This window comes from Salvelinus alpinus, chromosome 39 (assembly GCF_045679555.1).
Source record: "Salvelinus alpinus chromosome 39, SLU_Salpinus.1, whole genome shotgun sequence".
In the NCBI taxonomy this organism is placed as follows: Eukaryota; Metazoa; Chordata; class Actinopteri; order Salmoniformes; family Salmonidae; genus Salvelinus; species Salvelinus alpinus.
In genome coordinates this window covers 6,483,161-6,534,994 of record NC_092124.1, presented here as the reverse complement: position 1 = coordinate 6,534,994, position 51,834 = coordinate 6,483,161, and the positions used below count along the sequence as shown (strand labels likewise).

Genomic DNA, 51,834 nt, shown 5'->3' with positions numbered 1-51,834 from the left:
GGTATATAATGGCAAGAACAGCTCAAGTAAGCAAAGAGAAACAGTCCATTACTTTAAGAGATGAAAGGTCAGTCACTCGAACAATTCAAGAACTTTGAACGTTTCTTCAAGTGCAGTCGCAAAAAACCATCAAGCGCTGTGATGAAACTGGCTCTCATGAGGACCACCACAGGAAAGGAAGACCCAGAGTTACCTCTGCTGCAGAGGATAAGTTAGAGTTACCAGCCTCAGAAATCACAGCCCAAATAAGTGCTTCAGAGTTCAAGTAACAGACATCAATATCAACTGTTCAGAGGAGACTGTGGATCAGGCCTTCATGGTCGAATTGCTGCAAAGAAACCACTACTAAAAGGACACCAATAAGAAGACTTGCTTGGGCCAAGAAACACGATGGACAATAGAGCGGAGGAAATCTGTCCTTAGGTCTGATGAATCCAAATTTGAGATTTGTTGTTCCAATCGGAGTGTCGTCGTGAGACGCAGAGTAGGTGAACGGATGATCTCCGTATGTGTGGTTCCCACCATGAAGCATGGAGGAGGTGGTGTGATGGTGCTTTGCTGGTGACACTGATTTATTTAGAATTCAAAAAAGGCACACTTAACCAGCATGGCTACCACAGCATTCTGCAGCAATAACGCCATCCCATCTGGATTGCGCTTAGTGGGTCTATCATTTGTTTATCAACAGGACAATGACCCAACACACCTCCAGACTGAGTAAGGACCATTTCAGAGTGATGGAGTGCTGCATCAGATGATCTGGCTTCCACAATCACCCGACCTCAACCCAATAGAGATGGTTTGGGATGAGTTGGACCGCAGAGTGAAGGAAAAGCAGCCAACAAGTGCTCAGCATATGTGGGAACTCCTTCAAGACTGTTGGAAAAGCTGTCATCAAGTCAAAGGGTGGCTACTTTCAATCTAAAATCTGTTTAACACTTTTTTGGTTACTACATGATTCCATATGTGTTATTTCATAGTTGACTTCTTCACTATTATTCTACAATGTAGAAAACAGTAAAAATAAAGAAAAACCCTTGAATGAGTGGTTACCAACTTTTATACAGTACCAACTTTTAAATGGTACTGTATATGGCTACTGACCTCCATTTAATTTAAATCAAGACGTGCGCGCACACTATTCATTGAAGATTTTTCTTGTTTTATTTCTCTTTTTTTCTTGTAAAAACCACAAATGAAAAAAGAAAAAAAAGATTTTCTGCAAAACATTTCAGAAAATATTTATATCATTGATTGCAATGCTACAGGCATGTTCCAGTCCCATTGAGCAACTGCAGTAGGGCAACCAACACAATTCACCAAGATAAAGTCTGCAGCCCAAATGGTATCCTATTCTCTATATAGTGCACTTCTTTTTCAAAAGTAGTGCACTATATTGGGACTAGGGTGACATTTGGGACGCAACCCACGAGCCCTCTGGTTCAACACTAACAATAACATTATGGGGGATAGAGAGAGGGATGAACAAAACGTTACACCTCTAAAAAGACACAGAAAGGAAAGATGAATACGACAGGAGGAGGAAAATATTCTGTCAAATGAGGGAATTCAAAGACTATAACGTTAAGACCTGTAGTGGCTGGTAGTGAGAAAGGGAGTCAAGTAAAACTGAAGAGAGACTATGTATTTGTCCCAAATAGCACCCTATTCCCTATATAGTGTACTACTTTTGACTAGGGCTCCATTTGGGACGCAAACTAATGAGCGATACAGTACGGTTTTCATCCCCAAAAAAACTCACGGCTGTGAGCGTATCAAACGGAGAGGGGTGAGGATGGTGCGAAAAGAAGGAGGGACAGCGGGGTGGGGGGGGGGGGGTTCTAGGACAGGTTTGGCACCCGTTCGCATTTAATCATCCCGACGGCTCGGTTTCCCAAGGAGTCCATGGAAAGTTCAGCATAGAGTCTGGACCTAGTGGGATACCAGTCATGTCGGAGTCTTCTCCAGTCCCCTCCTCCAGTCCCCTTCCCTCTCAACCCCCTCTGAAATCTAAACCCTGATTCACTCTACGGCTTTGTGGGACCACATCTTACAAACACCCACATTCAATCCATAGGGTTCCCATTTCCAGCCATGTAGCGTGAACACTAACAAGTGTCTGTGCTATTCAGAATTTCTAACCCGCCTAATAAACACATGACGCTGCAACAGCACATTCTACCCTCTCCTTCCACCATGTCTTCCTTCCATCACCCGTAGTGAGGAGTGCGAACGTCTTTACACCTTTTTCTTTTGCTCGCCCTCCTTTTTTTCTGGAGCGCTTGTTCTCCGTTTCGGGGGAGGGGTGTTTGCTGCTCCCCCTCTCTCCCCCCTGGCTGGTGTGGGGTCTCTGTGTGCCCCTTGCGTAGGGGTACGAACGAGGGGGGGGGGGGCGTCGGTTTTACGATATCCTCTGGATGAGTTTCTCCTCCGTCATACAGAACAGGACGCAGTGAGAGAGGTCCGAGATGAAGCCCTCACAGCCCTGCCGCGTCACACCTTTGCAGCCCCGCAGGTCCAGCAGCGCCAGACCAGACGCCCTCTTCAGGTACGCCAGACAGCCGTCCGTCAGCTTGTTACAGCCTGGGGGAGGAGGAGGGCTTAGACACAGGTAGAGGTGTACAACCTGTATGAAGGAAGTGAGTGTGTCTGTGTGTGTGTACTTGCGAGGTTGATCTCAGGGATTGCAATATGTGTGTGTGTGTGTGTGTGTGTGTGTACCTCCAAGGTTAATCTCTATGCATTTCATGGGATGTGTGTGTATGCGTGCGCCTACCTGCGAGGTTGATCTCCGTGAGTGTGTTACGTGTGTGTGTGCCGGCGGCGGTGAGCAGGCAGATGGACTGGTCAGTGAGGTCTCTGCAGTGGGCCAGGTCCAGCCTCTCTAGCAGGGGCATGTGACGGAGAATCAGCCTCAGGGTGTAGTCACTTATGTCCAGGCCAGCTAGACGCAGCACCACACAGCCACGCAGCCGAGACCGACTGTCACAACCTGCAGGGAGAGAGGGGTTAGATACGTACAGTACTGTAACACACACACCATTCAATACAAATACTTGCCAACCCAACCACCTAAAACACTAGATTCATTTATCATAGGGGAGACAGCTAGATCATTCCCCAAAGAAACCACTACAGTCAAAAACACACACACTCCCACAAACCAGTGTCCTGCTGCAGTTATAACAGCCTGTAGGAAAAGGAGAAAGAGATGTAACCCTTAACACCTCAGTTACTATTGAGTAGTGACCTGGTGGTGTGACCAGGTCCCTGATCTGGGTGTCTTTGACCCCCTCTGCCCAGCGCAGGTCCAGGGTACGGAGGCACGGCAGGCTGGGGGTGGACAGGGCTGACATGGACGACCAGGAGCAACCTGCTATCATCAACTCCTTCAGACCTGAGAGAGGAGAGGGGGGGGGATTAATTCATCTTGCAATGTTGAGGTGTGTGTGTGTGTGTGTGTGGGACAGGCAGCAGGGTTGAGGTGTGTGTGTCGGACAGGCAGCAGGGTTGAGGTGTGTGTGTGTCGGACAGGCAGCAGGGTTGAGGTGTGTGTGTGTCGGACAGGCAGCAGGGTTGAGGTGTGTGTGTGTGTGTCGGACAGGCAGCAGGGTTGAGGTGTGTGTGTGTGTGTGTCGGACAGGCAGCAGGGTTGAGGTGTGTGTGTGTGTGTGTCGGACAGGCAGCAGGGTTGAGGTGTGTGTGTGTGTGTGTGTGTGTGTCGGACAGGCAGCAGGGTTGAGGTGTGTGTGTGTGTCGGACAGGCAGCAGGGTTGAGGTGTGTGTGTGTGTGTGTGTGTGTGTGTGTGTCGGACAGGCAGCAGGGTTGAGGTGTGTGTGTCGGACAGGCAGCAGGGTTGAGGTGTGTGTGTGTGTGTGTGTGTGTCGGACAGGCAGCAGGGTGTGAGGTGTGTGTGTGTGTGTGTCGGACAGGCAGCAGGGTTGAGGTGTGTGTGTGTGTGTGTGTGTGTGTGTGCGGACAGGCAGCAGGGTTGAGGTGTGTGTGTGTGTGTGTGTGTGTGTGCGGGACAGGCAGCAGGGTTGAGGTGTGTGTGTGTGTGTGTGTGTGTGTGTGTGGGACAGGCAGCAGGGTTGAGGTGTGTGTGTGTGTGTGTGTGTGTGTGTGTGTGAGAGGACAGGCAGCAGGGTTGAGGTGTGTGTGTGTGTGTGTGTGTGTGTGTGTGTGTGTGTGTGTGGGACAGGCAGCAGAGTTGAGGTGTGTGTGTGTGTGTGTGTGTGTGTGTGTGTGTGTGTGTGTGTGTGTGTGTGTCGGACAGGCAGCAGGGTTGAGGTGTGTGTGTGTGTGTGTGTGTGTGTGTCGGACAGGCAGCAGGGTTGAGGTGTGTGTGTGTGTGTGTCGGACAGGCAGCAGGGTTGAGGTGTGTGTGTGTGTGTGTGTGTGTGTGTGTGTGTGTCGGACAGGCAGCAGAGTTGAGGTGTGTGTGTGTGTGTGTGTGTGTGTGTGTGTGTGTGTGTGTGTGTGTGTGTGTGTGTGTGTGTCGGACAGGCAGCAGAGTTGAGGTGTGTGTGTGTGTGTGTGTCGGACAGGCAGCAGGGTTGAGGTGTGTGTGTGTGTGTGTGTGTGTCGGACAGGCAGCAGGGTTGAGGTGTGTGTGTGTGTGTGTGTGTGTGCGGACAGGCAGCAGGGTTGAGGGTGTGTGTGTGTGTGTGTGTGTGTGTGTGTCGGACAGGCAGCAGGGTTGAGGTGTGTGTGTGTGTGTCGGACAGGCAGCAGGGTTGAGGTGTGTGTGTGTGTGTCGGACAGGCAGCAGGGTTGAGGTGTGTGTGTGTGTGTGTGTGTGTGTGTCGGACAGGCAGCAGGGTTGAGGTGTGTGTGTGTGTGTCGGACAGGCAGCAGGGTTGAGGTGTGTGTGTGTGTGTGTGTGTGCGTGTGTCGGACAGGCAGCAGGGTTGAGGTGTGTGTGTGTGTGTCGGACAGGCAGCAGGGTTGAGTGTGTGTGTGTGTGTCGGACAGGCAGCAGGGTTGAGGTGTGTGTGTGTGTGTCGGACAGGCAGCAGGGTTGAGGTGTGTGTGTGTGTGTGTGTGTGTGTGTGTGTGTGTGTGTGTGTGTGTCGGACAGGCAGCAGGGTTGAGGTGTGTGTGTGTGTGTGTGTCGGACAGGCAGCAGGGTTGAGGTGTGTGTGTGTGTGTGTCGGACAGGCAGCAGGGTTGAGGTGTGTGTGTGTGTGTGTGTGTGTGTAGTGTGTGTGTGTGTGTGTCGGACAGGCAGCAGAGTTGAGGTGTGTGTGTGTGTGTGTGTGTCGGACAGGCAGCAGGGTTGAGGTGTGTGTGTGTGTGTGTGTGTCGGACAGGCAGCAGGGTTGAGGTGTGTGTGTGTGTGTGTGTGTCGGACAGGCAGCAGGGTTGAGGTGTGTGTGTGTGTGTGTCGGACAGGCAGCAGGGTTGAGGTGTGTGTGTGTCGGACAGGCAGCAGGGTTGAGGTGTGTGTGTGTGTGTGTCGGACAGGCAGCAGGGTTGAGGTGTGTGTGTGTGTGTGTCGGACAGGCAGCAGGGTTGAGGTGTGTGTGTGTCGGACAGGCAGCAGGGTTGAGGTGTGTGTGTGTGTGTGTGTGTGTCGGACAGGCAGCAGGGTTGGGGTGTGTGTGTGTGTGTGTCGGACAGGCAGCAGGGTTGAGGTGTGTGTGTCGGACAGGCAGCAGGGTTGAGGTGTATGTGTCGGACAGGCAGCAGGGTTGAGGTGTGTGTGTGTGTCGGACAGGCAACAGGGTTGAGGTGTGTGTGTGTGTCGGACAGGCAACAGGGTTGAGGTGTGTGTGTGTGTGTCGGACAGGCAACAGGGTTGAGGTGTGTGTGTGTGTGTGTGTGTGTGTGTGTGTGTGTGTGTGTGTGTGGACAGGCAGCAGGGTTGAGGTGTGTGTGTGTGTGTGTGTGTGTGTCGGACAGGCAGCAGGGTTGAGGTGTGTGTGTGTGTGTCGGACAGGCAGCAGGGTTGAGGTGTGTGTGTGTGTGTGTCGGACAGGCAGCAGGGTTGAGGTGTGTGTGTGTCGGACAGGCAGCAGGGTTGAGGTGTGTGTGTGTGTGTGTGTGTGTGTGTGTCGGACAGGCAGCAGGGTTGAGGTGTGTGTGTGTGTGTGTGTCGGACAGGCAGCAGGGTTGAGGTGTGTGTGTGTGTGTGTCGGACAGGCAGCAGGGTTGAGGTGTGTGTGTGTGTGTGTGTCGGACAGGCAGCAGGGTTGAGGTGTGTGTGTGTGTGTGTCGGACAGGCAGCAGGGTTGAGGTGTGTGTGTGTGTGTGTCGGACAGGCAGCAGGGTTGAGGTGTGTGTGTGTGTGTGTCGGACAGGCAGCAGGGTTGAGGTGTGTGTGTGTGTGTGTCAGACAGGCAGCAGGGTTGAGGTGTGTGTGTGTGTGTGTGTCGGACAGGCAGCAGGGTTGGGGTGTGTGTGTGTGTGTGTGTGTCGGACAGGCAGCAGGGTTGGGGTGTGTGTGTGTGTGTCGGACAGGCAGCAGGGTTGAGGTGTGTGTGTCGGACAGGCAGCAGGGTTGAGGTGTGTGTGTCGGACAGGCAGCAGGGTTGAGGTGTGTGTGTGTGTCGGACAGGCAACAGGGTTGAGGTGTGTGTGTGTGTGTCGGACAGGCAACAGGGTTGAGGTGTGTGTGTGTGTGTGTGTGTGTGTGTGTGTGTGTGTGTGTGTGTGTGTGTGTGGACAGGCAGCAGGGTTGAGGTGTGTGTGTGTGTCGGACAGGCAGCAGGGTTGAGGTGTGTGTGTGTGTGTCGGACAGGCAGCAGGGTTGAGGTGTGTGTGTGTGTGTCGGACAGGCAGCAGGGTTGAGGTGTGTGTGTGTGTGTCGGACAGGCAGCAGGGTTGAGGTGTGTGTGTGTCAGACAGGCAGCAGGGTTGAGGTGTGTGTGTGTGTGTGTGTGTCGGACAGGCAGCAGGGTTGAGGTGTGTGTGTGTGTCGGACAGGCAACAGGGTTGAGGTGTGTGTGTGTGTGTGTGTGTGTGTGTGTGGGACAGGCAGCAGGGTTGAGGTGTGTGTGTGTGTCGGACAGGCAGCAGGGTTGAGGTGTGTGTGTGTGTGTCGGACAGGCAGCAGGGTTGAGGTGTGTGTGTGTGTGTGTCGGACAGGCAGCAGGGTTGAGGTGTGTGTGTGTGTGTCGGACAGGCAGCAGGGTTGAGGTGTGTGTGTGTGTGTCGGACAGGCAGCAGGGTTGAGGTGTGTGTGTGTCAGACAGGCAGCAGGGTTGAGGTGTGTGTGTGTGTGTGTGTGTCGGACAGGCAGCAGAGTTGAGGTGTGTGTGTGTGTGTGTGTGTGTGTGTGTGTGTCGGACAGGCAACAGGGTTGAGGTGTGTGTGTGTGTGTGTCGGACAGGCAGCAGGGTTGAGGTGTGTGTGTGTGTGTGTCGGACAGGCAGCAGGGTTGAGGTGTGTGTGTGTGTGTGTGTCGGACAGGCAGCAGGGTTGAGGTGTGTGTGTGTGTGTGTGTGTCGGACAGGCAGCAGGGTTGAGGTGTGTGTGTGTGTGTGTGTGTCGGACAGGCAGCAGGGTTGAGGTGTGTGTGTGTGTGTGTCGGACAGGCAGCAGGGTTGAGGTGTGTGTGTGTGTGTCGGACAGGCAGCAGGGTTGAGGTGTGTGTGTGTGTGTGTCGGACAGGCAGCAGGGTTGAGGTGTGTGTGTGTGTGTCGGACAGGCAGCAGGGTTGAGGTGTGTGTGTCGGACAGGCAGCAGGGTTGAGGTGTGTGTGTGTGTCGGACAGGCAACAGGGTTGAGGTGTGTGTGTGTGTGTGTGTGGGACAGGCAGCAGGGTTGAGGTGTGTGTGTGTGTGTGTGTCGGACAGGCAGCAGGGTTGAGGTGTGTGTGTGTGTGTCGGACAGGCAGCAGGGTTGAGGTGTGTGTGTGTGTGTCGGACAGGCAGCAGGGTTGAGGTGTGTGTGTGTGTGTGTGTGTCGGACAGGCAGCAGGGTTGAGGTGTGTGTGTGTCAGACAGGCAGCAGGGTTGAGGTGTGTGTGTGTGTGTGTGTGTGTGTGTCGGACAGGCAGCAGGGTTGAGGTGTGTGTGTGTGTGTGGGACAGGCAGCAGGGTTGAGGTGTGTGTGTCGGACAGGCAGCAGGGTTGAGGTGTGTGTGTGTGTGTGTGTGTCGGACAGGCAGCAGGGTTGAGGTGTGTGTGTGTGTGTGTGTGTGTGTGTGTGTGTGTGTGTGTGTGTGTCGGACAGGCAGCAGGGTTGAGGTGTGTGTGTGTGTGTGTCGGACAGGCAGCAGGGGGGTGTGTGTGTGTGTGTGTGTCGGACAGGCAGCAGGGTTGAGGTGTGTGTGTGTGTGTGTGTGTGTCGGACAGGCAGCAGGGTTGAGATGTGTGTGTGTGTGTCGGACAGGCAGCAGGGTTGAGGTGTGTGTGTGTGTCGGACAGGCAGCAGGGTTGAGGTGTGTGTGTGTCCTACCTGGCAGGCGGTGTATGAGCAGGGTGATCTGTTTCTTGGACACGGGGGTCCAGGAGAGGTCCAGGGAGGTGGGCTGACGTTTGATGATGCCCTGCAGGGCCTGGGAGGAGAGAGAGGGACAACGCGATACATCCACACCACTCCACAGACGCTTGTCACAACTCCTACAGAGAGGAGAGAGAGGGAGGGAGAGGGCAGGAAAGGAGAGGGGGAAGCCAGCAGAGGGGGGGTAAAGAAATGAGGATCTGGACACAGTCTCATTAGATAAAGGATGTCTCCTATTTCTGGTTCAACAAAGCTGAAGTATTTTCCCATCCATAAAAATGACATCACTGTCTCATCCTCTGGTGTAAAAAAACTGCTTTATGGAGAAGCCCCATAGAAAGTGTCCTTTCGTCCACAGATTACGGAGACAGTCATGCAACTTTATCGGATGAAAAATCCTAAAACTGCGTTGAAGCAGAAACAGCAAATAAACTCCTTTATCTATAGAAACAATAAAATAAGGCTGGTAATTGCCAGGGAACTCACAATGTGATATTATCGCGATACTTCGGTGCCGATGCGATTCTATTTGCAACGTGATTCGATACTGTGATTTTAATGCGATTCAATGTTCCAAACATATTGCTCATCGTTTTGCTCAGAGAGCCATGAGAAAACGAGTTTTAAATCAGTCACGGAAATAAGTGCTGAAAACAAAATTGGCTCCATATTTGAAAAAGACGGAGAACAAGCTATGAGGGAAAAACGAGCTCAAAAATAATATTGCGATATTGTTAATGCGATATCAGCAAAAAATAATATCCCAATATGCAACTGTAAAGGTCCCCCCCCCCCAAAAAATCACTAAAACAAGCCATGCTAATGGCTGTGAATGTTACTCTAATAACAGAGGGACGGTTGTGACTCACCATTTGTACCAGGCTTTACAGACAGTCATACAGCTAGCCAGCTCGGCTCTGCTCAGGTAACGGAACACCGCCACCCACACCTCCTTCTCCCCTCCTTTCTCGTTTCCTACATCCTTGAAGGAGGGAAGCGACAGGAGCGAGGAAGGAGAGTGGGAGGAGTGGGGAGGAGGGGTGGGGGAGGCCGAGGAGTCGGAGGAGGAAGGAGAGGCAGTGTCCCTCTCTCTTTCCCTGTCTGCTGTGTCGCCGTGGGGATTGTTGATACGGTGACGAGGCGGCCGGCCCACTGGATTCTTGGCGGGCTGTGCCAGGCCATTGCCGGCGGCGACCGTGCCGTTTTTGTGCCGCGTCTTCCCGAGGGTTTTATGCTGGACGTAACCTGGACCGCCGCCGTGGGTTCTGGGAGACATGGCGGCCTCCAGCTTGGGCACGATGGAGCCGGGGTGGCGTTTAGCCCTGGGGGGGCGTTGTAGGGTCACTGTCAGGTACGAGCCGTTTAGGAAGTCGTCGTTAAGGTCAGACACCAGGAGAACGGGAGGCTCTGGTTCGGAGTCTGACTGGTTCTCGTCATCTTCCTCATCCTCGTCTTCATCGTCCACATCCTCATCCTCCCCCTCCAGGTCCCGAGCAGAGCTGTCTTCCTCGTCGTCTTCCTCGTCGTCCGTTCTCCTCCGCCTGCGGCGTTGCCGGTGGTGATGCTGCGGATCTTCCTCGCTGTCGTCATCTTCATCGTCATCATCATCATCATCGTCGTCCTCTGACTCGTCCCTGCGTCTCTGCATCCTGGTGCCTCCCCGGAGGCGCACTCTCCCGCCTCTCTCCCTGCGCCCCCCCTCCCTGTCCCCTCGCCCCACCCCCAGCCCCCCTCTGCCACGCCTCATCTTCAGGGAGGAGTGAGGCGCCAGCCCGCTCCCACGACCTGCCCCTCTGTGGGAGGAGCCTCTCCAAATGCCTCGCCTCCCAGTCCCGTAGCCTCTTCGAGAGGCGGAGCCACTGCCGCGAGGGCGTGGTCCGGACATCTTCCTTCCCGCGCCGCCTCCTCCGCCCCTGGAGCCTTCATCATCATCATCATCATCCTCATCGTCGTCGTCGTCATCATCGCTGCCTGAGTCATCGTCGTCGTCTCGGCGACGATAGATCTTGGCGATGCGGCCGTCGAGGTACGAAGAAGACTTGCGTTTCTGGAAAGAGAGAGGAGGGAGGAAAGGAGCAAGGGAGCGAAGTATCCGTTAGGGTAAGGATGAAAAACAGTCTTTGGTTTAATTGAATACACTTTTATTGGCTGGCATACTTACCGCGTGTAACATTTTATTCTTGTCCCCTTTCACCTGAAATCAAAAAAGAAGAAGAAAAACATCAATGCAACAGAAATTCACTGTTCATTGAATACTGTAACATCTCTGTTGACATAATGCCTGCTGCACTGTGGACACAGACAAGCACACTCACATCACAAGCCGCCGTTTCTCTCACTCAAACCTCCGCATGCTTTGGGCTGTCGTTCAGGCTACAAAGACTTTCTGCTCCACAAATACCGTCTCATATCGACTAGACCTGGGTTCAAATAGTTGAAAACCTCTAAATACTTTTGAGTTTGCCTGGAGTGCAAGATGTGCAGTTTTGGTACTATTCTATTGGAACATTAAGCTAGGGAAGCTCAAAACAAGAACAGATAAAGTATTTGAAATGAATTAAAACTCAGGTCTGATATCAACCCTAAAGCAAAGGGTTCTGCATTCACCCAGTATTTGTGGAGCCCAAAGCACCACGTCTCCCCCAGCCCCTCCCCTCGTCAGTCAGAGCAGCGGTAGGCGCGTGATGATGATGTAACGGGCGGCGGGGGGGAGGACGGTGGCGGCGGTAGGCCTCTCACCCTCTTCCTGCGCCCGCTTGCCCATCTCCCCGCCCGCTTGAGGCCGCGCTGCTGTGGTAGTAGCTGACCAGGGGAGGGAAGGGGCGCCTCTGAGGACCAGGAGGAGGAGGGGGGATTGGGAACCAGCCCTGGGTGTAGCAGTAACGCCCTGCCCCAGCCCTCATCCCCCAACCCAGGAGCAGAGCCTGGCTCCATGGAGACCCCTAGAGGCCCCTGGGAGGAGGAGAGGGCGGCGGGGGAGAGGGGGCTTGCGCCAGCGCCGAGGCCAACGGACGCCCCGCTGTCGTCATCATCATCGGTACCCGAAGACTGACACACAGCACAGGGAGAGAGTCACGGCCGTTAGCTAGCCGGGACACAGTGGTGTCTGTGTGTGTGTGTGTGTGTGTGTGTGTGTGTGTGAGAGAGTGTGTAGATAAAGGAGGAGGGTCTACCTCAGTGTCGGTGATTCCCAGAACACATTTGGGACACTCCCAGCAGCTGGGCAGATCTGTGTTCACCACACCCTCCCCTGTTACCTAGAGAGAGTGAGAGAGGTGGAGGGAGAAAAGGATGGTTAGAGATATGTAGAGCATTTTGTTTGAGAACAAAAGGAAAGAGGTAGGAGTGAGAGTTTAACCTCCATCTGTACTGATGTCACCAGACAAGTGACTTTGTGTGGTCGTGTGTTTGAATGCTGATTAGATTGCGAGAGCTCTGGTGGGTAAGATGTACTTACGGCAAATGAAGCTGAAACTTGAAGGTAGGGTATAGTTTGAGGAGTGTGTCGGGGGTTACCTTGAGGCAGGCGGGGTGGGCTATCTGGGCACAGTTGGAACACTCCATGAGGGTGAGGGCGAAGACTGGCCCCTCTCCTCCCTCCTGGTTCCCCTCTCCACAGAGCTCACACACCACTGACAGGGGCAGACCCGGCTGGAGGAGAGAGAAACAGAGGAGTTAATACACTGAGACTAATATATTCTGTCAGAATGAATCAAACACACACACAGTATACTAGCTGGGAAAAATAGATAAAGAGTAAGGACACAGGCATCAAAGCCAAGCAGTAAGTGACACACACAGCTGGCAGAGGGAGACAGTGACAATGCTTCTACTGTACAAATGAGACAGCTCACACACATCAAACACCCCCCCCCCTCTCTCACACAGAGACACACACCCCCCCCCTCTTTCTCTCACCGCCAGACACTGTCGGAGCACGCAGGTCTGTTTGAGTTTCCCCGGCCCGCCGAACTTCTTCATGTCCCTGCAGAAGTTACAGTCCCCGCACTCCGTCCTGACGCACGCCTCGCAGCGCTTACACCGCACACGCCGCCGCCGCAGCACGGACATGGAGGAGGCGGGCTTCTGGGGTCGCGGGGTCACCACCGTGGCAGACAGCTTGGGACGAGCCACCGGGGGAGGAGGGGGAGGAGGCTGGTACCACGACGGCTGGGGGTGAGAATGAATGGGATAAAGGTAAATTCAAAGTTTTGGGGGGGGGGGGGGGGGCGAAGGCAGGCAACAGTCCAGCACTAGGCTTAATCTCTGTCTGGAAAAGCATCCCTCTGTGGATTAAATGACCCTTTGATTTGGGAGTCAGATAAGTAGATGGATTTTAAGCGTTTGAGGTGTGGAGCAGTCTAAGAACGTGGCATGATTCGCTCTCGTCTTATGACAATGTACAGTACGTGTGCGTTAACCCTTCAGACTTGTGGGTAGAGGCCTATATGGACAGGGCTACATTGAAATGGTTCTTACAGAACAACCATTAAAAGCAAATGCATAAGAATGGTAGCAACTGTTATTGGTTATTATGGGAAAATGATTCAACCAAAGTTGAGGACAACAGTTCACCAGACAAGATTGAAACCCAACATTAAACTTGATTTTATGCGCATTTTACATTTACTGTCATCTGGATACTTCCAGTAACATTATTTAAAACATTATTAAATTCAATGCACTTTTATGTGAAGAGTCTTCAACTATAAAAAGGTCATTCTTTAGCTCTCCTAGCTGTGCCGTTGAGGAACTAGAGCAAGTACACTTGTAGTTGACTTGTTTGGAACACAGCCCTGCATCCCCGCCATCACACAATTACTGTTGTGGTTCACGCTGTCCAAAAACATCTCATTATAAACTGAAGCCTGGGTCAAGTGGGCATCATTTGAAAACTTGTTTCTATTGCCAACATGACTAGCTAAGTTGTAAAATACGATCTTAGTGTTTTGCTTTCACACGGCAATCCAGAGAAACAGATCGGAATTTCGGTGTGCGTAGAACCGAGTCAGGAGTGCATTCGTGTGCGTGATACGCCGAAAATGTTCTCCACAATAAACAAACATAGGCTCATTCAGTTCAGAACAGGGTATGACACCGTGCCATCTTGTAACTGTACATCAAACAGTGATCATAAAACGTTGACGCTGTATACGACACGAGTTTTATATGGAAATGTGAAGTGCACATTTGGACTCACAGGTGTTTGGCTTGTATGACGTCAGAGCGGTATTTATTATCATCCTCAACGTTTCATCTTTCAAAATACATAGAGTCCTCATAATTTAAAAGCATTTCCGTCACTCAGACCCCCCCAAAAATTAGGAGGGGTGGGGGTCAACTTCTTGTCGTGCGGTGCTCGAGTTTATAATGGCTGTCAGGAGCTGTGAAGCGGAGAACCTGAGCTCTGACGTCAGGTACAGCATGTTACCGTACAGCCGCTGGCGTCCCAATTAAGGCGCTTATCAGTGGCCAAACTGAACCCGTTTACAAGTGTAAACGGTTACTATGAGCGTGTGACTGAATGTGGCGTGTGTCCTTCTCACCCTAGTGGGCCACTTGACGATGGGCTTTCCAGTGTAGGACAGTTTGGGGATGTCATTAGCATGCTCCTTCAGCAGGGCCTTAGAGAAAACAGGTTAATACATGAACAAAAATACACACTTTATAATACATGCCATTCAGCAGACGCTTTTATCTAAAGTGACTTAGTCAGTCATGCGTGCATCCATTTTGATATTAGGATATTTAACTCTGTCAGACACACCCTGTACCCACTCAGCACTCACCCTGATGTCGTGCAGCAGCGCGGGAGCATTGTGTATGCCCGCCGGGACACAGTTCTTCTGTGAGGGCAGTGACTCCAGCTTCCCCAGCAGGTTCCACAGCCCCTCCAGCTCAAAGGGCGTCAGGTGAACCTTCACCCCGGGCTTAGAGCCCCGCGTCGGGGGAGCCTCCTCTTCATCCTCCTTCTGGGTGTGGCCGTTGACCGACTCACAGGTGGAGGGGTCTCTGGTAAGACCTGGAGGGAGGGACGGAGAGATTAAGAGGTGGAGCTGGAAAGATAAGACACTTCACAGAGCAATTCAAGGTTTTCTAGTCTAACACGTAATACGGAGAACGCACGCCTCAAGTTATAGATCTCGTGTTGTCATTCAAACGTAATCACCTAATATAGAGTAATGATGGTTAGAGAAGTGCTGAGAGAGAGAGGGAGGGGGGGTGAGAGAGAGAGAGAGAGAGGGAGGGGGTGAGAGAGAGAGAGGGAGGGGGTGAGAGAGAGAGAGAGAAGAGGGGGGTGAGAGAGAGAGAGGGAGGGGGTGAGAGAGAGAGAGGGAGGGGGTGAGAGAGAGAGAGAGGGAGGGGGTGAGAGAGAGAGAGAGAGCGAGGGGGGTGAGAGAGAGAGAGAGCGAGGGGGGTGAGAGAGAGAGAGAGAGCGAGGGGGGTGAGAGAGAGAGAGAGCGAGGGGGGTGAGAGAGAGAGAGGGGGGTGAGAGAGAGAGAGAGCGAGGGGGGTGAGAGAGAGAGAGCGAGAGCGAGGGGGGTGAGAGAGAGAGAGCGAGGGGGGTGAGAGAGAGAGAGAGAGAGGGGGGTGAGAGAGAGAGAGAGCGAGGGGGGTGAGAGAGAGAGCGAGGGGGGTGAGAGAAAGAGAGAGAGAGAGGGGGGTGAGAGAGAGAGGGAGGGGGGTGAGAGAGAGAGCGAGAACAGAGAAACAAAGAGAGAGACAGAAACAGAGAAACAAAGAGACAGAAACAGAGAGAGGGTAGCGTTGGCACTGACCGATGCCCAGGGAGTGTTTCTGGAAGTCAGGCGTGAGGTAGGAGGTGTTGGTCAGACTGAAGAGGTATCTCTCCAACACGTACCAACACATCTCATAGTAGAACGGGTAACGGAACTTAGCTGGTACCTGCACAGACACCAAGTTCAACTTATTAGTAACTTCCACGACATATAGGAACTTCTCTTCTACGAGTGCTCAGGAATAAAAACATTCAGTACATTTAGGAGAGAGATTAAATGGAAGAGAGAGAGAGAGTGTGTCTCTGACCCACCCGTGTCCTGTCCTCAATGCTGTAGATGTTGAGTTGCATGGGGATATTGAAGCTGTGGAGAAAGTTCCCCCCAAACACCAGGGTGTCCACTGGAGTGTAGACCGCATGGATCCAACCTGACAGGACACAAACAAAGATAAACATTAGAAACAGGAACACACAACACTAGGTTGAAGTTCAAACGGTTAAATATCTGTATGTGCCAAAGCACAAGTACAATTCAAAGTGTATTTATTATGGATCCCCATTAGCTGCTGCTCTTCCTGAGGTTCAGCAAAAATAAGGCAGTTACACATTTATATATATATTTTTAAACATTACAATACATATACACCAGATTTCACTACATATTAAGTGAGTACCTGAAGGGATCATGAAGGTATAGCCCTGCTTCAGCTCTATCCTCTGACAGTCCTGGGCCTTGTCTCCCAGGAAGATGTCTCCCTGTTTCCCTGACAACACCCAGTCCTCATACAGCTCCAGGTTCTGAGGCGTGGGCGGGATCAGCCAGAACACCTGACAGGAAGCAAGGGGTCAGAGGTAAGAAGTGAGAGGAAACAAGAGTCGCTCTTACTCGAGTCCCAAGTCGTAGGGGTCCGAGTCTTAAGTCGAGACTCGAGTCCACGTCGTGCAGTGTGAGATTAAGTCGTCCGCTCTTACCTTGCCTCCCCGCAGTATGTGGTACCAGACCGAGGAACCTCCGAAGTCAATGTGGAAGTCCGTGTAGCAGCCCTGCACACTCATTAGACAGTACCTGGAACACATGTTGGAGGAGGGAAAAGGGGGAAGGAGAATGCAGTTGATGAGGGAGAGGGTCTCACTTCTGCACTTTGGGGTACTGCATGTCTGTGATGGGAGTTGGTGGAGTCTGCAGACCCTGGTCAATAGTTGTGCACTACATAGGGAATAGGGTGCCATTTGAGCCTTACTTCTGCACTTTGGGGTACTGCATGTCTGTGATGGAGTTGGTGGAGTCTCTCTGTCTCTCCTTCAGGTGCCGAGGCCACATGTTGTCCACCCAGTCGATGATGTCCACCTGATAGGATACACAGGAGGAGGATACACAGGAGGAGGTAAGAACAGACAGGAGGGTGTGTGTGTGTGCCGATATGTGTTTGTGTGTCTGCGTGCTAATATGCCTGTGTGTGTGTGTGTGTGTGTGTGTGTCTCATACTGGCAAACGCGGGCCTCCGGATCAGGTTTGTGAGCTTGGTGTGTGTGAGAGTGTCCGTGCGTTCCTATGTGTGTGTGTATATATATATATATCTATCAGACTGACCGATGTAGGCCTCTGGACCAGGTTCTCCAGTTTGGTGTGGCTAAACTCCAGGCTGATGACGTTGTAGAGTTTGTCCCTCTGGGAGGGGGGCGTCTCGTAGTAACGTCGCCACTGGGCCATAGACATCTCTATACCCTTCTGAGTGCTCACATCCATCACGTCGATCATACGCCTGCTGCCTGGGAGAGCCAAGGAGGGAGGGAGAGAGAGAGGAGGGGGGAACAGACAGATGGGTGACAGAGGAACAAAGGAGAGAAAGAGGAGACAGACAAAAAGGTGGAGGAGGAGGAAAAGGTAAGAGAGTATTTAGTATTTTATTGAGATCCCCATTAACTGTTGCTGAAGCAGCAGCAACTCTTCCTGAACATGAAATAATACAGAACATCAATAGACAAGAACAGCTCAAGGACTGAACGACACCAGTTTAAAACGAGAATAGAACAAAAAGGTCCTACTGACAGGTACCCACACATCCGTACATGTACAGTGCATTCTAAAACTATTCAGACACGTTGCCCGTTTCCACTTTTTGTAACGTTACAGCCTTATTCACAAATGGATAAAATCTACACACAATACCCCATAACGACAAAGCAAAAACAGCGGTAGATTTTTTTTGCTAATTTATTAAAAATAAAAACAGAAATACCTTATTTACATAAGAATTCAGACCCTCTGCTAAGATATTTGAAATTGAGCTCAGGTGCATCCTGTTTCCATTGATCATCCTTGAGCTGTTTCTACAACTTGATTGGAGTCCACCTGTGGTAAATTCAATTGATTGGACATGATTTGGAAAGGCACACGCCTGTCTATATAAAGGTAGCACAGTCGACAGTGCATGTCAGAGCATAAACCAAGCCATGAGGTCGAAGGAATTGTCTGTAGAGCTCCGATTGCGTCGAGGCACAGATCTGGAGAAGGCTACCAAAACATTCCTGCAGCATTGTAGGTCCTCAATAACACAGTGGCCTCCATCATTCTTAAATGGAAGAATTAAGGAACCACCAAGACTCTTCCTAGAGCTGGCCGCCCGGCCAAACTGAGTTATCGGGGGAAAAGGGCCTTGGTCAGGGAGGTGACCAAGAACCAAAATGGTCACCAACAGAGCTTGAGTTCCTCTGTGGAGATGGGAAAATCTTCCAGAAGGACAACCATCTCTGCAGCACTCCACCAATCAGACCTTTATGGCTAGACGGACGCCACTCCTCAGTAAAAGGCTCATGACAGCCTGCTTGGAGTTTGCCAAAAAGCACCTAAAGGACTCTCAGACCATGGGAAACAAGATTCTCTGCTCTGATGAAACCAAGATTGAACTCTTTGGCCTGAATGCCAAGCGTCATGTCTGGAAGAAACCTGGCACCATCCCTACGGTGAAGAATGGTGGTGGCAGCATCATGCCGTGGGGATGTTTTTCAACGGCAGGGACTAGGAGACTAGTCAGGATCGAGGGAAAGATGAATGGAGAAAAGTACAGAGAACCTTGATGAAAACCTGCTCCAGAGCGCTCAAGTCCTCAGACTGGAGTGAAGGTTCACCTTCCAACAGGACAACGACCTTAAGTACACAGCCAAGAACACCTGAGTGGCTTCGGGACAAGTCTCTGCATATCCTAGAGTGGCCCAGCCACAGCCCGGGTTGGAACCCGATCGAACATCTCTGGAGAGACCTGAAAATAGCTGTGCAGCGATGCTCCCCATCTAACCTGACAGAGCTTGAGAGGATCTGTAGAGAACAATGGGAGAAACTCAAATACAGGTGTGCCAAGCTTGTAGCGTGTCATACCCATATATATTTTTAGGCAAAAATGCATAAAAACCTGTTTTTGCTTTTTCATTATGGGGTATTTAATCAATTTTAGAATACGGCTGTAACGTGATAAAAAGTGGGAAAAGTGAAGGAGTCAATACTGGCTATCAGTTAATTAGGTCAGATGGGGAGAGGCCTTGTTCTGTGAGGTGTTGTTTTGAAGCACTTTTTTTTGCAGTTTTCTTGAGTCATTTGAGATGGGTGTTCCGTGAAATAATGGCTCTATAGAATACTGTGCGTTGCCTTGAATTTCTTCTCGATTTGGGGACTGAAGAGACCCCTGGTGGCATGTCTGGTGAGTAAGTACGCCTGTCAGAGCTATATGTAAAATGATTATACAGACAAATTTGGAAATGAACACTATTTCTCACAAGAATTGATGCAGTCAATCTCTCCTGTACTTTGAGCAGAGAGAGACGGTTGACACGAGCCCCCTGTGTACATTGAAGGGCAAGACATGCTGCTCTGCTCTGGGCCAGCTGCAGCTTTTCTAAGTCCTTCTTTGCAGCACTTGACCATATCACTATTAGATCAAACTAGAGCCTGTAGGCTTGTTTGGTCGACTGTGGTGTTAAAAATGGAAGTGAGGGAAATAAAGGAGATGTAAATGAGGGAGTGTTAAAAAATCCAAAAGAAATGGAGGAAGAGTTAGCATAGAAATAGAGTGGGTGAAGGAGAGAAATTGGGAAAACAAAAAGGGAAGAGGCGTGTTTGGATAGAAACACTGGAGGAGGGAATCTTACCAACAAATATCTTGACGTCGTTCACACTGAAGTCTGGATCTGGCATCCTTTAGAGAACACAACAAACCGGGGTTACATATTACTCATTACATATTACTCATTACAAACTTTAATGCAATTTCAGCCATTCTAATTGCCCCAGAGAGAATAAAACGAGTGCGTTTCCAACAGAGTTTGGAGGGGGAAAAGGAGGACGTACTTGATGCCCAGTCCGTCTGGCTTCTCAAAGATGATCGGGTCCCTCAACCCACCTCTTTGGATGTACTCAAACGTGAGGTCTGGAAAAACCACACACACACGATAATCCATAAACTAAACAGGAATCTTCAAAGCTACTCAAGTTTGTTACCCTATAGCATACTACTACTGTCAAAAGAAGTGCATTATATAGGGAATAGGGTGCAATTTCAGACGCAGCCAATGTCTCCAATATTTAGCCACAGCCAAACCCTCCACTGTAGAAGGACATATAGATTTAAGATTACGATGACCTCCAACACTGACCTTTTCCCTCCATGCGTTTCACCCTGTCTGAGGTGAACCTTTCGCTCCTCAACTTCTCCTCCAGGTCAAAGGTCCTCTTCCCCTCGATCTCGTCGTCCGAGATACCATCGTCATGGTAGCGCCGCCTCGTGCCCGACCGCTGGAGTGAGGAGGGGGAAGAGGAAAGAGAGGAGGAAGAGGTAAGAGGGGGAGCAAAATAGAATAGGAAAGAGGAATGTGAGGAAGAGGGAATAAAGAGCAGAGATTTACCTCAATGTGTTCAGCAGCTGTATACCCTTTAAATCCCATCGAGCACTATTTTAGGGTATTTACGGTACTTTTTAATAGTTAGGCTTAATACTTCTAGGTATTTCTGTAAAATGTAACGCTACTTAAAGACAGCAGCGTTTGGCTGTGTTAACAATGCTCCCACACAGTTACCTGCTGCTCCCTCCTACAAAAAGAAACCTGCTCTCGTGCCAAGAGATTGAAGTCTCAAAACAGCAACACACACTGGGGCAAGGAAGAATGAACATACCCACATAAACCCATATCAACACAGAACACACATAGTACATTGATGTTCAGGCTAGGGTATCAATTCTCTAATGTAGCCCATCATTAATTTCCCCTCACACCGACTCTCCCTTCTCTCAGGGATCGGGGGATAAAGAGAGGGAGAGAAAGAACAGGGGGAAGGGGGTACTTGGAACCTTTCTTTACCCAGTGCTTCAAGGGCACAACAGATAGAAGGATAATTCCCCCCCCCCCCCCCTCCTAAACCTGACTCAAGGACCATGCCCCTTCCCCCTGCTCCTCCGCTCAAAAATGTCCCCCACCCCCACTACTTTTTCACCACCTCTGTCTGTCAGCTGGAAAGCTTGATGCTTCATTGACGGTGGGGCTCCTCCATCTTTACACCCCTGGACAACAATTGCCAGGCTAACTGGTTGTTTTTCCAATCTAACCATCTAGAAAATGTAAAGCCCAATGAAATTTCCACCTAGGTTTATAAGATATTAGGTAGAAGTCCATAGATTTTAAGTTGGTAAAGCAGCTGGCAACGCAAGTTCAAGAGGACACATACAATTTGGATAAATATGAGCAAAAAAATCATCTAGTTATCCAATGTCCACCCCCCCCTCATCATCCTCAAGAACACATGCTAGGTTATAGTAAACCCCCTTTTAGTGTCCATCCATTCTCACTGCCTTGCATTGGGTTGACAGCTTCATAGATTTAAAAAAGCATGGTGAGTTCAAAGGGGACTTTTCAAAAAACCTAGGTAGGTAATAAAATAAAAGCAATCTGGCTGACATGTAGCCCCCCATAAAATGATTATGTTTTGGCCTGAATCCACATAATTTGCCCCCCCCAAATTCAATTTTCTCCGTTTTGTTTTTCCATGTTTCTGTTAAACGTTTATTTTTTGTATTTTTAAGAAATACAACATTTAATGTTCTAAGTGCACAACAATGGATACACCACATCAGGAGACTACTTTTGCAGTCTTGGAAAAATCAAAGACATTTTCAATTATGGGTGTAGTTACCCTTTAAAGCAAGTGCCCTTTGGTTAACATGTTTCTGTGGCGCTCATGTGATTGCAGAGTCTGCAAAAACAAATGGCCATTGGATTGACGCAAATAATCATGATGTCATTCTGCCAGAAAGGCAGATGCTACTTTTTAGTTAACATTTAACTGAGAAGATTTTTCAGAAAGCCTTTCCATCTACCAGCAGATGGTTATCATTAGCAGCATCGCTAACAGCTACACAAAGTGGACCAGGGAGTGGGCCAGGGTTGCCATAGCAATGCACCAGCAGCCCAGAGCTCAGTGACAACAATAAGAGATGTCGGAGAACGCAATCTCTCCGCCCGTCTCACACACACACACATCTAAAACATCCTCAGCCGGCCCTGAACACACACACACACACCTCTAAACATCTTCAGCCTGAACATGAAACACACACAACTCCTTGCAAACACCGCACAATGTGAAACGACCTCGCTGTATTGTCCACCGGTCAGCCACAAGCCAATGCCACTCCACAGCAGGACATTAAGCAGCACTAGTATCCACCGCTGTAGCAGCCAAATCAGTGACACCAGATGCAGCACGAGGCACCTGCCCTACCTCCAATAGCTCACTGCCCATCTGCCAGCCGCCGCAATCCTCCTTGGCTCCGGGCAGCCCAACCCTTCAAAAAGACAACCCTGGCCCACTAAATTCAAAGTCCATTATCCATCTTTAAGCCAGGTTTGACGAGAGAGCTTTGTTCCATTCAGGCGGTTTGGTAGAGGACACGAACACAACGGCATTGCAGTGAATTGCAGCGAGCGGTGTAATGCAGTGCGCCAGTCCGTCTGTGCTCCCCTGGGCCGGTGCCCAGTACAGCGGACAGTGGCTGCGTGTACCCAAATGGCTCCCTAGATAGTGCACTACGTAGGGAATAGGCTGCCATTGGAGACACAGACAGTGACACAGCATACCGTCTCTCAGCGACGCACTACGCTGCCACAGCACCCGGCGAAACCAACCACCTTTAACGGAGACATCACACAGACCAGCTGCTGGTCACACACACACACACCGCAGTGTCCAGCTCCACCTAGTATTCCCAAGGCGGGAATTCGGCTTGCATGACGACAAACTCTAGAGAGAAACAGTCTGGAGGGGTGCAGGAGGGATCCGTCTGGGAGATGCCTTGGCTGGGGAACGACAAACAGCCAGGGCCCCTGTCTAGATCCTGGGTCTCCAGGCCCGCCCACTCACTCAGCTACTGAAGAAACAATGGACGACCCTGAGCTACACAATCACAGCACGACGCCTGAGCAACCACAGTGGGTAAGGGCCGACGCAGTATCTAACCGCATTGTCCATGTTTATTATCAAAGATCGCCAAGAGACGGTGGATCTCAGAGCCAGTACAAGCAAGGTTACAGATGCTCTCTCTCCCCCTCACTGCAGCAATCCAGTATCCTCTTTTTCCTCTCAATTGTATTATATTTCTCTCCTTTTCTCTTGCCCTTTCCCTCTCTTGCAGTGCGCCTTGGGGAATCCTGTGGGATGGAGAGACTCGACACACCTCGCACCTTCAGTATCACCATTACATCCCTCTTCCTCTCTTTATCTTTCTTCCTCTTCTTTTCCCACATCCCTTCATCCCCGGCGTAGTGCAGCAGCATCTCTGTTCACAATCCTCCGCTCCCCCTTGCCTCTCTTTTTAGAGTGAAAAAAAGGCCTGCGGTCTATCCAGCTCTGTCATCCTTTCGCCTCTGCAGTGCCCCCCCCCCCCATATCATCATCATCATCATCATCATCTCCATCCGCATTTCTGCTCACATGGCCAGTCAGGCAGCCAGCCTCCCCAGTAACTTCTCCTCTCGCTTCACACAGAGCAGACAGCGTGCTCTCACCACAGTGTCCTCTCCACTCACACACATCCTCCCCTCCAATCCATTTCTCCTGTTTCATCACTTACACTGTTGTACTGCATGCAATATGCCTTCTGGAGATGCATGGCTCAAAGTACAGGCAAAGAAAAAGAGCTCCCTCCCTCTCCCTAACAGACCAGAGACTAAGAGATGTAGAACTGACCACTACTGCCTAAATCTCATCCTATTCATAATTGATAAAACTTTATCTCTGCATCAGAGGAGTGATGCTGCCTGGCTCCTGCTCTGAGCGATACATGTTCTGCTTATACTCCCACAAACGTGACTATCGTCTGAAACTCAACTTTAACTATCACAACACACACACACCATTGTATATTATAAACATAATGTCCACGGTCCATTGTCTAGTAAAAGCCTTTGTGTCACCTCACCTATAACTATCCAGATTCTGCACAGTCAGGTAGGCTGAGACCCTAGTCACCCTACTAAACCCTGCAGTACACATTCAAATTTGCTCAACAGGCGTGAAGCCAAGGATAGGAAGCCAAGGTATCTGGCTTCTGATACCCAGAACAAACCAGAAATGCAATTACAATCAAATACAAAAAAATAAATAAGACTACTCACCTCAAACATATCAATCAATAATCTTATCTGACATGTTGGACCCTCAATCAAAAATGCACCATGTAACAAAAATGTGCAATCTTCCTTTTCAAGGATTTAGCTAGATCTGACACTAATCCCAGCCATTGCCCAACCCAACCATGTTCACTGCTCCAGACATAGTTGATCTGGTCCGCTTTAACCAAATGTCTTCTGCTCGGGTTTGCTTTTACAATGTTTTGGCGCGACTGTGACATGATGCACACTCCTGGCAGGGTTTAACCCACCCAAACAATGAACCTGGCTCGTCTTAAAATGACACCCGCTTCCCTTTATAATGCACCACTTTTGACCAAAGAGCCTGTTTTCCGTGCTCTCTCAAATTACAGTCAAGAGTGCCAATCTGGACTACATGACACCATCAAGCAAGACAAGTCAGAGACAAACTTCTCAGCTTTTTGGTATTGGAAACAAATTAAATTGTTACTTAGGGGGAAAAAAACACTACAGTTATTCCCATAACCTAAATGATGAGGTATTGGAATTGAAACGTAGACTAGTAACGTTATAACTCACTTCCTCTCTGTCTTTATAATCCCAACATCTCAATCCACATGCATAGTTTAAAAACACCATATCCATACTACGCACCTTTCAATATAGTTAGTAACTATCGGTAGTCCATGCCATTTCAGATCGTTCATCACCAACGTCTAAAGTAACGTTAGCTAAGAACTCTTACTACAGACAAAACAGGGAGACATTGAAATAACGCTGGGCCAACTTGTTACTTACCAGTCGCTTGCTGAATCGTGGTCGACGCTTATCTTCCATGTTTAATGACTTTCACTTGAGACAGTGGACTGCTTTGGTAGGCGGTTCGCCGATACACGTGGGTACCTGACTGCGCTGTCAAGCTGCTGAACACTACAACTAGCTCGTGATTGGAAATGTAGTTTGACTTTATTTGACAGAGCTAAGCTAACTTAAACATTACACTACTAGAAATTAGCTATGTCTACTGTCACTTGCGGGTTAAAATAGCCTTTCAAATCGGACAAACTAAATCTAAAATACAGTCAGCAACGTAGCCAAGTTAATACATTTTGATTTGATTAAAAACACCGTACGAATAAAGAGCGTTTACATATTGTAACGTAGTTTTTTTTTTTTTTTTTTTACAGCTAACGGTAGATAATTACCAATAGGACATAGCTAGTGAAATAGTAAAGAGGCTAGCTATCCCCCACTAAAGGGAAGCATTGTTGTCGATCACCAAAACAAAACCCTACCGAGAGAATGGGATTAACTAGCAAATGTTGGTTTGTGTTTATAGCGCCAATATTGCATTTGGGATTATAGTGTGGTACATTATCTAGCGTTTAGCGTGTTATAGCTAAAGTTAGCTATGGAGTGTAGCTTACTATTGATACAATTTAGACACTTGTCTGGCTAGTTTTAGGGGGGTGAGGGGGTGGGGGGGGTTACCAGTCCTGGGTTATTTGCGGCCACTAACGTTAGTTCACACACATTTTCTTATGCTGAACAAACTGTTAGCTAAACTAAAACGAACGTCCGAGTTTAAAATGCAACCGCAGACAGCGAACAATCTATTATTTCCAAGGGAACTTTCCGTTTTGTCTTTTGGAAAACTCCACCCAAAGAGTTTAGGAAATCATTAAAATCGGGTAATATTAAATGACAATTAAGTTCTGTTAAAATCGACAGAGAACGCTGGTTTAAAATCGCAGTTTTATATGTATAATATCCGATAAAGTCGGCAGTCGGCCATCCGCCGCCATTTTCATCTCGTCACAAAACGCCACTAGTTTCTCAAGACCCGCCTACAACAATGAAATCGTCCAACGACAGCAAAGCCGGCGAGGCGCTAAATGGTCGGTAATTATGTCACTCAGAAATACATTGTCGATAGGGATTGGACAAACATACAACAAAAAGTGCAAACGACACGTGAATGACCAATTACATTGCAAGTTATTGGACGACTCGAACTCCAATTGGCGAACATTTTGCTACCATCTTCAGAGGAGAATAATAATTGGTCAACATACAAAAGGGGTCAATAAAGCAGCCAATGAACTATCACGCAATTCAGACATCGTGTTACCCAACTCAACCTTACAAAAATTGCCAGACCAGCCATACAACTTATGAACCCATAAAAATCAAATGTATTTCTGTTACACACCACCATGATTGAGTAGAACTGTTCAAGGACGGTCGACCGGGCCAGTTTGCGTAGTCTGCTTCCTGGCTTCTGCTGTGTCTTGACTCCCGGAGCTTTGCATTGCTGAGACACGTTTTCTGGGTAGCTACTTCTGTCTTGGGTTGCTACAGCAAAGCCGCCCATTCATGGCAGTTGTAATCCGGAAGCGGCTGTCTATTGGTCCCACAGTTGGGTGGATGGCAGCAATTGGAGGCTTTGGCCTGCCAATTAAACAATATACAGACGGCGAGAGATGTCAAAGGCAAGCCGTTTCGTTTTATTTTCTATTTTTCAAAGCAGTTTAAAATAATTGAATAATGAAAACTTACAAATAAAAACACTTGGCAAAGGGCGAATCTTTTTTTATTTTATTCTTTGTCAACAGACGGGAAAGGCTACTAAAACTGAAATCTGACCTTACATTTTGATCAGATAACATTTTCCATATAAATGCCTACAAAATCACTACAAACGTATGCGACTGAAGACACAAACACATATATTGGCTATTCACTTGATACTGCTTGCTTGCTCACATCACAACAAAAATACTATCTTATCTATTATTAGATAGGATAGAGCAATGACTTACATAAATAAACCCTGGACTGTTATTGCTATGTATTGGCCAATGAAATGCTTTGAAACCACCGGTCGGCCATATTGGCATTCCCTTGAAGGTGCAGTCCTCCATAGGAATTAATGGAATTCTACAGTATTTCAAGGACAAAATTACATGTATTTAAGTATTTTTGTTGTTGTAGTGGTGACAGTAACATTAGTACTCTCCCCATTTAAAAAAAATGTTTAGCTCACATAATATAATTTAAAAGTATGCATTAAAGTGTATTTCATTTTTTTTTTAAGTGTCAAAAACGAATGTAGACATTAACAAATCCATTTCTATAGCTACCAAAATATTTTTAACTCTTACCAAGATGGCTGAAGTTTTAAGGATTACCAAGATGGCTGCACGGTGGCTTCAATACAGCGCCCCCTGACAGTCATCCAGGGTTTATACACATCATTTCTAGAGAGAGTGCATGTGACAGTTTGACACAGGCATGCCCCCTGGTGGTACATGCATCGACACACATGTAGGATAAAAAATGAAACGCGTGGGTGAAATATTATGCAATAACTTCAACACACAATAATACAATAACAACATAAAAGCGGGCCATTTTGGGGTCATTTTGATTACTAGCTGTCAGTAGGGCAGTGAGAAATGGTATAGTTTTTTAATCATCGTTTTATCATCATATTATTTTGTTTACCAATATCTTTAGGTTACTTGACATGATTACACAGTGTTAACGTTCACCTGTCTTTCGCCTAGATTATTAAGGAAGCACACTACCAAAGCTAATTGACACAAATCCTTGAAGTGGGAAAAGGAGCTGTGGGGGGAAGCATGCCTGAAAAGAAAAACGAGAGAGAGAGGGAAAAGAGGGGGACAGAGAGTGTGTGTGTGAAAGAGAGAGAGAGAGAAGAAAAAGACAATGTAGGGTGGAAGGCCTTTAGTCGGACTGAGGTGCATCTCCTCTGAGTAGCGCTGTATGTATCTCTTGACAGACAGTGTCCACTGTTGATCCATCCACCCAGGTTCAACTGGGGGTAATCTGGGACACTCCTCTTCAACTTCACCTGAGGCCAGAGTCACAAGTGATTATCACGTTGAGGCCAATAATACAGCCTAAATCTACATCCCAAATGGCACCCTATTCCCTATGTACTACAAAGGGAATAGGATGCCATGTGGGACAAAGACTAAGAATAACCTGGATCTAACGTTATCTAATCTGGTCCCGTATTCATAAAGCATCTCAGAGTAGGAGTGCTGATCTAGGATCGTGCCCCGGTTGTCCATGTAAATCTTATTCATTGTGATCTAAAAGGTTCAACTGATCCCAGATCTGCACTCATACTTTGAAAGGCTTTATAAATACAGGCCCTGATCACACCTGGAAATCTTTTACACACATCTGCATCCTTTTAGCCTGAGTGCCAGCTCTTTGTGCTATCATGCCAACTCCTTGTCACTCATCATCATGCCACACATGTTTGGCTTGACACAGACAGGAATGGAGTTTGCAAGAGTACAAACAGATTTGTGACCAGGCTAACATCCTTCTGCATCAATGCATGATTTAAAAGTGTAAGATTGGAGTTTTGAACATCTCAGTTTTACAACCAGTTTTACCCGGATGGTATTTCCTATTTGATAAAGCTGTAGAGGAAGGACCCTCCGATGACACAGAGAATGACACAGCAACACATGATCATCATCTGCTTCTAAAGGGCGGAAGACAGAATGAAAGTATTAAAGAAAGACAGAGGATGCGAGAGAGGAAGAGGACACAGAGGAGGAAGTGGAGGAGGAAGAAATATAAAGAAACAATGAAGGGAAGGGAGAGAAGAAACAGAACGAGAAAAAACTCAGAAAAACGAAAGGGAAAATTGACCTGAGCATAGAGAAAACATAACCCAAGATAAGTATTTCGAGACTAAATGTGTCATTGCAGGTTCTGAAGTTTTAAGAGATTCTTTGCATCAGTGAGAATGCTGAACCCCCTGTAGCAAGACAGTAGATTTAGGGTGCGTCCCAAATGGCACCCTTTTCCCTGTATAGTGCAGTACTTTCCTGTATAGTGCAGTACTTTCAAAAGCAATGCACTATGAAGGTAATAGGGTGCCATTTGGGACAAAGCCAATGTATCCCTTCTCCTGTATGAACCAAGGTGATAGGTAATAGGTCTATGGTCCGGACTGAAGTGGACCTATAAACAGGACGTTTCAGCCGTAGAAATAGAATCACCTATTATGGCATCATTGACCTGAATGGGGACGGCCATTCTACTCATTCTAATTCTATGGTTTCAGCCCCACTCACCCTACGGGCCTCCTGCTGAAATTTGGCTGCTTTCTTGGTGTCTGCAACCGCCCGCTCTACGAAGCCCACCGATTGGTCCATGTTGCTCTCAATCTTGTCAATCATACCGCCCTTTGAAGGGGGTGGGCGGAGCGGAGTGTTGGGAGAGGCACACACAAACAGCGGTCAAAAGCAGTGCACTATGTAGGGAATAGGGTGCCATTTGGGATGCACACTAAAAGGTGTGAAGGGTTACCTGGTTCTCCACCAGCATAGCAATGTCCACGAACATGTCATGAAGCTCTTTGATGCTGCTCTCCAGCCTCACAATGTCTTTGTGCCGCGCCTCAATCTCATTCAACGCCTGCTTCGATATGCCCGACTCCATGATCTACAAAACACATAGGAGAGGATATACACAATGGTTTAACACCCACACATAGGAGAAGATATACACAACGGTTTAACACCCACACATAGGAGAAGATATACACAACGGTTTAACACCCACACATAGGAGAAGATATACACAACGGTTTAACACACACATAGGAGAGTATACACACAACGGTTTAACACACACACATAGGAAACGATATACACAACGGTTTAACACACACACATAGGAGAAGATATACACAACGGTTTAACACACACACTCGCAAGCATGCACGAACAAACATACACTCACAAGCATTTTTGCTTGTACACACCCACACTCACAAGCATTCTCGCTTGTACACACACACAATCACAAGCATTCTCGCTTGTACACACACACTCACAAGCTTTCTCGCTTGTACACACACACTCACAAGCTTCCCGCTTGTACACACACACACAAGCTTTCCCGCTTGTACACACACACACACACACACACACACACACACACACACACACACACACACACACACACACACACACACACACACACACACACACACAGACAGAATTACCCCTGCGGTGAAGACGGCTGCGTTCCCTCCCTCCAACATCTCCTCCAGCTCCTCGTCGGTTGTTGTTTTTCCCGCTGTGGAATGGAGATTTCACAGAAAAGGGTTAATAACATGTATGAAAGGGTTAATAACATGTTTGAAAGGCTTAATAACAAGTTAATAACATATAACAGGCCCTTAATGCTGGCATAGAATAAACTAATACATGCCATCAAAAGCAGATCTGGGTTTCAAATACTTAACAAATACTTCAAATACTTTATCTGTGTCTGTTAGCGCTTGCCTGGCTTAATAAACCAGAATAGAAAATGAACAAAACTGCAACCCTGCCCAACTCCAGGCAGATTCAAGCAAACACTCAAAGTATTTGAAAGTATTTTCCAAGTATTTGCACTGGTAAAGAGCACTGTATTTGCTTGAGTCTGTCTGTGATAGGTTGAAACATGCACTCCCGTCTTCAACTTAATGCAACTTGGGCCTGGATTTTTTCCTGACAATTGACTTGTCCAGGAACAAAAATCCTGGCCCTAGTTATACCAGGTATCTTGTCTCTACGACTGGCATCAGACTCACTGATCTCCAGCTGCCGCGCGATGCGGCCTTTGCTCTTGTCTCTAAAGTCCGTCTGAGCCTCGTTGTACTTGGTCATCACCTCCACAAACTTCTTGGCCAGGATGGCATGCTGGGAAAAGGTGAAGATGGGTAAAGAGGTTGTTATGGTAACCAGTGGGAATGAAACCCGAGTCTCCAACCCCGGTCTCCAACAGGAACAACGATGGGGACATGACTGACGTGCAAACCGATAGCGTTAAGGGTTTGGTTGAGGTTAGTTTGTTTCTTAAAGGGTTACCTGAGACTTCCGAATCCTCATGTCTGCTGACGACCGTTCATCTGTGTTTGTCTCAAGTTGCTTCTCGATACCTGCCAGGGATGGGAACATGCAACCGTTACCATGATTACGGCCATCGACAACAACAACAATAACTACTATGGTATTGCCGTCCACGGCATTGAAAAAACACCTTATCTTGACAGGAAAACTACATTTATACAATTTGATGACTGTTGTGTTGGTCGTCAGAATACGGTTGGTCGTCAGAAAGACTGTGGGTAAGATATGGTGCATTTAATATTTAAAGGGAAGGACTTACTCTTTAGTTTGTTGCGAGCGGTGCCGGCTGCTTTCTTGATGTCGTTGGTGACTGCCTCCAAATCATCTTGCGTCTCTGGATGAACACAGAGAAAGGAGAAAAGAAGAGAGGTTGTAACATAGAAGTATCAACAAGCCACAAAGGATGAACAATATGGAATGGAAAGAAAGGGGGTGAGATAACAAAGAGATGAAGAGCGAGAGAGTGCAGGAGAGAAAGAGAGAGAGAGAGGGACATAGAGAGAGAGAGAGAGAGGGGGATTGAATGATGGTGATTACTCTGCTCTGATGTAGGGGCGGAGAGGATGGTAGAGTACAGCTTCTTTGCTTGCGCCACACTCTCATCTATCTTATCGATGCTGCTGCGAATCTCCTCAATCTGAGACAGAGACAGGCAATGATGACACACTGGTGAACACACACGCACAAGCACACACACACATCAGGAGTACGGTCAGAAATACCTGGGCGAAGAAGTCATCCATAAAGGCTTGGTTCTCCACTGGAATCTCCACATCGTCCCCAGCCACATCACTTTTCTGTTGACACACACACAGCCAGCAGAGTTGTTGTGGTGGTGCGTTTGTGGTGAGATAATCACACTCACAGGCTTTTTTAGTGGTTCTTACGTCAGTGAAACAATGTGATTTAAATCCACTGTAAAGTTTTGTTTAAAAAATTACCACACAGAATAAGGCTTGCGGTGCACATAAACTACAATGAATAGCCAGTACATCGATAACCTTGAGACCTTGGAAGAGGTGCAGGAAATTAGGAGAAAACAACCCTTTCATATTTCCTTACTCAACCCTTCTGGTCCCCTCTCTCTACCCACCCACCTCCATTTGTAAAGCACCACCAATAAACAAGTGCACAGCCTAAATATCATCACACCCCAATTAGGCCTACCTACTTCCAAGAATAACTTAATACTATAATGTTTATTAGCGCAATGTTCAACTAGACTATTTATGCTTTTCTAGGCCTGAAAATGGGATCAACAGTTGATCGAACGTTGTGGTCAAACCGCTCATCCGGAACCAACTGCATCTGGTGCGCAAAAACAGACACGTAAATCAGATACTTCCCCAAAAACAAACGAGTAAATCAGATACGTCCCCCATCCATATTATATCATTCTATATGATTAGCAACGGTTATATGTTAAGCTAATAGCAAGCAAGGCCATGAAAACATGAACAAGTGTATAAAAAGACTAAGCTTACCGCCTTCAACTGTTCCAATCGGTCCTTCATCTTCAAAACTGTGTCACAATCTCTAAACTATCAAAAAGAGATATTCTAATCTACAACCACTAATTAAACGGTTACCAAATTAGACCATTACAATTTATTAGCCTACTGATGAATCCAGTGATTTGTCCGAAAATAAATTTCAAAGTTAGTTGTAAAAAGATTTAGTAGGCTAAATGGTCATTAGAATATGGTAATCAAATAAAAAATAGCAATCGTTTTTTTTAATTTTTTTACAAAATGTCTGTTCAATATGGCTGCAGCAGCGTCTCCAACCTGTAGTTTTACTAAGCATATCCTCTCAAAGAGGATTAGAGCAACAGTTGTGTAGAGGGAGAATAATCTCTCCCTCTCTGATCAATGGCATGCGTAAAAACGTTTACGCATGCAAAGTAAATATCACGCATGCTCTCTGTTTTGGGCACACTACTCAAACAAATAGGATTCTCAAATGCAGTGGTTTAAAGTACTACTTAAGTCGTTTTCTGAGGTATCTGTATTTTACTTTATTATTCATATTTTTGGCAACATACTTTTACTCCACTACATTCCTAAAGAAAATAATGTACTTTTTACTCCTTTCATTTTCCCTGAAACCCAAAAATACTCCTTACATTTTGAATGCTTAGTAGGACAGGACAAGTGTCTAATTCACACACTTATCAAGAGAACATCCCTTGTCATCCCTACTGCCTCTGATCTGGCAGACTCACTAAACACAAATGTTGAAATGTTGAACTGTGCCCATGGCTATCCTTAAATTAAAAAAAACAAGAAAATCATGTTGTCTGGTTTGCTTAATATAAGACATTATAAATGGTTTATACTTTTGATACTTAAGTACATTAAAACCAAATACTTTTAGACTTTTACTCAAGTAGAATTTTACTGGGTCACTTTTACTTTAGTCATTTTCTTTTAAAGTATCTTTACTTTTACTCAAGTATGAAAATTGGGTCCTTTTCCCACCACTGCTCAAATGCAATGTGTTTAGAGGTTTCTAATACAATCAGTTGTTTCATTAAATCTTTGGGCGGACTGAAACTGACTATGATGGTGAGAACTTTTAGCTGACAAAGGCTTAGTCTTTGAGCAGTGGGTTGTTTCTAACATTTTACAGGGTCCTGGTGTCATGATGTCTGAGAAAGCTGAAACGCAAAATGTATCTGACAGGTAGTATATACTACTATACTGCTCATCTGTCATCTACTTTAAATGATAAACCTCCCACTCAATTTTTCTTCTCCTCCATTCGGTTCCTCTCTTTTGCTCAGGTTTCAAGGCACACAGAAAGTAATTGGTTTGGCTGCACAACTTATCATTCCATCACCCTTGGACTGAGATGTAGATCAAATTAAAAAGTTTGTTTTATTCATTATTAGTCCCTTTTTGAGCTATATAAGTAGCTAAGTAGCCTTGTCCAAGCCAGAACGGCATGAGCCTATCTACTGTTTCTGTAGCGTGAGGCTTTTGATGTATCGTTTAATACAATACGCTAGGTTAGAAGCAAACCTAGCGCAAGACAGCCTGTAGCGTAACACCCTACACAAAGAACAATTCCACACACAGACATGGGGGAAACAGACGTTAATATACATTTAGTCTGATGAGGGAATGTGAACCAGGTGTGCGGGAAAACAAGACAAAACAAATGGACAATGAAAGGTGGAGCGGCGATGGCTAGAAGACTGGCGACGTCGACCGCCAAACGCCGCCCGAACAAGGAGAGGTACCGACTTTATCGGAAGTCGTGACACCCAGTTTATACCAGGTAGAATGGCCAGGACATGGGAGAAAGGCCTTGACCTTCCCAGAGACCCGTTTAGGTTCTAAAAGAACAAGGGGAGAACAAGGGAGAGATTAAAAGGACGGATATGAGAGAGGGGCTCCGTCCATATACTCACAGGGCTGGTTTCCCAACCACATGAAAAAGAAACTACAGTTTACTATAGAATATTACAGTACTTACTATAGAATCCCATAGTAAACTGTAGAATACTATACTACACACTGTTGCATCCCTCGAGCATGTGTAGTACTTACTATAGAATGTTGTAGTATACTGTAGAATACTATAGTAAATACTACATTATTATCCACACAAAAAAAACACTGTTGTAAATAGTACAGTATATTCCGCAAAAACACTACACTTTTTAAAACTATAGTAAATACTACACTATCTTATTTGCATATAACCTGCCCATTTCCCTCACCCATATCGCAATTTTTTTCCACCCATAAGTGAGAAACCTACATGCCAAGTATATACCAAATATTGTGTTCCGTACAGGTTATAGAAAATTAGCTCTTAGCTCTTATTTCTCCAGTAGGTTTCCTGAAGGAGAAAGCCTCGACTTCTATGTCAAAGATAATAAAACAAAAACTACAGTAAATACTACAGTATACTACAATCCACAAAAACACTACGTCAATTACTATAGTATATACATTTACATTTTAGTCATTTAGCAGACGCCCTTATCAAGAGCGACTTACAGGAGGAATTAGGGTGAAGTGCCTTGCTCAAAGGCACATCGACAGATTTTACTACAGTATATATACTACAATTAACTGTAAATACTACAGTAAATAAAACAGTATACTACAGTAAATACTACAGTAAAGTCAGCAACAACGCTACAGTGAATACCATAGTATTTACATGTATACTATAGTACATATTTTCTTATGTGGACAGACACAGAACTTTACATGGTTATTCTAATTTGAGCATGCTTTTCAGTTCAGGATTAGGCTTATTCTGGGTCAGGGTAACCAGCCCTCAAAATATATCTTCTATTGAGAGAATCTACATCAGTCACTGTGGTGTTGAGATGATGAGGGAAGGCTACTGTACCGGTGGAGTTTAGGGCATTGAGTACCATGGCAGACACCCCGAGTAGCATCATGGCCAGAATGGGTTCATCATGGGATCATGGGATCTTCACTTCTCTTCAGCTGTTGGGAAAAGAGCAATGTTATTATATGTATTTTTTAAATGAAACTGGGAGTTCTGATCTGTGGGGGCACGCAAACAGACTCCGGCACACTCAGAGACAAATGAGAGAGAGGTGCATTTTCTCATAACAGAATAAAATATTTGGGTTTTACCTTGAGGTATGTAAATGTCAACGTCTTTTTCCTCTATTCTTGCTTCTCCTTGCTTCAGATGCTCTCTTTCACTCAGCTCTGCTTCCTTATATACCTATTCCATACCTCTTAATCTCCATCCTAATCTCAGATGTATTTCCTCTTTTCTGCTGTCTCAACCCCTTACACATAAAAAGTTGCAACCCCTCTGGGTTTGTCTAGACAGTATGTGCAATCCCTGGGTACAGTTGTCACCCTTTCACTTTTCAACAACAAAAACTCCAGTTATTTGTTTTACTTGTCCCATTGAAAAACAATATCTACAGTAATGTATCACCAAATGAAGCATTCCTACACCATTCCTCCCTTCAATCAAACATGGGAGAGTTTCGATAACGCTGTGGGGTTGCTTTGATGCCTCTGGTACTGGGGGCCTTGAACATGTTCAAGGCATCATGAAATCAGCAGATTATCAAGGGGTTTTGGAGTGGAGTGTTCAACCCGGTGTCCAAAAACTAGGTCTCCGTCAAAGGTCGTGGGTATCCAGCAGGACAACGAACCCAAGAACATAAAAAAGCACCCAGGAATGGTTCAAGAAGAAACACTAGACTGGAGTGGCCAGCAATGAGTCCAGATCTGTGTCCCATTGAAAACTTACGACGAGATCTGAAAACAGCAGTTGGTCAAAGGCAACCATCAAATATTGAAGAATTGGGAGCAGTTTGCAGCTGAAGAGGGAGCAAAATTGCCAGTAGAAAGGTACAGGAAGCTCATTGAGGTCTACAAGAAGCATTTGCCGGCAGTTATGCTGACCAAAGGCTGTGCAACCAAGTACTAGTAACGGGTGATAATAATTCTGTCAATGCTATTTGTTTTTATTTTCTAAAATTTGCTAAACAGCCATTGCAAATTGTAGACCCCCCCCAAAACCAAAAAAATGGTTCTGCAATGTGGAAATAAGAAATAACCAGGTGTGGAGACAAATGTATTTTCAATTTCAACTTATTTTAGACAGAATTATGAATTATTCAAGAAAAGTGCAAGGGTACCAATATATCAGGCCACAAAATGTTCATCCTGTCTGCTGGTTGTTTCAAAAGAGAGCAACTTGTCAAGACAACTTTTCATGATAGAACAAAACATGAGAAAAGTACCTATTGCCTTCAGAAAGTATTCACATCCCTAGACTTTTTCCACAGTTTGTCGTGTTAAAGCCTGCATTTAAAATGGTTTAAATTTAGGTTTTGTGTCACCGGCCTACACACAATACCCCATAATGTCAAAGTGTAATTATATTTTAGAAATGTTGACAAAAAAAATAAATATGAAAAGCTGAAATGTCTTGTCTTGAGTAAGTGTTCAACCCCTTTATGGAAAGCCTAAATAAGTTCAGGTGTAGAAATGTGCTTAACAAGTTACATTACATGGACTCACTCTATGTTCAATAATAGGGTTTAACATGGTTTTTGAATGACTACCTCATCTCTGAACCCCACACACGCAATTATCTGTACGATCCCTCAGTAGAGCAGTGAATTTCAAACACAGATTCAACCACAAAGACCAGGGAGGTTTTCTAATGCCTCACAAATAGCACCTATTGGTAGATTGGTCTCAAAAAATGTTTACAAAAAAAAAAGACATAAAATATATTTCTTTGAGCATGGTTAGCATGGTGTTCACTGGAGGCTGCTGAGGGGAGGACGGCTCATAATAATGTCTGGAATGGAGCCAATGGAATGGCATCAAACACATGGCAACCATGTGCCTGATGCATTTGATACCATGCCACCTATTCCGCTCCGACCATTACCACTTCCTGTGGTGAAGTTATTAATTACATTTTGGATGGTGTATCAATACACCCAGTCATAACAAAGATACAGGCGTCCTTCCTAACTCAGTTCCCGGAGAGGAAGGAAACCGTTCAGGGATTACACCATGAGGCCAATGGTGTATTTAAAACAGTTTAATGGATGTATCAATAACATTGTAGTTATTCCACAATACTAATCTAAATGACAGAGTAAAAAGAAGGAAGCCTGCACAGAATAAAATATTCCAAAACATGCAAAAGGCCCTAAAGTAAAAATGGAAAAAAAATGTGGCAAAGAAATTAACTTCATGTCCTAAATACAAAGCGTTACGTTTGGGTCAAATCCAACACAACATCACTTAGTAGCACTCTTCATATTTTCAAGCATTGTCATCGGCAAGGAATAGGGAGTTTTTTGGGGGATAAAAATAAACGGAATAGACCTAACCACAGGCAAAATCCTAGTGGAAAACCTGGTTCAGTCTGCTTTCCAACAGACATTGGGAGACAAATTCACCTTTCAGCCAGATAATAACCTAGAACACAAGGCCAAACATACACTGGTTTCTTACAAAGACGGCATTGAATGTTCATGAGTGGCCTAGCTTTATTTTTGACTTAAATCCACTACAAAATCTATGTCAAGACTTGAAAATGGCTGTCTAGCAATGATCAACAGCCAACTTGACAGAGCTTGAAGAATTAAAAAAAGAATAAAATGTGCAAATATTGTACAGCTGTAATCGCTGCCAAAGGTGATTCTAACATGTATAGACTCAGGGGTTTGAATACTTATGTAAAAACATGTTTTCACTTTGTCATTACAGGGTGTGTAGATGGGTAAGAAAGAAAAAAATATATTTAAATCCATTTTGAATTCAGGCTGTAACACAAAATGTGGAATAAGTCAAGGGGTATGAATACTTTGAAGGCACTGTATATTACAAATAGTACAAATGGATTATTGTACACAAATATGTATTCATGTATTTACTATACAACTTTGTTGTGGAACCAGTACATTTTCAATCCCTGTCAACCACACCACAGGCACCTCTGAAGAATAAAATGCTGTCAAACATCAGTCAGGTAGTCCCACAAGGAAGTGAAATGTGCTTTTTGCTAAATTCCAGTCACGCACCCATTTTGTTCACATGAATTGATACAGCAAATAGTTTATATTCAAATACTTTTTATTTAGTGTGATTTCATATCACCCTTAGTCAGTATCGTACAGCGAGCGAACAAAGTCTTTCATTTGTATGTTCTATATTCTACTTCTGTTTGTCTCTACTGAAATCTTCACGCTACCAGAGACACATTTTCAGTTTGAAACACAAAAACAAAACATTGGGGGGGCTTTTACAATTAAAGGTCAAGGGTTAAGGTCAGCAATAGGCCACACCCCCAGAACACCGAAGAGGCCAGAGAGAGGTCACAGGTTAAAGGTCATCGTCTTCATCTGGGAGCGCTGTTTCTGCGGCAACCTGGAGGTGTGAGGGAAAATTGTGTATTCATTATTTTTGTCACCTGTAAAACTAAATACTAGTATGCAAGTTCCTGATGTAAATAAATACAATTTCAATAAAGAACACATTAAACACTGACCCAGTATGGCGTGTGCGACTTCTGCATGTGTGTGTTCTGCATGCGTGTCCCCTGCATGTGTGTGTGTACGCTTTCTGCATGCGTGTGTGTACTCACTTTAAGGTCGTTCTCGTACTGCGCGGCCAGGGAGGCGTCCATGACGACCTCCGGGGGAGCGAGGGCAGGCATCTCCACAAACTCCAAGTTGGGGTCTCCTACCAGCTTCCTGGCCAGCCACAGGAAGGGCTTCTCAAAGTTGTAGTTACTCTTGGCTGAGATGTCGTAGTACTGATGAGGTGGAGAGAGAGTCTTGATTAGGTATAGTCTCATATCTCTCACATATATATATATATATATGTATGATAAACGCTATTGTCGCTCTCCCATCTAATTTTTTTTTACCAGGAATGGAGAAACACTGCAGACACAAAGTACTCCAGCTGAGGAATATAGACTTGTACAGACAGGTGTGGTAGTTGGCAGGTACAAAACACTATCTAAATGTGTCTGCGTTGGGTTGCCACGGTTACCTGAAGGTTCTTCTTGCGGTGGAACACGATGCTCTTGGCTTTGACCTTCCTGTCCTTGATGTCCACCTTGTTGCCGCACAGGACTATGGGTATGTTCTCGCAGACGCGCACCAGGTCGCGGTGCCAGTTGGGCACGTTCTTGTAGGTGACGCGAGATGTCACGTCGAACATGATGATCGCACACTGGGCTGGAGAGAGATAGGGGACAGAAAAGTAGAAGAGGGAGAGTGATTGAGTGAATCAGATAATCATTAAATGTGTGGTGCCCGTAATCATCCGAGTCATTTTGCACCAGAGGGTAAGATTGTGTAGAGATCTGAGGTCAGGATGTGACCTACTCTGTATGTACTACAATACACAGACATGTGACCCACACAAATGTGACGTACCCTGTATGTAGTAGCCATCTCGCAGCCCCCCAAACTTCTCCTGGCCGGCTGTGTCCCAGACGTTGTACTTGATGGTCCCTCGAGTGGTGTGGAAGACCAAGGGGTGCACCTCTACTCCCAGAGTCGCTACAGGGGGAAGAGGAGGGGGAGCGAAGGGCAGGTCAGCCATGGTTCAGGGATGTAGAAGGGTTTCAACTCTTGTATGGATAGCATATTTTTCCATCATGCTACCCTTGCCTGCAAACTCAATTTCCCTCTGGAGAGAATTAAGTCTGATTATTGATTGAAGGTATGGTGGGGTTATGAAGGAGAAGAAGCAGAAGACGGCAAAGAAGAGGTATGTAAAGCTGAGAGAGAGAAGAGGGAGAGAGGACTGTCTGGATTCTAAGAAACTCACCAACGTATTTCTTCTCAAACTCTCCTGTTAAATGCCTCTTCACGAAGGTGGTTTTTCCTGTGCCTCCATCTCCACACAACACTAGCTGAAACACGGACAGTAATTAAACAACACATTGGTTAAAAGGAATAGCAACTAAACACCAATGTACTACTGGTTAGTGCTAGACGAAGGAACAATCCAAATGAGACCTGTATTTTATATTAGTCAGTTGAGAACAAATTCTTATTTACAATAATGGGCTACTTGTAATAGCCACCCCCCCGCAAACCCTCCCCTAACCCGGACGACGCTGGGCCAATTGTGCGCCACCCTATGGGACTCCCGATCACGGCCGGTATTGATACAGCCCGGGATCGACCCCGGGTCTGTAGTGACACTTCTAGCACTGTGATGCAGTGCCTTAGACTGCTGTGCTACTCGGGAGACCAAACAATATAGGTCTAGTAGACTACTTTTGACCAGAGTCCTATGGGCCCTGGTAGTGCACAATAGATGGAGTTGGGTGACACAAGACACAGTCAGAGACTCACCTTAAATTGTACATCTGGTTCTGCCATAGCGGTCTGTTCTATGTGTTGGTGTTTACACGCTGAAATAACAAGAGGAGAAGAAGAACAGGTCATCAATTGGCAGTGTTTGTGTCCCACCCTTTTCCCTTTACAGTGCTGCTCAAAAGACAGCATCAATCATCAATATTAGAAGCCACAAAGGGTGCTGCTGGTGTGATGTGGCGTCACAACAATACCTGGCAAAAGTGACAACAAACAGACAACCATGTCCTATTAGTGTTAACTACTTGAGTAATTGACATATTATTCAGTTACTGATGCTTGGTTGACATGACCGTCTTGGCACTAGGAAAGCAATTTGAATGTGTTTTGTTTGAGACAAGGTGGAGAGGGGCTGAAAAACCAGCCTGGACTCAGACTAGGCGTAACATTGTAAACATACGTCCAGGACGGTAATGCGTTCTGCAGACAGCACCACCCTCTGGAGAGCTTTGCTGTTGTGGGCGGTGCAGTTGGCGTACCAGGCGGTGATACAGCCCGACAGGATGCTCTCAATTGTGCATCTGTAAAAGTTTGAGGGTTTTAGGTGTTTAGCCAAAATTCTTTAGCCTCCTGAGGTTGCAGAGGCGCTGTTGCGCCATCTTCACCACACTGTCTGTGTGAGTGGACCATTTCAGTTTGTCAGTGATGTGTACGCCGAGGAACTTGAAGCTTTCCACCTTCTCCACTGCAGTCCCATCGATGTGGATAGGGGGTGCTCCCTCTGCTGTTTCCATGATCATCTCCTTACTTTCCTGGCACCACACTCCCAGAGCCCTCACCTCCTCCCTGTAGGCTGTCTCATCATTGTTGGTAATCAAGCCTACTACTGTTGTGTCGTGTGCAAACTTGATGATTGAGTTGGAGGAGTGCTTGGTCACGCAGTCATGGGTGAACAGGGAATACAGGGGGGGGCTGAGCACGCACCCTTGTGGGGCCCCAGTGTTGAGGATTGGTGAAGAGGTGTTGTTAACTACCATCACCACCTGGGGGAAACCCGTCAGGAAGTCCTGGACCCAGTTGCACAGGGTTGGGATCAGATCCAGGGCCTCAAGCTTGATGATGAGCTTGGAGGGTACTATGGTGGTGAATTCTGAGCTATAGTCAATGAAAAGCATTCTTATATTAGGTATGCCTCTTGTCCAGATGGTACAGGGCAGTGTGCAGAATGGTGGCGATTGCATCGTCTGTGGATCTATTGGGGCGGAAATTAAAGTGGGTCAAGGGTGGCAGGTAAGGTGGAGGTGATATGATCCTTGACTACTCTCTCAAAGCACTTTATGATGACAGAGCTGAGTGCTACGTAGTTCAATTACCTTTGCTTTCTTAGGTACAGGGACAATGGTGGCCATCTTGAAGCATGTGGGGACAACAGACTGGGATAGGGAGAGATTGAATATATCTGTAGAGACACCAGCCAGCTGGTCTGTGCATGCTCTGAGGACACGTCTAGGGATACCATTTGGACCAGCAGCCTTGCGAGGGTTAACATGCTTCAACGTCTTAATCCCGTCTGCCACGGAGAAGGAGAGCCCACAGTCCTTGATAGCGGGCCGCGTCGGTGGCATTGTATTATCCTCAAAGCGAGCGAAGAAGGTGTTCAGCCTGTCCGGAAGCAAGACGTCGGTGTCCTCGACAGGGCTGGCTTTCATTTTATAATCCGTGATTGTCTGTAGACCCTGCCACATACGTCTCGTGTCTGAGCCGTTGAACTGGGACTTAACTATGTCCCTATACCAACATTTAGCCTGCTTGATTGCTTTGCGGAGGGAATAACTACACTGTTTGTATTCTTCCATAATCCCAGTCTTCTTGCCCTGGTTAAATGCAGTGGTTCGCGCATTCAATTTTGTGCGAATGCTCCCATCTATCCCCGGTTTCTGGTTGGAGTAGGTTTTAATAGTCACAGTGGGTACAACATCTCCTATGCACTTTCTGATAAACTCATTCACCGTATCAGTATGCGTGTCGATATTATTTTCTGAAGCTACTCTGAACATATCCCAGTCCACGTGATCAAAATAATCTTAAAGCGTGGATTCCGATTGGTCAGACCAGCATTGAATAAGTCCTCACCACGGGTGCTCCCTGTTTGAGTTTCAGCCTATAAGAGGGGAGGAGAAAGATGGAATCGTGGTCCGATTTTGCGAATGGAGGGCCTTATATGCATTCTAGAAGCTAGTATAACAATGGTCAAGAGTTTATAGTGAAGTTCTTTGAGGGCCGTCGTGGTATCGGCTTGAGGGGGGATATAGACCGCTGTGGCTATTATTGATGAAAATTCTCTCAGGAGATAGTACGGTCGGCATTTGATTGAGAAATATTCTAGGTCGGGGGAACAGAAGAACTTGAGTTCCTGTTACACCATAAGTTGTTAATAATGTCGGCGTGATGTACTGAGAACCCAACTGGCTTTACAGAGTCAGACAGTATATCTTGAGAGAGCCATGTTTCCGTGAAGCAGAGGATGTTACAATCCCTGGTGTCTCTCTGAAAAGCCACTCTCGCCTTGAGCTCATCAACTTCATTATCTAGAAATTGGACATTAGCGAGTCCAAGTCAGACCAGAAGACAGCCTCGAGTACCTCTCCTCCGCCGGCATTGTTTTGGGTCAGCCTATGGAATAGGTTGCAAAGGGTCTGAATTTTTCCAGAAATTTTCCATGGGAAGTTAAGCCTGGGAATTTTGCTTAAATTCATCAAACAAGTTAGCTTATAACAGTGAACCTTTTTTTTGTGGGACACACAAGTCAATTCTAGGTCTTGTGGCATATTTTGGTTAAAGTATCCCGAATTCAATGGAATTGCAATCCTCTGCATGCACAGTGCATTCTTCCATCACATGTACAGCTGATTCTCAAGATCTTGCACACTAATGAGATGCTATTGAGCCCACACTACTACGCTGTCTGAGCCAAGGACTACATGCTTTCTGGTAAGTTTTGATTACAATACTCGGTGGGGTGAATATATTTTATACGACATACATGATTTTTTGTTAACTAGTAAATAGTAGCCTACAGCAAAGTGTGTTTAAATCATTTCTAACTTGTTAACAATTTCTGCATGTGTCTGTATGTAGCCTCGCTACTTTTATAGCCTCGCTACTGTATATAGCCTGTCTTTTTACTGTTGTTTTATTTCTTTACTTTACTTTCTTTACTTACCTATTGTTCACCTAATACCCTTTTTGCACTATTGGTTAAGTAAGCATTTCACTGTAAGGTCTACACCTGTTGTATTCGGCGCACGTGACAAATAAACTTTGATTGGATTTGCTAGTTCGTTTTTGTTACCATGTGAGTTTTAGTTTGATTGAGCCTGCTAACTGAGGAGTGTTAATTTACCTGTTTCCATACATGTTTCATTTTAAAACATTTATCTTACAAAGGAGTTGTTTAATCTAACTGCTTAACTATTTATCTGTACATGGAATTGTTTTTGGGTTTTCTAATCTTTACAGGAAAATGCCACGGGCACTATCTGATGTATGGAGACATTTCACTGCAGCTGATGTAGAATGAAAAGCTGTGTACATTTGCAAATACTGTGCCAAATCATATGTGAAGAATGCAACAAAGATGCAGAATCATCTGGCCAAGTGCATAAAGTTCCCTCAGCGCTCACAACAAGCAATCTCTGACTAAAGTCCCTCTACTTCTATTCGAGGTGACAATGATGAATCAGACACCTTATCGATTTGCAACAGCTCATGGTCCTCCTGGAATCAGAAGTGTAGTCAGGGAAAGAACGTAGTCAGGGAAATGCTGATGTTTTGCTCGAGCTGTGTATGCAACTGGTTCACCTCTGATGCTCACAGGCAGTGTGTATTGGAAGAGATTTCTGAATGTTCTTCGCCCAGCATACACCCCTCCAACCAGACATGCTTTATCTACTCATTTGCTGGATGCAGAGTTCAACAGAGTTCAAGTGAAGGTCAAGCAAATCATAGAGAACGCAGACTGTATTGCAATCAGCTCTGATGGGTGGTCGAATGTTCGTGGGCAAGGAATAATTAACTACATCATCTCCACCCCTCAATCAGTATTCTACAAGAGCACAGACACAAGGGACAACAAACACACCGCAGATGAGCTGAAGGCAGTCAATGAACTTGGACCACAGAAGGTATTTGCACTGGTGACAGACAATGCTGCGAACATGAAGGCTGCTTGGTCTAAAGTGGAGGAGTCCTACCCTCACATCACACCCATTGGCTGTGCTGCTCATGCATTGAATCTGCTCCTCAAGGACATCATGGCACTGAAAACAATGGATATACTCTACAAGAGAGCCAAGGAAATGGTTAGGTATGTGAAGGGTCATCAAGTTATAACAGCAATCTACCTCACCAAGCAAAGTGAGAAGAATAAGAGCACCACATTGAAGCTGCCCAGCAACACCCGTTGGGGTGGTGTTGTTGTCACCACCTCTCCTGTCTCCTGGAGGGGAAGGAGTCTCTCCAAGAAATGGCCATAGTCTGCCGATATGGACAGCACCATCAAGAGGATCCTCCTGGATGATGTATTTTGGGAGAGTGGTAAGCAGCCTGAAACTCCTGAAACTTATAGCAGTAGCCATTGCGCGGATTGAGGGAGAAAATGCCATCCTGTCTGATGTTCAGACTCTGCGTGCAGATGTAAGAGAAGAAATCCATACTGCTTGCCCACTGACCAATACAAAGGTTGAAAAATTGGTGGCCATCCAGGCAAATGTGAGGCTTTTTGAGCCTGACAACGAGCCATCTACAACGAAGTTGGAAAGTGACAGTGAAGATGAGGCCTCAGAGTCTGCTGTTCAAGAGGTGGACATTGAGGAGGTCCAGGGAGAAGGCATGTAAGCCCGAGGAAGACAACCAAAGCTTTAGTTTCTAGACTATCATTTTACAGATAGATGTATGTTGAAAACGTTTTTGGGAGTCAAATAATTTAATTACGGTTCAATTCGTAACTAAATTGTTTTAAAAATTTATATTGGAAGGATTTAATCATTTGCAATTATGTCTACTTATGATAAGTTAAAATGCTTCTGTTTCTGTCTCCATATGATATGGTAAATATATCCAATGCAAAAAATCTACATTTAAATGGTATTAATATTCATTTGCATACATTTCCGTTAATTCCCATATATTCCCACGGAAAGTTTCCACCTCTGAATATTCCCCAAAATGTGTAACCCTACTCTGGAATAAATTAAATTGCCCTGGGGAGAGAAAACAAAGGAGCCGCTTCAGGGAAGTCATAATGCTGGAAGTTCTGGTGAGGTACCGCCGCTCTTATATCCAATTGTTCTTCCCAGGTGTATGTAATGACACAAAACAATTCCTGAGCTAAATAGCGTAAAAAAATAGTACACGAACAAACAAAATAGTGGAGAGTTTGGTAAGAGCCAGTTGGGATGCTGCCATCTCCGTCAACACATCATCGGGACTTTTTTGGGGCAACAATTAAAACGTTTGCGTATTAAATATATTGAACAAGAATATAAACGCAACAATTTCAACGATTTTACTGAGTTACAGTTCATTTAAGGAAATCAATCAATATTTATGACACCTTGAGTCTGGACCAGCCCCCCCTCCAAATACGGACATTTCTATTAAAGAAAAATGCACCCGTCATACGAATACAAATAATGTTGATCTTTAAAAAACGGCCATTATATCTACCGTTTCCATTACAAGTTGCAATGATTTTATTTGCAACATTTTCTCGAACGAACCTGGGCCAATAGAAACCTGCCTACTGTTGCCTTATGGAAGTGGTCCAACTGTATACACCGTTTTGCTGCAGTTATAGCGTGCTATAGTTACATATGCAATAAGTCCAGTCAAACCGCCTACCCCCATATTTAGCGGACTACAGCACCTTTTCACGAGGCTTCGCGTCACGCTTGGTCCAGTACCTAACAACTTGTTTTTACGAAAATGTACCAAAACAAAACTGTTGCATTTACAACCCCGCATGACCATGATGCACTGATAAATCTCAGCTCGAGCGAAACAAGTCGATATGCTAACGTTAGCCACCGTGAACCAACGTCTTCTCTGACTATGCTAACAAGCTATACAACGTTAGCTAGCTAAATAACATAATTGTAAACTTTGAATAGGACGAGGCACGAGTGTCAATACAATAATTCTCATTCTGTATTCAGATCTTTGAATTGATGTCTGTGTTTTGACATGGCTGAGTAAATTTCGAATATTTAAAAAAATCTTACGTCCACACTTACCCCCACGGTTTTGGATGGGACAGTTAGCTAAGTGCTATTGGCCTTCGATTAATTTGGCTAATGTATGTGACGCTTTTGTGTCTATCACGTGATCTCTGACGGTCAACAGAGAAGGTTGTTGATGGTTTTATCAAAGACAGTACAATATGAGTATAGGCAGAAACTGCTTCTCCAATAGACGGGTTGTTTGTTAAGCAACAAAACCGCCAGGGTTGGCCTAGATTGTTGACAACATGTAAACGACACTGAGTGAGTGTACAAAACATTAGGAACACCTTTTCCCACGACAGACTATCCAGGTGAAAGCTATGATCCCTTATTAATGTCACTTCAAATAATGTAGATGAAGGGGAGGAGACAGGTTAAAGAAGGATTTTAATGCCTTCAGACATGGATTGTGTATGTGTGCTATTCATAATATGAATGGGCAAGACAAAATATTTAAGTGCCTTTGAACGGGTATGGTAGTAGGAGCTCAACAGTTCACACTCAACAGTTTCCTGTGTATCAAGAATGGTTCACCACCCAAAGTACATCTATCCAACTTGACACAACTGTGGGAAGCATTGGAGTCAACATGGGCCAGCATCCCTGTGGAACGCTTTCGACACATTACGAAAAAGTGCTATAGCGTTCCTGTAAGATTCCTATAAGAAACTATGTTTTGTATAATACCCTATAGTTATAGGGTATAGTATGCTATGACATATTATTTTGCTATGAAAATACTATAGAATGATTATAGGAGTATCTATAGTATGTAATTTTGACCTATAATAACTTTCAATAGTAATAAGATTTCAATGGTATAAATATTATGCAGTATCTCTATAGTATTCTTATGAATTTAAATAGCGTTCCTGCATTATTTTTTGTAGTATTCCCCTGAAGTTATTGAAAGCATTCCTATAGGCTATTCCTGTTGGGTTTGTAATAGTATTCTAATTGAGGTGATGAAAATTATCCAAGAAAAACATTTCCTGCAAGCAAAAACAGAAAGCTAACAAATATTTATTTTATATGCCAACATGGGTATAGCCAGGTTACTTTTAAAGTAGTGTGCATTTTTGGGATGGATACTTTAAATACATTACATCCATTAAAAACATGTGGCATCTTAGTAAAAACAGACCAGTAATATTAATGTTCATTTATTTTTTATTTAAAAAAAACATCTATTCCACTGAACATGTGGTTAACATGTACAATACAATATATAAGCGATGGCCCTTGCATCACTGATGTATGTCCCTGATAAGTTATCAATGTGTGATACTATTAGAATCACACAGATTCAATGACATACAACACACATTCTGTGATCTCCAACTATTACTCAAAACTAAATGCATGCGTTTTAACTGGAAGCTGCACGTCCCTAACATATCCTCACACTGGACGGACCTGAACTAAGGTATGTTGATGCTTTTCTTGGCCAGGTCACCATTGCAAATGAGAATCAGCTCAATAACATCAACCAGCTCACTAAAAAACAGCCATAACTAATCTCGCTCATAAGTGTTTGGCAGAAGGACAAGCCAGCCATCCACATAAATATATTTACACTTGATATCTTTTTTTTTGTCTCAACCTCAAATCAAATCAAATTTTATTTGTCACATACACATGGTTAGCAGATGTTAATGTGAGTGTAGCGAAATGCTTGTGCTTCTAGTTCCGACAATGCAGTAATAACCAACAAGTAATCTAACCTAACAATTCCACAACTACTACCTTATACACACAAGTGTAAAGGGATAAAGAATATGTACATAAAGATATATGAATGAGTGATGGTACAGAACGGCATAGGCAAGATGCAGTAGATGGTATAGAGTACAGTATATACATATGAGATGAGTAATGTAGGGTATATAAACATAAAGTGGCATAGTTTAAAGTGGCTAGTGATACATGTATTACATAAAGATGGCAAGATGCAGTAAATTATATAGAGTACAGTATATACATATACATATGAGATGAGTAATGTAAGGTATGTAAACATTATATTAAGTGGCATTGTTTAAAGTGGCTAGTGATACATTTTTACATAATTTCCATCAATTCCCATTATTAAAGTGGCTGGAGTTTAATAATGGGAATTGATGGAAATTATGTAAAAATGTATCACTAGCCACTTTAAACAATGCCACTTAATATAATGTTTACTCATCTCATATGTATATGTATATACTGTACTCTATATCATCTACTGCATCTTGCCATCTTTATGTAATACATGTATCACTAGCCACTTTAAACTATGCCACTTTATGTTTATATACCCTACATTACTCATCTCATATGTATATACTGTACATATATATATATATACATATATATACTGTACATACACTTCTCAACTTCACACCTTTTTTTGTTGATGAGACGCCTAGATTGCGGTTGATGAACATACTGTCAGCTTGAATTACATATGGTTGAACCACAACAATGGGAGTAGGTTGACATAAGCAGTTTGTTTGACAAATGCAATTCAGTCTAACAAAGAAAAATAACAGCAGTTGTGCACAACGTCCATTTTTGAACACGACTGAGGTATTATCCCTTTTTTCTGAGATTTGGTAGTTAGTTGTGTGATAAACAATCTGTTCATAAATGAATCGGCCTTATGTCTCCACAGGCTGGGACGAGACAGATCCGGTAATTAGTTATTCTACAGCAAGTTTTACAGAAGCTGTGAGGTGAAGAGGTACAGATTTTCCAAGAGTTTTAAGGGAGCCCGAGATTTTTTCTCCTTTCAGTCTCCTGTCTGCAAGCTTCGTAAGGAATATACCGAACTCTGACTCTGGGTGAAATCCTACAACGTTAGAGAATGTTTGGGAATGACTCGCCAAAGTAAGAAAAGCTTGCAAATTTGTTGTGGAACACACTGCGTCCCATGGAAAAGAGATTTCAAACTTCCATTGTTACCCTCAAATGTAAAACATGACGTTGCCCCGAGAGGCCGCCAATTCAGTACACTATCAGTAAGGTGGATTAGCTGATGACAATTGAAAGAAACATTTTCTTGTCCATATAATTCTTCCATTTTCTTGACAAAGAGGACTAAATAAATGTGAGCTACTCTAAGGTCACGCTGTGAAATAGATCCTTGAAGCAAAATATGCATGCTGAATGGCAGACAGTCATTGAATAAAACAGAAGAAATCCACAACACTCCGATGCTTTTCAAAATGTTCTTATATACAGTGATCGCGGCATTCTTGTGATTTCCTTTGGTGGCTTGAGATTTAGCAGTCGAGAGTCTAATTCTGTCATTTGTCGACCTATGTACCATGGATTCAAACAGTTGCATGTATCCTGTTTTTGCTTCCATTGTTCAACATTGTGTTTGGTTTTGTGCCTGACTACATGCATTCCTCGGCATAACTCTACAACTTCTGTCTCTTCGGTTGGACAACGGAAGCAAAAACAGTGTTGACAACTCCTTTACACCATTTTGCGGAATATCAGTGCGAGCATTATCCTTAAATTGATTGTGTGATCTTTCAATTTGGAGTTGTTGACTGTAAGGATCTTACATATCCTCTGCCTTTGGGGACAACTTTACCGGGGTGCAAGCACCAGTCACAACCATATTCACCATTGAATTGCTTACAGTAATGAAGAATTGGCCTGGCAATTGCATCTGAGGAACAAATCAAGGAGAAGACCTCTGTCCTCTTCAGAATCCCACTGTTCTCTCTCCAAATGTATGGGTTTCGGGCTAAATCGCAACATGAATCAATAAAAAGGTATCCATTCTGTGTTTTTCTGGGCCAAACCAAAGTCCTGCAACCATCACATTTTCTTTCCAATGTATGTAAGGCAGTTCATTTATGGTAAATTGAAGGGGCCAAACTGAGTAATTTGAGGAGTTAAAAATGGGTAATCCATCACAGTTCCAGGTTCATGTTAAATCATCAGCAGATAGCCTCTTCTCTTTCAGTAATCTTTGGTTCATCTTTCCATCCATGACATCCTCGATTTCATATTCTTCTTCCTTCACCGGTTTCCTCAAAATATATATTCTATGGTTCTCCAGTGTATCTCGCAGGTACAGGTATTGACAAAATTAAAACATTTTGTTTCTCTGATGAAGGACGTTACACAATGTGAGCAATTTGTGTCTTCGGGTTGCTTTCCTAAGTAATTTTGGCATTCATCACAAAAGAAATGAGAGACAGCTGTCAGGGCTGGATTACCCAAAAACATTTTGAAGAGATATTTAGATGTTGGAGACAAGCAAATTCAGCAAGGCAAGTAGGTCTATCAGGGCAGTTCCAGTCAGGTGATGACGCAGAACAAAGACCATTATTGCCATAAGGCATTGCCCTTTTGTTACTGATTCCCCAGGGTAAATCCTTTCTTCATTCTGAAAAGAGTTAGATGCAAAGTATATTTAGACATTTGATTAAGCCAGAAGGAAACATATAATAAATCTGCAAAGGTAGAACAGATTGCTAAGGCCTGAGAGTTGTGTGTGTTTGTGCACCTGACACTAACCATCTCAGGGGCATCATCATAGTCTAAATGATCAGAGCCAGGTTGATTGGGGTGTGTCAGGGGGTCCTAAATTAGGAATACATGGAGAAAACCAACACAGAACATTATGTAACTGAAATATTTGCTAGAATACATAACACTGACTTCACAAGGGTGAGGCTAAGAAACTGAATGTCTGTCTGTGTGTGTACCACATTTATGTGGGTACCTGATGTCCCCACATGTATACAGAAACCTGACAAATTGGACCTCGTGTGGACATTTGGCAAGTCCCCATGAGGGGAATTACGATTTTTGGCTTAGGGGTTAAGTTTAGGGAAAAACATACAATTGGATATAGTGTTAGAATTGGGGTTACTATTAGGTTTAGGCATTGCGGGTTAAGTTTAGAGTTAGGCATTAGGGCCAGGTGATTTTTAGCCTTAACATTTAGGTAATTGAGG

At 45.5% G+C, this 51,834-nt stretch overlaps 3 protein-coding genes and 1 long non-coding RNA gene across 14 annotated transcripts in view; all 4 read right to left on the bottom strand.

The window, feature by feature from the left end:
• Window positions 1-1,141: 1,141 nt before the first annotated feature.
• LOC139566886 (lysine-specific demethylase 2A-like) lies at window positions 1,142-26,249 on the bottom strand. Of its 7 annotated transcripts, none has more exons than XM_071388229.1 (22): window positions 26,035-26,239; window positions 19,836-19,974; window positions 19,531-19,609; window positions 19,332-19,378; window positions 16,780-16,958; window positions 16,430-16,536; window positions 16,161-16,254; window positions 15,863-16,016; window positions 15,501-15,616; window positions 15,229-15,355; window positions 14,239-14,471; window positions 13,996-14,073; window positions 12,368-12,619; window positions 11,966-12,100; window positions 11,623-11,706; window positions 11,189-11,497; window positions 10,611-10,643; window positions 9,319-10,496; window positions 8,405-8,568; window positions 3,251-3,397; window positions 2,777-2,992; window positions 1,142-2,583 (listed from the first exon to the last, which is right to left on the bottom strand). In XM_071388229.1, exons 1-22 carry the CDS (start codon window positions 26,194-26,196, stop codon window positions 2,402-2,404), a joined length of 4,215 nt encoding a protein of 1,404 aa, XP_071244330.1. In that variant the 5' UTR covers window positions 26,197-26,239; the 3' UTR covers window positions 1,142-2,401. The 7 variants fall into 7 exon arrangements, with proteins under 7 accessions (XP_071244330.1, XP_071244332.1, XP_071244331.1 ...); XM_071388231.1 differs by lacking the exon at window positions 26,035-26,239 and adding an exon at window positions 24,621-25,652; XM_071388230.1 differs by lacking the exon at window positions 26,035-26,239 and adding an exon at window positions 22,914-23,077.
• A 156-nt stretch (window positions 26,250-26,405) lies between these two features.
• Window positions 26,406-35,446, bottom strand: LOC139566890 (syntaxin-3-like). 3 transcript variants are annotated; one of them, XM_071388243.1, is made up of 13 exons: window positions 35,398-35,446; window positions 35,144-35,244; window positions 32,257-34,112; window positions 31,495-31,569; window positions 31,310-31,409; window positions 31,032-31,106; window positions 30,731-30,801; window positions 30,454-30,562; window positions 29,881-29,954; window positions 29,181-29,315; window positions 28,946-29,056; window positions 28,256-28,347; window positions 27,590-27,699 (listed from the first exon to the last, which is right to left on the bottom strand). In XM_071388243.1, exons 3-12 carry the CDS (start codon window positions 32,284-32,286, stop codon window positions 28,270-28,272), a joined length of 858 nt encoding a protein of 285 aa, XP_071244344.1. In that variant the 5' UTR covers window positions 32,287-34,112; window positions 35,144-35,244; window positions 35,398-35,446; the 3' UTR covers window positions 27,590-27,699; window positions 28,256-28,269. The 3 variants fall into 3 exon arrangements, with proteins under 3 accessions (XP_071244343.1, XP_071244345.1, XP_071244344.1); XM_071388242.1 differs by lacking the exons at window positions 28,256-28,347; window positions 35,144-35,244; window positions 35,398-35,446 and having other exon boundaries at window positions 26,406-27,699; window positions 32,257-32,735; XM_071388244.1 differs by lacking the exons at window positions 28,256-28,347; window positions 31,310-31,409; window positions 35,144-35,244; window positions 35,398-35,446 and having other exon boundaries at window positions 26,406-27,699; window positions 32,257-32,277.
• A 2,921-nt stretch (window positions 35,447-38,367) lies between these two features.
• On the bottom strand, window positions 38,368-47,109 carry LOC139566702 (GTP-binding nuclear protein Ran-like). Of its 3 annotated transcripts, none has more exons than XM_071387952.1 (7): window positions 46,883-47,109; window positions 40,629-40,687; window positions 40,096-40,180; window positions 39,699-39,824; window positions 39,310-39,497; window positions 38,897-39,067; window positions 38,368-38,679 (listed from the first exon to the last, which is right to left on the bottom strand). In XM_071387952.1, the coding sequence occupies exons 2-7, from the start codon at window positions 40,653-40,655 to the stop codon at window positions 38,635-38,637; spliced, it is 642 nt and encodes a 213-aa protein (XP_071244053.1). In that variant the 5' UTR covers window positions 40,656-40,687; window positions 46,883-47,109; the 3' UTR covers window positions 38,368-38,634. The 3 variants fall into 3 exon arrangements, with proteins under 3 accessions (XP_071244053.1, XP_071244054.1, XP_071244055.1); XM_071387953.1 differs by having other exon boundaries at window positions 46,871-46,978; XM_071387954.1 differs by lacking the exon at window positions 46,883-47,109 and adding an exon at window positions 46,516-46,703.
• A 2,622-nt stretch (window positions 47,110-49,731) lies between these two features.
• LOC139566891 (uncharacterized) overlaps window positions 49,732-51,834 on the bottom strand; it is a 2,821-nt gene continuing 718 nt past the window's right edge. Inside the window, exons 2-3 of the long non-coding RNA XR_011673180.1 lie at window positions 51,392-51,457; window positions 49,732-51,260 (exon numbers count right to left, since the gene is read on the bottom strand). This is a non-coding gene — a long non-coding RNA (uncharacterized lncRNA). The remainder of the gene's footprint in view (window positions 51,261-51,391; window positions 51,458-51,834) is intronic.

Coding starts and splice junctions, on each gene's coding strand:
- LOC139566886 (XM_071388229.1), bottom strand. CDS start 26,196: ATGGGCGGCTTTGCTGTAGCAACCCAAGACAGAAGTAGCTACCCAGAA. Junction 19,610..19,835: donor GAAACGCATGGAGGGAAAAG/GTCAGTGTTGGA, acceptor TGGTTTTTCCAG/ACCTCACGTTTGAGTACATC. Junction 15,356..15,500: donor GCATTGAGGACAGGACACGG/GTGGGTCAGAGA, acceptor GTGTCTGTGCAG/GTACCAGCTAAGTTCCGTTA.
- LOC139566890 (XM_071388242.1), bottom strand. CDS start 32,286: ATGAAGGACCGATTGGAACAGTTGAAGGCG. Junction 31,410..31,494: donor TGGATGACTTCTTCGCCCAG/GTATTTCTGACC, acceptor TCTCTGTCTCAG/ATTGAGGAGATTCGCAGCAG. Junction 29,057..29,180: donor CTATGCTGGTGGAGAACCAG/GTAACCCTTCAC, acceptor CCCCCTTCAAAG/GGCGGTATGATTGACAAGAT.
- LOC139566702 (XM_071387952.1), bottom strand. CDS start 40,655: ATGGCAGAACCAGATGTACAATTTAAG. Junction 39,825..40,095: donor GTTTGAGAAGAAATACGTTG/GTGAGTTTCTTA, acceptor TTCCCCCTGTAG/CGACTCTGGGAGTAGAGGTG. Junction 39,498..39,698: donor AGATGGCTACTACATACAGG/GTACGTCACATT, acceptor ATCTCTCTCCAG/CCCAGTGTGCGATCATCATG.